Source organism: Musca autumnalis, unplaced genomic scaffold (assembly GCF_047663935.1).
Source record: "Musca autumnalis isolate F117 unplaced genomic scaffold, ASM4766393v1 scaffold_4, whole genome shotgun sequence".
Lineage (NCBI taxonomy): Eukaryota > Metazoa > Arthropoda > Insecta > Diptera > Muscidae > Musca > Musca autumnalis.
The window spans coordinates 175,249,407-175,304,266 of record NW_027411977.1 but is presented as its reverse complement, the minus strand read 5'-3'; the positions used below and the strand labels follow the sequence as shown (position 1 = coordinate 175,304,266).

At 34.3% G+C, this 54,860-nt stretch overlaps 3 protein-coding genes across 3 annotated transcripts; 2 read left to right on the top strand and 1 right to left on the bottom strand.

The window, feature by feature from the left end:
- Nucleotides 1–12,703: 12,703 nt before the first annotated feature.
- On the top strand, nt 12,704–13,977 carry Prosbeta2 (Proteasome beta2 subunit). Its single transcript, XM_073983517.1, has 4 exons — nt 12,704–12,878; nt 12,937–13,116; nt 13,192–13,663; nt 13,732–13,977. Exons 1-4 carry the CDS (start codon nt 12,817–12,819, stop codon nt 13,834–13,836), a joined length of 819 nt encoding a protein of 272 aa, XP_073839618.1. The 5' UTR covers nt 12,704–12,816; the 3' UTR covers nt 13,837–13,977.
- A 6,566-nt stretch (nt 13,978–20,543) lies between these two features.
- On the bottom strand, nt 20,544–32,482 carry LOC141402390 (uncharacterized). The gene is made up of 10 exons (XM_073983498.1): nt 32,134–32,482; nt 27,180–27,561; nt 26,825–27,117; nt 25,815–26,498; nt 24,238–25,751; nt 23,687–24,176; nt 22,793–23,614; nt 22,543–22,719; nt 22,378–22,471; nt 20,544–22,314 (listed from the first exon to the last, which is right to left on the bottom strand). Exons 2-10 carry the CDS (start codon nt 27,541–27,543, stop codon nt 21,968–21,970), a joined length of 4,785 nt encoding a protein of 1,594 aa, XP_073839599.1. The 5' UTR covers nt 27,544–27,561; nt 32,134–32,482; the 3' UTR covers nt 20,544–21,967.
- Nucleotides 32,483–37,738: 5,256 nt separating this feature from the next.
- Nucleotides 37,739–39,130, top strand: LOC141403169 (lamin-C-like). The gene has a single exon (XM_073985343.1). The coding sequence runs from the start codon at nt 37,739–37,741 to the stop codon at nt 39,128–39,130; it is 1,392 nt and encodes a 463-aa protein (XP_073841444.1).
- Nucleotides 39,131–54,860: the final 15,730 nt, after the last annotated feature.

Below are 54,860 nucleotides of genomic sequence, written 5' to 3'. Positions count from 1 at the left end.
ATAATTCAAAATGTCAAAATTTGTAAACGATGCGAAAAAAATAAATTTGATTTGATATACAAAGATGATTTTAATCAACCAAGAAAAATATTTGCGATGTTTAAACGATAAAATAATTCTTTATTTGCTCATTAGTTAGCATTAGTAGCAGAAAGTGCTAACATTTTCAGTATTAAAGAATAAATTTGTAATTTGCCGTATGTTTTTTGAGACGAGTTCAATTTACAACAACTTCTGACGTTTCAAATTCGATCGGATATGCTGATGCATCTACCTTGGTAATTGTGCTATGAACAAAAATCAGCTGATTGGAATTTAATAGTGCGGTTACACTACAGTTTTTTGCCGGGTTAACCCACTTTAGGAGGATTTATTGCTTAATCTGGTCAAATCTGACCAGATTTGCCATACAAAAATTAAATCCTCTCACGACTCGGTTTATTTTAAATCCGGCACAAATCCACCAAAAATACATTGTTGTATTTGGTATTTGTGCAAAAAATCCAACTCTTCTCAAAAACTACCAAAAGTTGCAACTGTTTTTGCAACAGGGTTTGTCGTGTTTTACATGTTTACGATTGGTCGTATGAGATTTTATGGAGTTAATAAATCTAAAGTTATTTGAAAATCATAAAATTATTTATTTTTTTATATTAGACACTTTTTTTAACAAAAAGTACGTTTGATACCATGATACAAAAATGTATCCCTGTGTGTAAAATATACCAATATGAGCAAAGAGGGGACGATATCTCATACGAGAAATTGTAAAAGTGTAAAACACGACTTTATTAGTTATTTTGTATGTATACGTAAACAAACATCAGCTGACAGTTTATATCCTCGAAAAGCTAAGTGTAACCAGCAAAGATTAACCCACTGGATCTATTAAACCCAGTGGGTTAACCTTCAATAGTGTAACCGGGGTATAAAGGTATATCTAAATGCAAAGAGATTTGTACTGGATTTATTAAATCCAGTTGAGGATTTATGGCTAGTCTAAATGAGCAATTAGATCGAAAATGTAGTGCTTCCTAGCTGTGTGCTGTGGAAGCAAAATGGAGTGCATCCTAGCTGCGCGCTCCCTTGTAAAATTCATAAGTGAATTCATAGAAATAGATGTACTCCAACGGCACTTGTTCTGTAAACTTGTAGCGATTCAATTGCATCCGCGGATGCAAACTTTTTGCTGGGGTAGGTGAATTCATACCCAGCATAAAAAATTGGAAGTTGTGTAATTGGAGCAGGGATGCCAATTCTTCTGAGGCAAAAATCGCTACAGGCACATACGCACCATAGGTTTGTAGCGATTTTTACCTTGAAACAGTCGACATTCCTGCTTAAACAGTGGTTTTTGTACTTCAAAAATCACATGTAGCGAGAAAACCACCAACTTGGCACCCATGAATTAGAGTTATGATTTCACAACATCTTTCGAATACTACAACCCAGCATAAAGTTTGCATCCGTGGATGCAGTTTTATCAGTACAAATGTACAGTACTTTACCGTTGGAGTACATCTTTTTCTATAAATTCACTTATGAATTTTACAAGAGAGTGCGCAGCTAGGATGCACTCCATTTTGCTTCCACAGCACACAGCTGGGATGCAGTCAATTTTTGGATGCAGTGTTTTGGTTTGCATTTATATGCAGTCTAAAGATGCTATAAAAATGGAAGCCATTGCCAAATATCCCAGAATAAATAAAATGTATTTATTATTTGTTTAAAACAATAATATTAAGAACTTTATTACATAAACACAAATTATACAAATTCTCCAATAAATTTAATCGTGACCGAGTTTACTTCCTCTGCTCGGCGTTTTATGCCATCACAATTGATTTTGCTTCATCATCCTAAGGGTTTTTAAATATATTGTCCTCCCACTCCAGCTCAGATTTCGAAATTTACTCCAACTCCACTCCAAAACTAATTTCCGTCCCGTGAATTACCGCAATGTTCGCAACTTCAGTTTGTATTTCTTTATTTTTTAAACAAATTCTTAGAATTTTAGACACTCTTTTTATATTTGCATGGCATAATAATATAGGTAAAGTCATTAGAATAATGACAATACAACTCTGTAAATCTGTAACTCATCAATCAAAAAAAAAATACAAATACAGTCATGCGTATATGCGTCATCGTTTTCAGATATGAAAAGAAATGACAAAAACAACATCCAATTGTAAATAAACAAAATACTGGCAGAAATAATTTGTAATGTAATCATGTATGAAATTGGCTCCAATTACTTCAATGGTGTGTAATAATAAAAATTGTTGGAGCTCAAGTCATATAACGTTGAAAGTAAAAGTGATGGTGTGCAATTAATCGCCTTTAAAGCATCTTAAATATGTATTTGGTGGTTTCAGCGATTAAAAACCCAGTAGATATGTTTGCACCGAATAAGTTTGGCGATAAACAATGAGCAATGTGTGGTATTCTGGTATTCTACCTATTTAGGGGGTAAGATGTTTGTAATTGAAGTCAATCTAGTGCATTTAAGTCTGAACTTTTAATAATTTCGTTTGTAGCTCTATTGGGTTGATAACTGCGACAATGAAACAATAAAAAACTCCATCCATACGTCCCGAGATACAGTTTGTCAAGTAATTGTTTTCGAACCAAGAAAACTAACATTTTTCTGTATTAATTAATGAAAAAAATACTGATAATTGTAATAAAAATGTCGGTTTTTTTGCAAAAATTAGTTGGACGACTTATTTAAGACAAGATTGGATGTATAAATAAAAAATTAACCCACGTAGTCCAACAAAAAATAACGAAAAGCAATAACTACATGTAATGCAAGTTGTCAAATAAATGTTTTCGAAATGTAATGGAGGTTCCAATATACCCCATATTTTCGGTAAATACTTGAAAATCAGCACAATTTATGAATTTTATTTTTAACAGGGAGTAACTACTAGCAAGTATCAACAATATTAGTCATCGAATATCCGTTCTAGGAGGGTTACCATATGGACCAAGGGAGTACCAGGTCATATTACATGTAAATTGGGTCCTGTAGGTTTTAAACCGGGAATATTTGAAAACTAAGACGTTTTATGAGTTTCTTTAGTTCACTAGGATGGATTGTCATCAACTAAAATAAATATTACCTTTAGAATAATTAAATCAGGAGGGTTGCCAGATGTACGAAAAAGGTACCAGGTTATATAAACAGTAAACGAGACCACCTGTGTCTCAAAACAGGGCACCGAAGTTTGTTGTTTCACTTAATATTAATTAAGAGGTAATAATATTTCACGAAACTATCGGAAATATCGCAGTAAGAGACTAATATTGCTTAGAAATGTATGGGGTACAGATTTCGACAATTTTCAGAAATGCCTACTACGACCTATTGGAATCATTTCGTGTACTCTGCAATACTACTCAGCATATTTTTTAAGGGAAAAATAATGCTGGCGGCAAAATAATGCTTCAATTTTACCATGGAAGCCAAAAAACTTAAAGAATTCCTCTGAACTGGCTCTAAACAGTTGACATCGGATGTCCATTATAAAATCAGTATAAACTGACAATATCTTGCATATTTATTTCTAAGCGAAATTTTGTACTTTTATATCATATTTTGATTTGTTTTAGAGAATTGTTTCATCCATTAATTCAATTTGAGTTAAATATACAAATCTTAAGCCCTGGTTATGGATTCAGGTGGTCTCATTTACTGTTTATATAACCTGGTACCTTTTTCGTACATCTGGCAACCCTCCTGATTTAATTATTCTGAAGGTAATTTTTTAGTTGTGAACTAGTGAACTAAAGAAACTCATAAAACTTCTTAGTTTTCAAATATTCCCGGTTTAAAACCAATTTACATGTAATATGACCTGGTACTCCCTTGGTCCATATGGTAACCCTCCTAGTACGGATATTCGATGACTAATATTGTTGATACTTGTTAGTAGTTACTCCCTGTTAAAAATAAAATTCAGTAATTGTCCTGATTTTCAAGTATTTACCGAAAATATGGGGTATATTGGAACCTCCATTACATTTCGAAAACATTTATTTGACAACTTGCATTACATGTAGTTATTGCTTTTAGTTATTTTTAGTTGGACTTCGTGGGTTAATTTTTTATTTATACATCCTATCTTGTCTTAAATAAGTCGTCCAACTAATTTTTGCAAAAAAGCCAACATTTTTATCACAATTATCAGTAATTTTTTCATTAATTAATACAGAAAAATGTTAGTTTTCTTGGTTCGAAAACAATTACTTGACAAACTGTATGTGCCTCTGAAGTTCCGAAAATTCCGTTGTTTACTTGGAATAGAAAACTTTGTTCTCATGTCCCAGAGGAGAAAGTCTTACATCCCGGACCGAAGCCCGACAATATAGATATACATTATACTGTGTATGATATTCCTTAAAGTTTACGATGGTAATCATATTATCATGATCCATTGAAAAATTGCGAAGTTATAAACAAGAGAATTTTCTGAACTTGAAAGGCCCATATCCCGGGAAGCATGGGATTATTTCATTCGACGAACTTTATATTTTTGTAATTAGGATGAAAAGCTCCAGCTGGAGAGTATTGAATTTGCTCAATTACCGTAATTATAAGCGTTTAATTTTACCAGTTTATTTCGGTAACGTGAAAACGAGCTAGAAAGAGTATTTTGTTATAGTTTTAATGTACACAACAACTTCGCTTTTACAAACTCAGGCCATCAATGGCATACAACTAAATAGACATGAGTGCTAAATATATAAAAGATTAAGCATTGTTTGACGATTCTTTATGATGATTTTCGAGAACCTTCAAATAAGAAACTCACTGAGTGAATGAGCGATACGTTGAAAATTTAAATCACATTTGACACACGGTATTGTCATGGATATGCTGTTATATGAGACTTCAATAAAAATATCTTCGTAGAACTAGTTTAATTCAATGGTGGGGGTATAGAACGTCTGTAGGCCACATGTCCGAACATGTATGGTGTAAATGGAAGTCTGAATATTTCGTGGTAGATGAAAATTCGACAAAATACATGTATTTAAAATTAATACCGCGTAACACCATTATCAAACGCACGTACCTCTTCTTAGATTATTTTAAAATGAATACCAACAGAAAAATTTTTGTTTTTTATATACGTATAACATTTTAGAACAATATATTTTTATTTAATTTTCGACAGTATTTCATATCGGATATTTGTATAGTTTATGCGTTAGATGACAACTTAAAATCCTAAACCGTACATTTGAAAAGTTTTAGGAGTTTGAAGATAAATTTAATAACGATTATAGTTTCATTTTTGCCAATTTTGAATATCCTTCCAATTTGCTTTTTGCTTTCACTATTCCTAAATTGTTATTTAAATGTCTAATTCTAAAATGCATTCGGCATTTAAAAAAGAATTTTTTTACCTTCTCTGGTAAATTTACTTGATTGCTAAGTTGCAAAAGTCTACGCTGTAAATTGTTATTATGATCTATTTTTGAGCCATTAATAGATGCAAAGACGTATTCAAGACTTGTAATATATTTTAAGAACTCTTGATTAGGTTTTTTAAGGAAGCCCAAAGAAATTTGATCCACCCATGAGCCGGTTTTCTCGTGATCTTCGTATTCATTCAAATTCAGTTTCCAAATAACGAACCCAGCCATTTTTTCGAGAGCGTCTCCCTGGAGTTGCCCGACATCTTCAACTTGTTCTCTTTGTACATCTTCAAAGCCCAACATTTCGTTTTCAATACCTTCGAAAATAAATGGATCAACTGCACTGGGATTGATCTGAACATTGGATTCTAAAGCCACCAGCTCGTTTTCAGAACTTTCACAAAGCAAGGGATCAATTTCACTAGTATTCATCTGATCATTGAAACATAAAGCAACATCTTCATTTTCAGCCTCTTCGAAATTCAAGGGATCAATTGCAATCGGATTGACCTGATTATATGAAGATAAAACCAAGCCTTCGTTTTCAGGCTCTTTGAAATTAGAGGAATTCATTATATTCTGGTTGATCTGATCATTGGATCCTAAAGCCATAAATTCAGTGGGGTTATTTTTAAAATTTTTAGTTTCTTGAAGAATTTCTGTATTTCGAGCTGGAATAGTAAATGACGAATGATTTATTATAATAAACAAGTGTAATGGTACACAATCAGGCGGGCCGATTATTTGATAACCTACACCACTATGGACCATTATTTCATGCCTTCTTTTACATAAAACGATTATTTATGAAGTCGTGAAATCATAGAGCCAAGTCTAACCCTATTAGATGTATGTAGTTCAGTAACTACGAGTTGCTTATCAATATGGGTCCTAAAACATACTCTCCACGTAGTGGTGCAGGGTATAACTAACAGCGGAGTTAAATGTAAGCATCAGAACTTGCCTAAGATATATTTCCGTAGCCTGTACTTAAATTCCTTAGGAGACACCTAAGGGGCTACATAAAAGAGTAAACCTGTCTTTAATATTTTTGGCGGAAAAGTTTTATAGTTGCAGGGAACATCAAGAGTCAAATTGAGGGTAGTTTCATCAAAATAATGTAGACCCTCGAAAATGGACCCATGTTGACGAAGGTACAGTTATATGGGGGATATACCAAAACATGTACCTATATTGACGATTATTTTTGAATAGACAAAATTGTGGCTGAAATTCTCAAAATACTGAAAATTACAGAACGTTTGGTTAAAAATTGTAGTTAAATCCTCAAAATACCGAAAATCGTGAGATACCGTTATATGGGGGCTATACCAAAACGTGGACCGATATAGCCCATCATCGAACTTGACCTGCCTGCGTCCTATCTCCATTTTTGAGGATGCTAGAGTGATTACCACAGACGGACGTACATAAATCGACTCAGAATTTTATAGGGTCGCAAATGAATATTTCAATGCGTTACAAACGGAAAAACAAACTTAATATACCCTCCATACTATGGTGGAGGGTATGAAAACAAATAATAAAGACTAGTCGCAGAAATATAATTTTAGTATACGCCATAGTGACTTAGTTTGTTTCGATGAAGACAATGTCATCGACTTAAATAATCATGTTTTAAATAAATATTTACCCATTTTTAATTGAGTCAACGGTATCATTATTTTCCAAGAATTCACGTTCCCCATTCATACCCATAAAACATTCCGTATTTTCCAAGAATTCAAGTTCATCATCTGAGCCCATAAAATTTTCAGTACTTTCCAAGATTTCACGTTCTTCATCTACGGCCATAAGACATTCACTAATACCAAAAAATTCTCGTTTAATTATTTCTTTTCTTGAAATATTTGTAATCTTACTCAAGCTCGTCATATCCGGATGTAACAACAAATGGTACGGCAGTTGGTAATAAATAACATCCTCTGGAAATCTTTAAAATATCAGATGGCAAAAAGTGGTCTCCGCATATAAATTCTTTACCACTGAAATTAATCCCACATGCTTCTGACCACTTCAATCGCATTACCTCGTCTGTTGGGATGTGGAAGAAGAAACTATTTCTTCCACAGTCATTTTTTTCACACAGAAAGCAGGATCTCATTTTGAAAAATTGAAAATATTTCGTTTGAAATCACAATTTGTAAATTCAAATTAATTTTAAAGGTAACTGTCATAAAAGTATGTATACATAAATACTATTTGCCACAATTGACAATTGCATGTTTTCATTTCATTTGAAAGTTGAGTGTTGTCAAAGACAAATTTTTAAAAAAATTGTAATCATATGTTTGCCTGACTTTACCTCTCTTATTATGCCATGTTATATTTGAAAAAAAAAAAAAATACTGCGACGTCTTTTGTAGGGATCAACAAATTGTATGTGTCTGTAAGGATCTTTAAGCGAGTGCTTCTAAAATGTATCGAACGGAATGCATTTTTCATAACTCCGTGTGGACTGCATTCAAAGATGCTGTGAAATCATAACTCTGCATTGCACTACTTCCAAACTTTTAAACTGGGATGGAATAGCGAAAAATCGATGACACTATCGATAATATCGATTTTTTTAATTAAATATCGACAAATAATTCGTCTATGGATATTATCGAACAAAAACCCTAACCTTAAATCTGTAGAAATTATTAGAAATTACGCGGTTTTTGTGTTTTGTGGATGCGATAAAGTAATTGTGAAAAAGAAATAATAGTAGTTTTTTTAAAAAATAAAAAAGTTTTATTGAATTTTTTGTGTCATATTATCATGGCACAATTACCCAGGTAGTGGCATCGTAAAATTTTGAATAAGTTATGTCAAAACTTTCTTTGTGTTGCTGGGGAAATTACAACAAAAATATTTTTTTATAAAGGGATTTGACATTTCATATTCGATCAGCTGGTGTGATACCACTACCTGGTAGTTCTGCCATGGTCATATTATTAAATAATAGCAAATATATGCTCTGTTCCAGAACCTGCAAGAATCTACTATTTTTTACTACGATAACAATTTTTCTCCTATGAATTTCTGCGATGTAGTTGTGCAAAATGTTAACGAAAGTATAGAATATTCCGCCATTTTTATTTCTAAATTTACCACCATTTCGCATACAAAAACGAAATCATCTCATTTCGTGATTTCAGCGAAATCAACATCGAAATCAAAGTACCCATGATATACAACCATGTTTTTGCCTAAAAAAGTACCAAAAGTTGCAACACTTTTCACGTATCAAAATAAACATGGAAGATGTGCGAATTGCTGCAACAAAAAATTGAATTAGTGTGTTATGCTAAGTTTACATTTACGAAATCCACTCGATTTCAACTGTCAATTCCATAGCTCAAACGCATTACAATATTAATATTTCATTGTGTTCCTGCATTTTTTCATGGTATAATTAGCAAACGAGCGAAATGTCAAAAAATATTTTCCTAAACAAAATATTCCGAACAGCTTGGAAACGGAAAAATGGCAGAAATTACAAAAGCTCTAGCAGAAATGTAAACTCAACGTATCTGGCAATCAGATGCCAGCAAACAAGCTGCTAGGTTCTACTCCGCCAAATTTGTATAGCAGAAAATGTTATTCTGCTCCATTTTTGTTTATAGAGAAGTGCGAATTTTGTACAGGAACGCATTTCTAGCACAAAAAAGGAAAAAATTGTACAAGTAGTACTATTTTGCAAGTTCTGGAAGACAACTTTATCAATCAAAATTTAAATTATGATGCTTCAACGATGAAAAAATGTTTTTACTTTGTTCCAGAACCTGCAAGAAGCTACTGCTCTTTACTACGATAACATTTTTTCCTTTATGTTATCGAAAAAATAGTAAAAATTAGTAGATTCTTGCAGAACTGGAACAGACTATTTATTTGTACATTTGTTAGTATTATAAACAGCAATTATGACATATGCTGATATACACAATTTTACGATTATTTTCGAAATAATGCAGTAAATTTCTATATTGTCGTATATTTTTAACTACAAATTAAATTTGCGGAAACTTGTTTCGAAAATTCATGTTCAATCATACATATGCACATATGCATCTACCTTGATTATTGGATATGTTTCTGTGAGTACACACACTGCGGCTTTTTATGCATGCATCACAATTTTCGTACTTTTAGGGTTGCATTTTTTCGTAATATTGTAAGAAGCGTAATTTTTGTAACAAATATGTACGATTTTACATACATATTATAATTGTTGAATGCATGTAGGTATAAATTGTTAAACCAAAATTATTGAAACAGGTACAAAAATTTGTTAATATTTCTCGACAAATGTAAATAACAATCACGTTTTTGAAAATTATTGGAGAAAACATTGTTAGGTAAAAATGTATTTTCCAACATTCGGGTTATTCCATTCTACGAGATACAGGTAATAAAACTCCGACAATTACTTTTCTTTAGAGTAAAGAGGAGAGCATACACACATTGTTAACTTTTTAAAAATATATGTGTTTTACAGTTATTGGTGATGCATGCATCAAAAGTCGCGCGTGTGTAGTCACAGTTTGAAATCAACAAAAAATAAGTGTAAACAACGGGGTGTATTTCAGGATTTCGGAGCTTAAATATAAACTAGCCATAATGCTGAGTTAACCCACTTCATGAGGATTTACATATTTGACATTTGCGATATGGAATTGTTGATTGTCCAAAACCCAGAACTTGCCTGTGTGACGTAGGCCTCCAGACAACTGCAAAAACAGTTGTAAAATTATGAATGAAAATCGTCGACTTCTTTTTGTTTTCCGTTCACATATTTTGTTTTTGTTCGTGTTTTTTGTTTTCAACACATTTCAATTATTATCTCACACATTTTTACAAAAAATGTCAAAAATTTGTTAACCCTACTGTCTATGAAAAAAGGATGGACAGCTGGAAGACAGCCTACAAATGTATGTATGTGTAGGTAAATCAGAGTTGTATTTGAAGACAAACTGACTGGTTTAAAGGCCAGAACAGAATCAATCGTCGCTTGCTTTGCTTGCTTCCCCAAATGTCAAATTATAAAGGAATGCCAGAGCCTCTTTGCAAATCCGCCTGCGTTCCCGTTTAGGAGGCTCTGGTATTCCTTTATAATTTGACATTTGGGAAGCAAGCAAAGCGAGCGACGATTGATTCTGTTCTGGCTAGAGCTGGCAAAAAATCGATGGCACTATCGATAATATCGATTGTTGTTTAAAAATTCAATATCGATAGATAGTTTTGCCTATCGATATTATCGGAATAAAAATCCCTAACCTGAAATTAATTGAAATAAATAGAAATTTCGCTGCTTTCGGTTATGGGTGTGTGAGATAGTAAGTCCGTAATCACACGTACATATTTTTCGGTAAAGTAAAATGTATTTTTTATAAAATGAAAGCAATTGTTTATTCTCCTTTATGCTATGTTTACATTTACGAAATCCACTCGATTTCCTCTGTCAAATCCATAGGTTAAACGTCAAATGAAATCCAATGGATTTCAGATGAGATTTCATTTGACGTTTGAGCTATGGAATTGACAGATGAAATCGAGTGGATTTCGTAAATGTAAACGTAGCATTACATTTCTGTGAACTACTTGTGCAAAATGTCAAGAAAGCATTGACATTTCGGCCAATTTTATCTCCAAATTAACGGTGATGACAACTTAACGATAATATCGATGGCAATCGATATTTTAAAACATTATATCGAAAATATCTAATGTTGGGAATATCGATGGTTTGCCAGCTCTAGTTCTGGCCTTATGTCCAATTTACATTAGCAACTTTTTCGTCATTTGGAGCTGTTTCGTCATTTATTTGCTAAAACAGGCAACATTTTGCGTCATTTACCATACAAAAATAAATGACGATAGCTGCGTCATTTATTCTAAACAACGCACGAAAACACCATACTATTATAAGCAGCCCAGTTTTTTTGTCATAAACTACCAAAAAATGCAACTGTTTAATGATGTCTTTGCTTGTTTGTGTGTGTTGTAGAAAAACAAAAATACTCAAACGATGACAAAAGTGAAAATAAATGTTTAAAAAACTTGCAAAAATTATGTTTTTTTTTTTTGTTTTTAGAATTAATTTAAGTTATTTGATAAACATTTGTGTTGTGAAATTCCTATTTCTCTGAATAAATATATTGTGTGCGTGTGTTTGTCTTATTGTATAAGTGTGTATGTGCGATTGTGTGCGTAAGCAAATGACGCAAAAAACAGATGTAAATACACTTCATTTGATTCTAGGATTTCGTAAAACGAAATCATTTAATGTGCATATGTAAATTGGACTTTAAACGCCTAGTAAACCTGATTAAGTGTATCCGGGTATACCTACTCAATGGTTTTATACCCCGGTTACACTATTGAAGGTTAACCCACTGGGTTTAATAGATCCAGTGGGTTAATCTTTGCTGGTTATACTTAGCTTTTCGAGGATATAAACAGTCAGCTGATGTTTGTTTACGTATACATACAAAATAACTAATAAAGTCGTGTTTTGCACTTTTACAATTTCTCGTATGAGATATCGTCCCCTCTTTGCTCATATTGGTATATTTTATACACAGGGATACATTTTTGTATCATGGTATCAAGCGTACTTTTTGTTAAAAAAGTGTCTAATGTAAAAAAATAAATAATTTTATGATTTTCAAATAACTTTAAATTTATTAACTCCATAAAATCTCATGCGACCAATCGAGTTGGATTTTTTTCAACAAATACCGAATACAACACTGTATTTTTGGTGGATTTGTGCCGGATTTAAAATAAACCCAGTCGTGAGAGGATTTAATTTTTGTATGGCGAATCTGGTCAGATTTGACCAGATCAAGCAATAAATCCTCATGAAGTGGGTTAACTCGGCAAAAAGCTGTAAGCTCTGTTCCTTTACGTTCAAGAATCTTCAAGTTTTACCACTTTTTACTCGAAAAGCGTTCCTTTACTTCTGACACAATACAATTCATATGAGAGCAGTTCACAACTTTTGCCGGTTTTACCATTTTCAAAAGTAATAGGCCGTTTATATATAACAAGGTTAACCCAGTGGGTCTGGGTTTCAAATGTCATTTCCATTGTATATACTTCAAACAAATCCTCATAAAGAAGGTTAACCCTGCAAAAAACTATAATATAAACGCCGTATAAAGGAACAGGCCAGTAGTGTAACCGTTCTATGATCATCATCTTGTGTAAACCATGAATGTGTGCCAATATTTCTAAAAATATGACGCCGACGAATTTGCATATATGTGACTCTGTGCTGAGGCCACTGTGTCAAAATTGTGTTTTGTCATTGCGCTACTTGCAAAAATTTGTTTGGTTGCAAAGTTTTAATAAAATTTGTTTAAATAATTTATAAAAATGCAGTTGGAACAGTTCAGAGATATTCCAAAATCTGGATTCAACTTTGATAATTGTAAAAGGTAATAACATAGCGTATAATTTTCTATCCATTGTCATTAAAATTATTTTCCATTTCAGAAATGCAGAACTTATTAAAGGTGGTTTCCAGCCTCCTAAAACTGTCAAGACCGGCACAACTATCGTGGGTATAATATTTAAAGATGGGGTAATTCTGGGAGCAGATACTCGTGCCACCGAGGGTCCAATTGTCTCGGACAAAAATTGTTCCAAAATTCATTACTTGGCTAAAAACATGTAGTATGTATTGCATCGCTTGTTGGTACCGTAGTCCATTCAGATGTTTTATATTTGTATATCTTATACCAATTGCAGTTGTTGCGGTGCTGGTACTGCTGCTGATACTGAAATGACCACAGATATGATAGCATCACAACTCGAATTACACCGTCTTAATACCGGAAGACAAGTTCCCGTTGTAGCCGCGAACACTCTTCTAAAACAAATGTTATTCCGCTATCAAGGCCATATTAGCGCTGCTTTGGTTTTGGGCGGTGTCGATAAAACAGGACCCTACATTTACTCCATTCATCCACATGGATCCACCGACAAGTTGCCATATGCTACTATGGGTTCTGGTAGTTTGGCAGCCATGTCTGTCTTTGAAGCCCGCTGGAAACCCGATATGAGCGAGGAAGAAGGCAAAAAGCTTGTTCGAGATGCAATTGCTGCCGGCGTATTCAATGATTTAGGATCTGGATCAAACATTGATTTGTGTGTTATTCGCAAAGATTCTACCGATTATTTGCGCAACTATGAATTGGCAAATAAAAAAGGAGAGAGACAGGTACGTACATATTTAATTTTGTTAATCACATCGAAGATTTGCATTTAATGAAACATATTTTTTTTCAGCTGGATTACTCATACAAGCCAGGTACTACAGCTGTATTGGATACTAAAATTAAACAGTTTGAAATAACTGAAGAAGTACACATGATACCCATGGAAACGGCATAATTATAAGACATTCTATAATGATTCTATAACTCTTTAAATATTTGTTTCAAAAACAATTTATTTTGGTTTGAATTTTGTATTTTATAAAAACATGGAAGCAAATAAAATGCTTGGATATTGTAATTATTAATGTCAACATAATAGTAGTAGTGCTTCCGTTTATTATATAAAGCAACTGAACAACTCGTTAAATAGTTGAGCAAAATGGTCAGTTCCTACAGAGAGGTTTCGTGTTAAAAAACACATAAGATTGACCAATTCGTTTCGTTCCCTCTAAATTAGTACTACCTATTTTTTCTTTTGTTTTTTTTTATCCAGTATTTAGAAAAGATTTGTTTCTAATACAATATAACTCGCTCACAATTACAACTACTACATCAAAAATAATCTTATATTTGTGAGGAATTTTTGTTTCATTCACCTAAACGTCTATATTCCCAAAGAAAAAAATTGACAGACCTGGGGCCTAATTCTCGCATACGTGATCGAGTTATTTCGATCGATATTTTCAGTATTTGGATTACGGCATCCGTTGTCGAATACACTTTCGAGTGGAATCTTGCGAGTTTTTGCCCGCCACACATCTGCTGTCGATATGATTATTTTTGTGGCACAAAACGAACTTTAATGAAACATTTTGCAATAAAATTAATCAAAATCACATACTAAATACTTTTTTCAATAAAATGAGTAAAAAAAATAGACAAAAACGGGATGTTTCTTAAAAATTAAAAATATATTTTCCAATGCCAGAATGCGATTTTTATATTTTCACATAGTGGAATTTATTTCAGATCACAATTACTTTTAATTTTTCACAATTTTCTATTATTTTATAAAATTTTCATGTTTTCATTTCATTTTACGAGAAACTTGCCGCACAACAACTTGTTTGTGTGTAATATTTTGTGTTTACCATATGATTCACCGTTCGATAACCGAATGTATCGATAAATTTTTTAAATAATTTCGATCGAACAAGGGAATCCAAAAATTTCGATCGTTCGTAATTTGTCATCGAACAAAAACTCGCTCGATAACGGATTCGAGAATTAGGCCCCTGCTCCAGCCGAAGTCTCAGAGGCTATCCGCGCATGAGGAAGACCATTTCAACAAGACAAATCCTTCATGCTACGTAAGTATGAAGCCTAAATATCCAGTCAGTTTTCTCCGCAACCAACTACGATCCCGAAAGGGGAACAACCACGAATGTCTCAACCGAACGAAGGCACACGATGTGATTGACTGACTTCCGTATCGTCAATTGCTTTGTGTTGTTTAAACTTTGTCAACATATTTCAGTGGCACACTCATACATGGTTCCTCGAAAATGCAACTAAATGTATCAGAAATAAAAATGATACATGTTTACTTTTTACCTGCTTTAAAAACGTGTATTTTTGACGTTTTGAAACACGTAGCTTAGCAGATGTTAAGTACATCGACGTAAAGAAACATAATACTTCGCAGTTTTTCATTCATTGTTTTGTCAAATTCAAGGTCACTGTGAATTAATCGTACGACTTTTTAGTTCTGGAACATAACTAATATGTGTGGTTTCGGTACTTGAAGTACTCGATCATCGATAACAATTATCGTTGAGTGGCGTTGCCAGTTGTCAAAATTGATCCACGTATGGCAACTCTCAACTGAAGTTGCGAATCTCAGTTGACGAAGCGGCTGTTTTTCAGCAACCACCAATTTTCAGTTGCAGTGAACATTTTCGAAGAAACAAGAAGTAAAATAGAAGGAATAAATAAACATTTTGTTAACAATTATTGATTCTTTGCATCATTAATTAATTTTGTGTATCAATATGGTGAAAATAACGACAAAGCAGCAGTTCGAAATATTAATTGATAAACTGAGTGAAAATCCAAACGTAGCCCGAGGAGTTCGGGTTTTTGGTGAAACCAAAGCCACAGCTGATGAAGCGTGGAGGTCCATTTCGGACAGTTTAAACAGCCATGGACCTCCAACACGAACACCTGAAGAGTAGCAGAGAGACTGGATTCATTTTAAAGCAAAGTTGAAAAAGAAAATGGCTCAAAATAAAAGAAACTTCAACGCCACTGGTAATGGTCCATCACAAGAAGTGAATTTATCGCCATCCTTTAACGTTTCCACAATATAAACTACGGCATCCTTTGGCAATCGAAAATACGCCTTAAACCTGAAATAATTTACTGATTATACAGATCTTTCCACATGCACATCAACTTACAGCAGTGCAGATGGCAATTCCAATGGATTCGACTTGTCCCTCAAATTTCTTCTAATAGATGCAATGTCCTGTACATTTTCTTCATCGTCAAAAAATAATTCCACCGAACTTATCATTTTTTGGGACAGCAAATAAAACTTGACGATCCGAAGATTCAATGGCCAGGTTATATTCCAATCTTGGGTTGTTTTCCAAATTTGCTCGAAAACTCAGCCAAAATATTAAAATATTGTCCAGAATAGACAAAAGAGTTATCCAAAGCGCAAATTATTTTTAAAATATTTTTTTTTTGCGAATAGAGGTCACTAGTTTGAAAAAACACTGATCGATAACATGTTTATCGACCACCCAGTTGAGTTGACATTAATGGTACAACATTTCATCTCAGTCGCGCAGACAACTGACAACGCAACTCAAGTTCAGTGGCAATGCAAGATAGACCCATTAAAATCTTGCAAAACTTTTGAAATTTATAAAGCAACATGATGCGTCTAGTGACATCGTTTAGACGACATAAATGCAGTATGTGATTTTATAGACATCGTCTCGAGTTCATAAATGCAACACGAGGCGTCACATTGGGCAGTATTTACCAAATTTGTGCTGCACTTCAATTGACATTTCTTTAGTATTATTATGTTAACTGACATTTGCAAAGAAAAGAAAAAAAACTTTTAGAATTGCGGATTTTTGGTATCTACTATAAACAATAAATTTGTGTTTATTAAAAACCGAATTTTATAAAAAGAAAATACCACACATGTTTACTTTCGGTTCATATTATATTGTAAAAGATGCAGTGCAAATGTTGCATTTATGAAGTCAGTCATACAGCCCTATTCTGAACGCATGGGAGTTGGGAATTTTTCCCATACAATGACACATTTTCTTCAGAATGTGCGAATTGGTGTAAGCATTTTTTTAATTAGTAGGCAAACATAATTTTTGTGTATAAAGTAATAGGAACTTTTTAAGTTTGTAACGAATTTAAAAATTGTATGTTGATACGGAGTAATTTTAATAAGGGGTTTAACGATTATATCGCTAGTTTTACTTATTCCTAATGATCGCAAGAACTCGTATTTTGCATATTTTTAAAAAAATTCAAAAAGATAAATTCGGATATTTTTCTCCATTATTATATTTTGCGTGTTATTACATATCGTCACCATAAATTTCCGAAGACGTATCTCAAAAAAAAAAAAAAAAAATAAAATAAAATACGTTTTTGATTGAATCTAAAACTAAAACACATGCCCTTGCAAAATTTCAAGCTTCTACATTCAAAAATAACGACCCTATTCAAGAAAAGGCATTTCGGAAAATGGAATAGCATTGCAATAATGTACGTTTGTGTGATCGTTGTCGTGTCGTTGAGGAGACTAACACGTTTTCAATAGAACGTTAGTCGTCTGATTTAAAAAAACCCTAAGGTTATATTACGAAAATGAATAAAAGTTGTAAAGATTGTATATATTAGGTCTGTTCCAGAACTGCAAGAATCTACTAATTTTTGCTATTTTTTCCGATAACATAAAGGACAAATTGTTATCGTAGTAAAAAATAGTAGATTCTTGCAGGTTCTGGAACAGAGCAATTATGGTTATTTTCCAATATATTTTAATAATTATTGCCAAAAATTCTTTTCAAATCGATTTGTTTTTTCTTGCTGTGCTGCCTGCGTTAATAGAAACAACCATGACTCTTTTTCTCGTATTTCAATACATATCGTCTGTTCCAGAACTGCAAAAATCTACTAATTATTACTACTTTTATTTATTGAAATTTTGCCTGTAAGGGCGAAGATCATTTTTAATGATTTTTTATTAATTTTCTCGTTTAGAGTTAAGCTTGATGATCGGAAATTAATTGCAAGTGAAAAAGGAAAGCCAAGGACTCGAACCCACATAGTCACCAAATTACGTTACCTGGTTTCATTGGTGGTAAAGCAAATCTTCGGACGTATCGACTATGTAATGGCTTCTCTGTCCTAGAACTTATCGTTTTCCAAATGCAAATGTGTTTTTTACATTTACGCGGATACTTGGCCACAGAAATGTATTTTCTTCACGACAAACGCTTTTTTGCGTTGCCTTTGAAGTTATGAGTTTTGGCTTTGAACGCTAACACGCCGTGACAACATTTTTTTTTGATATGTTTTCAAGGACGTGGGTTCAAATCCCAGTTACTACTTTTTTTGTTTTGTTCGATAACATAAAGGAACATTTTTTATCGGTGTAAAACATGTTAGATTCTTGCAGGTTTTTGTATCATATAAGAATATGCAAAATCCGAAGTCTACTAATGACATATTTTACAGTACATTTTGTATGTTTTTATTAAGCAAACACATGGCGATTATAAATATTTGCAATAATTTTGTCGTGTAGGTGTCTTAAAATATGAAATTTCATAAAAATATGAATTTTCTTGATTTTTTTTTTTTTCAAACTCCCACACTGTTTGCTGGGGAGATTTTTCCCACAAAAAGACACAAAATTCTCCCACAATTCAAGATAGAGAATGTATACTTTTTTCCCATGGGAACAAATTCCCAATTCATTCATTCAGCCCTATTCTGAACATTCCCATGGGAACTGTTTCCCATGGGAGCGAAATTTCCCATTCCCACGTTTTCCATATTCTCAACGACGTGGGAACATCAAATCATGGGAATTGAATTTTCGAAATTCGAAATTAGTTACACCAAATTATGATAGCATACTTTTAGGGGGCTGTAATTTTGTTTTGTAATACAAAATGCCTATATGCATTGAATTCGCGGTTTTTGAATTAGATTAGCAAAAGCACAACTTACTTAATTCAACAACCGTGCATTGATTTATGGATTTTTTAAGTGAATGGAGTCAACGATGTGTGATGTTGTTCTAATAAGCACATTTTCTTCAGATTGTGCGAATTGGTGTAAGCATTTTTTAATTAGTAGGCAAACATAATTTTTATGTAAAAAGTAATAGGAACTTTTTAAGTTTGTAACGAATTTAAAAATTGTATGTTGATACCGAGTAATTTTAGTTAGGGGTTTAACGAGTATATCGCTAGTTTTACTTATTCCTAATGATCGCTAGAACTCGTATTTTGCATATTTTTAAAAAAATTCAAAAAGATAAGTTCGGATATTTTTCTCGATTATTACATATTTTTGCTTGTTATTACATATCGTCACCATAAAAATCCGAAGACGTATCTCAAAAAAAAAAAAAAATAATAATAATAATAATAAAATACGTTTGTGATTGAATCTAAAACTAAAACACATGCCCTTGCAAAATTTCAAGCTTCTACGTTCAAAAATAACGATCCTATTCAAGAAAAGGCATTTCGGAAAATGGAATAGCATTGCAATAATTTGGCATATATGTATGTACGCCTGTGATCTTTGTCGTGTCGTTGAGGAGACTAACACGTTTTCAATAGAACGTTGGTCGTCTGATTTAAAAAACCCGAAAGTTATATTACGAAAATGAATAAAAGTTGTAAAGATTGTATATATTATGGTTATTTTCCAATATATTTTAATAATTATTGCCAAAAATTCTTTTGAAATTGATTTGTTTTTACTTGTTGTTCTGCGTTAATAGAATCAACCATGACTCTTTTTCTCGTATTTCAATACATATGGTCTGTTCCAGAACTGCAAAAATCTACTAATTTTTACTACTTTTTTTGTTTTGTTCGATAACATAAAGGAAAATTTTTTATCGGTGTAAAACATGTTAGATTATTGCAGGTTTTTGTATCATATAAGAATATCATGGCAGAACTACCAGGTAGTGGTCTCACACCAGCTGATCGAATATGAAAAGTCAAATCCCTTTATAAAAAAATTATTTTTGTTGTAATTTCCCCAACAACATAAAGAAAGTTTTGACATAACATATTCACAATTTTACGATGCCACTACCTGGGTAATTGTGCCATGAAGAATATGCAAAATCCGAAGTCTACTAATGACATATTTTACAGTACATTTTGTATGCTTTTATTAAGCAAACACTTGGCGATTATAAATATTTGCAATAATTTTGTCGTGTAGATGTCTTAAAATATGAAATTTCATAACAATTTGAAATTTCTTGAATTTTTTTCAAATTCCCACACTGTTTGCTGGGGAGATTTTTCCCACAAAAAGACACAAAATTCTCCCACAATTCAAGATAGAGAATGTATACTTTTTTCCCATGGGAACAAATTCCCAATTCGAACTTCATTCAGAATGAGGGGAGATGGGAAATGGGAAAAAAACTCCCACAAAATTTTGTTCAGAATACGAAAATGTGGGAATGGGAAAAAATTCCCAACTCCCATGCGTTCAGAATAGGGCTGATTATGAGGGGAGATGGGAAATGGGAAAAAAACTCCCACAAAATTTTATTCAGAATACGAAAATGTGGGAATGGGAAAAAATTCCCAGCTCCCATGCGTTCAGAATAGGGCTGATTAATGGAAAATAAAACACAAATTTGGCATTTTAAATGGAAATATCACTTTATTAAATATATAATGTAAAATTACTTTAAAGTGTATAATAACCGTTACAAATAAAACAATAATCACTAAGAGAAAACTAAATGAAATATGTACTTAAAATGGGTGTCAACATCCCAGATTTGGCCTATTTTTAAAAATTTAAATTAGTTAGTTCACACTCCCATTTTCCATTTGATTTTTTTTTTTTGCTGAATTGGGGACTAAATACATAAAGAAATGACACTTAGTGTCAAGTGTGAACCAAATTTTGTTTTGAAAATATTCGAAAATGTTCTTTAAGATGATTAGAAGATATTCAACCGTACGAATACGCAATTTACTTAAATAATAAAGTATATACTAAAAAATACCGCTTATCATAATCAAAGGAATGGGGTTTTTATGTAAAAATATAATAAATTCAATCACCAAACAATGAGTAAAAAATTGTGCACCTGTGTCGTTATTATATATAAATATAAATAAAGCGTTAATGGTAGTGTTCGGCGTGTTTTTATGAATATATATTTTTTAAACGTTCTACTTGGATATTTGTTCAATTAGTTTTTGTTTCTAATTTGTAAAATGTATGAATCATAAGATCAATCAATAATATGTTGAATAATTGTTCACTCGACTCTGAATTACCGCAATTTTCCAGAGAGAAGCTAACTTCAAACTGTCAAGAGCTGAATACCACATAGCTCTGTAATACAAAACCATTCAAATGTTTTGGATTTCGCAATCACGGTTCCTGTTATTTGCAAAAAAAGTAGAAGGTAGAAAAATAAAAATTGATTCGACTACACATTGTACATTGTGTATGTAATCAATATACATCCTCTCACAATATTTAAAAATTCTAAAACATAATAGAGGTCTGATGAAACTCTTACTTAGAATGTTGTAATTATAAAGTAAATTATTTTAAAGATTTTGCGTTCAATATGTTTTGATTATTCAATAAATTGTTGTTAGATTTTTCCAATTACGAATAACGATGTTTTCAATTTTGCAGTATTCAGAATTGCACAGAGTCGACTTGATTATCAGTGTGTATACATAAAATAGCCTTTAGATTTTAATAATTATCTTGATTTTTAAAAGTTAACATTTTTAAATCTTTTATATGGTCTTTCGAAAAAACGACTAATAAAAATCTGTTTTCTAACTATATATAACACGTACATTAGTTATATTAGTTGTATATAGCGAAGTCAATATTGATAGCTTCTAATAGATTTTCTAAATATTTGAGATCGTGTGGAATGACTAAGTTGTGTATGTGTGTGGTAATGACAAATATTGTTTCCTAGAAAACATATGATGAAAACATTCGTTGTAACACAACCTGGAAACTTGTTCAAAATTCACTATATACTTGTCTTTAATTTTCCTCAGTAGCTCGCTCCGCATCTAGAGATTGTACATGGGATTACTAGTAGCATCAAATAATTGTTTTCCAGTTGACTCTATCATTGAACGTAATGCAATGCTACGCTGTTTTGAGACTGCCTTGCGCAATATCACTTCAAAGACATTATTTTCATCGACATTATCCATTGGCATGTGATCCCGTTTAAGTATGTTATCGTTGATCTCCTCAAATATAAGACCACCGTTGTTGGTATCAATGGAGGTAATACATTCAGTATTAAACTCCTTGTTCCACAATTCAAAATTTCGGCTTGGTATAACCTCACTGGGGAAACACTGTAGTAATTCTTCAAAGTTGCAATCAGTCACTAAGTTATTAAGAATTTCTGTAAGGATGGTAGAGTTTTAAATAATATCAAGCATTGTCAAATGGAAAATAACTGCTTTACCTGTAACATATGTTTTCCAATTTGGCAAGAGATCTTTTTTAGCTAAAATCTTCTTAAAAAGTGATTCCCATTGTTTTGGGGTAAAATTATTAGACTAAAAAGCGAAGAAGGAAACAAGAAATTGCATTTAAATAATAAAGAGGCGACCAAATGTTATAAAAATACCTTTCCATACTGCCACAAATACTCTGGGCAAAAATGCAACATGTAATTGATAGCCAAATGTTTGGGTAATATTATTACCAAAAAACTATCAATCCCCAATAGATTCGGGGTTTTTTGTACGAATGCAATAAATTCTTCGATTATGTCCTGTTCAATTTTTTGAGATGCCAGCAGTGACTGTAAACACACAAGAAAACGAACACACATTTGAACAGTGTCGAATAGCAAGAATTACCAATAAACGTTTTACCTGGATTTTTAGCGTTAATGTCAACAACTCATTGTGCCAACCAACAAAACGCACTTCTGTTTCACCTTCATCGATGTTCGGATAACTAAAATCTCCTCGCCTAAATGGTGGCAAACGATTGAGATATTGTGGCCGCTCCAGCAGGCACGGTATTGGACGAACATACGATTTAATGTGCCGATCAAATTCCTCTCCATTTAATTTATAATCTGGCAAGAGCGGTACACAAATCGGCTTCGATGTTTCGATTGTTCCATTAATTGCCGCCGTTTTTCCATGATACAAAATATTCGACTTATTTGGGTTCAAGTGTTGCTGTTGCATTCTCATTTCTTGTAAATGCCTTGTCATAAATGAAATGCACTCCATGCGCAAGCTTAGAAATTCCTCATTAATCGACTGCTGTTCTAAATCGGCCGATTGCAAATCTGTGATCAAATCACTTAGGGCTTTTAAACGTCCCATATACATGCGGAAGAGAATTTTAAGACCTTTGTTATTGATTTCGACGTCATTGTGCTGATCTTCTGTTGTGTTGAGAAGCGAGGCATTTGAATTGCGTTTAAAGGGCGATTGTTGCTCTTGCAATTGGTCATAGACAATGCGATTGCATTGTGCCGATATTCGTCTATCGTCTATAGAGGAGCTAGCAGCAGAATTACTTTCTCCAATAGAATTAGCCAGCGATTCACTGTCACGATCACTATTGGGTTTTGAAAAACCACCTTCATATTCATCATCTGTCTGAGGAGGAGTGTTGTTACTAGGACCATCTTGTGTAGTATTCAAGGGGTTAACATCAAACATGTCATAGTAGTAGACCTAGATAAATTAGAAATACATTTCAGATCTAATTTTTTTATCCATACAATTTGTTGTTGTTCTTCTACCCACCTGTAATATATTCACAAATACTTTCTGCGAGGTTTGATATCCTTTTTGGCCTATATGCGAAGCAATATAATTCAAAAACAATGTTAGTATAACATCCAACGTTATGCTATGCTCCACACACAAAGCATGTATAAAGACATCGCTAATTGCTTCGATTAGTTCCGGTTTTTCGGTTGCCAAAAGTATAGTTTCTGTAAAATCGGAGAACAATATCACTTCATTTGTTTGTTGTGATGTCTTTTGCTTAAATGGTTTTTGGATCTGTTGCTGCTGATAACGTTTGGGGGAACTATAGTTATAGTCACTAGTGGTTTTATTGCGTTTCTGTTTTTGATACAAAGTTGTGGTGTCATCGTAGAGAACATTTTTATACTTCATCAGAGCTATGGCTAAATCGTGTCTATTTGTACGAGTAATAACTTCTTGTGACAGTATATAATTGGACATGCGTGCAGCTGTTACCGCAAACAACAAATTATCATCAGCGCTCCTGTGGGAAAGAAAAATAAATCGTCTCTATAAATATTTTAAAATACCATACCGATACTCACAAATGATCTAGAAATTTCAAGTAGTTGATTATTTCGCCACTTATGGAATCAGCCACTACGGGAGAACTCAACATTATCTGGGCTATGTCTTGGGGAGAATACTTTATGAAGAGATTTAGAAATTCCAATGAAAGAGGAACATGACTGAATCCTTGCTTAACAACACGACTGGGTGTAAAGAAAGGTTTCACAAGTTGATTTAAAAATGAGGCATTCTGACGACTTGTACCCAGGTTCAACAAAAACAATTTCACCGTATATATAAGACCTGCTAACTGCTGAGGTTCTATTGTAGATGAAGAATCGTCACCGGGTGTAACGGGCGACATCATTACCTCTCCATTCTCCTCGTCCATATAGAGGAAATTATTGATATAGTTGCTGTATATTTCCGAAAGTGTCAAGTTACACATTTTATAAAACCCGGATGCCTGCATGTAAATTTCCTTTTTCTTGGATCTAATTGAAAAGTCTGCTAGTTTACGACAATTTTCCATGAATTTTCCGCGCAGCAGAGCTTCTCTCTCCTCGCTCAACTTATCGAACTGCAATGAGATACTCATTCTCAACATGGCATGGGCCTCTTCCATAAGATCATAAAAATTGGAACTACTTGCGGAACGATATGTCTCTGCTATAATCTCAAGATCCAATACTATTTGCTCGACAGCAGGTACTTCAAGGTTATAGAGAGTCCATTCATTTGTCACCGAATTCTGGTTGGTGTTACCACTTCGCAATAGGCTGTGCTTTGCCTTTGCCTCGGCAATTATGCGTGCAGCTATATTTTTCTTTCCTTCGCCAGTACTTCTACGCTTGACTGCTGCCTCACTTGCATTTAATGCCAAAGCACCATTACTTATTAGCACCACATTGTTACGATTGACACAAACATATTGAACGTGCATGAACGATGATAGACCAATGACTGCAATGGGGGCATTTACATCCGGACTAGACTCTTCGGGGAATAATTCTGCCAGAGAGGGATACTCAAAGCGGTTATTAAATAGCTTGTGTCCAATTCGTGATGTATGCGTCTCTACCGATTCTGTTGTAATTGCATAAATGACATAATCGTTAATGTGTACTTGCAGAACAGGCGCTGTAAAAGAATATGTCGCTATGGGTTTCTCATTTTCATTATACCACTTTCCCTGGGCACAAAACTGATACAAATAACCATCAACACTGCTAGCCACTAGCAAGGCAAAACCAATGCAGCTTTGGTGTCGGGGTGACTTCAATGTTCTCCTATTTATGTGTTTAGATGTCGAAATGGCACCGGGTATTTGTTGATTGCCCATATCATATTCGGGATCATCGATTTCATCGGATTCATTATCGGTGCGTTGATATATGGCTTTTAGATCCATGCAGCGTAAAATATCAACAACCCGTCCACCGCCCGTCTCTGATGTCTTCATGCAAATTTGCAACAATTTACGTATGTCGTATTGCACTGAGCTTTCTTCGCTATATGCCGAAACAATTTTGCCATTGCTTGATATGCGCTGTAATGAAAAATTTCGAATAAGCAGTTGTAAAAAAAGTACAGTTCAATGAGATTTGGCTACCTGGACATTCATTGCCTTGGCTTCATTGACAAGTTTTATTTTGATTTCATTCGCTTTTGTTGGACTTATAATTATTTCTTGGGTATCACAAGGTATATTCGATTTTAAACTATTGCCATCAGCATCACTTTGATCCCATTGTGACCTTATATCGACTTCAAATTCTCGTCCACATGCAGAATTTACCATGCGGGCAACATTAAAATCTATTGGAGTTCTGCCAGGATAACCATTTAGCGGACGACTTGCAGTTGTTTCCAACGAATCTGTTTCAAAACTATTATGGCTGTGCGAAGATGCTCCTGCACTGGTCTTACTGCCCAGGCTAGACTCTGAATTTAAAGCAATCTCCTCAGCATCGATTTCTATGTTGTTTTCCATTGCGTCGTAATCTTCACCATACAACAATGTACCGCCACCTCCACCACCACCATCTCCAGCGGTACATGCATTGCTGGCCAGAACATCGATAACCCGAAAAGCAACACAATACCGACTATTCATACATGCTATTACATTTTCAGCCAAACATAGTTTAAGCGGCACAAAGTTGAGATTTACGAAAAATTTGAAGGGTAAAAAGTCAATATATTTGAAACGTGGTTGTGTACTCTCGTGAACGCATTGTGTGTATTCATAGAGATAAATGCGTTCCTTGCTGCCGACAATAATGTTTCCAGATGTCTAAGATTATGTGAAAAATATTAATTAATATTTATTTTATTATTAGTTTTTATTTATATTATTTTTTGGTTACCTAAAAAATGGGTAAAATTAAAACGAAAAATTCTGAATAAAAAACACCAATAAAATTTGATAACAGTGTTGCTATCGGTGGGACTTAGCGAAAACTTTATTTTGGTCGCTATCTTACCGCAACTTTACGTTAATTACCGAAATTTTACCGATTTTGTCGGTAACTCAAAAAATTAGCTAGAGAATCAAACTACAGGAGTGATTTTGTCTTAAAAAACTGTCTTATCTAAATCGTTGATGCATTCAACTCTTACCTGACAGCATTGTATTAAATCTGGGGGACTGCGCAAAGGTAGTTCGATTACATCAATACTTTTAACTAGTGGAGCCTTTGGTGTTGTCATAGACGCTATTCTTATTGTTATGGGTAAATCAATTAATTTGGATTCAGGAAATTTCCAAAAATTTGCATAAATCCGAACAAACATTTTCGTATCATCTTCTGTAAAGACAGTGGCATTGTTGCTACTGGTGCAACTAATGCTCGATGTAGTTGCATGTACAGGACTACCTACTGTTTCCTTTTCCAAAGTCAGCAAATATTTTCCTACAAAAAATAAGCAGCATTATGACCAGAGACGTTTTTAATATATCGCATTAAATATTCACCTGATTCGCAATATATTAAATTGACAACTTCTCCAACAGTGGCCAAGGTGTATTTGTTAGGCGATTTCTCATCATTGTTTACAGTGACTGTTGCCGTAGTATTGCTTGTACTGGCAGAAGACGTTGATGGTACTGCATCCGCCGATCCATTGAATGTTGCACCACCATCTTGACCATGCTGCTCAGCATCTTTATTTCCGTTAACAGGACATTGTCTATCAACAATGTCATAAATTTCAATGAACTGCTCTGCACTACTGATGGCAATACGATTAGAATCGATGAGTGTCGCTGATAATATTTCTCCATTTAAAGCAAATGTGTTTTGCTTGGAAAAATTATAGGCCTGTAGTATTTTAACCATTTTGCAAAACACCAAGTACTGCAAAAAGGAAATATTTTAAAACTCCTTTGATATTTCTTTAACAATTTAAACAACGCCCACTTCAGCAAACACATAGGGCTAACGTCATACTTTCACGTTTTTAATTTAACGCTAACTGCCACTTAACATGTATTCACGATGACCATCATAATCCGACTAAAAGAGTCACACACAAAATTTGTATGACACCAAAAATATGTGGTAGATTTAATACTTGTTCTGAGAGTTGATGTGTATTTCAAAGTTAAATTCAGCGAAAGTAGAATTTTCAAAAGAGCAAAACAAACTTAAAGACTAGCGTAGCGACAATATACAAAACATCCGGTCACAATTAGATATTTGGTGTACAATTACGTCCTCATTATTGTCTACACAGATACAACATGTATATGTATTTGCACTGCTAATGTTCAAATAATTGTGAGAACTCTTCATTACTTTGTACTATTATTGTCATCATGGTGTAATTGTTTGGCACAATGAGCTAACAATATGTGTGGTATTAGGAGATAGGTTAGTTTACGCAAATACTATTATCACAATAAAAATTACATTGATCGATGAATATTCCTTGATTGGTGAATATCTATATATAATTTAAAAAGTCAAGTATATCCAATCTTAGAATTAAATATAACGTCGTGCACAGGTATATTGCTAGGAAATATTTTACCCTCCTATTATTAGTTAATGCTGTGTTAGCGAAAGGGTAATACATAGTCACTGTTAGAAGACTGAATTGAGTTCATCACGGTATCCGGTCCAGTCTTTAATATTTTTTAGCCAGGACAGTTTTCCAATCGATGGAAAATTTTACAAGCTCGTTGTTGTTGCTAAATTACAAATCCTACCAAAATTTATGAAAATCGGGTCAGATTATTGGACCGAAATTACATATAATTGGTCAAATATGTATATTGAAGCAATATCAAAATCTGACCCAAGGGGATTTTCGAAACTTTAAACGTCCATATCTCGGGAAGTGTGGACAAAGAACTTCACAGTTTGTTAATCAGAACCAAAAGACATACCTGTCATGAAATTTTCAGATTCGTTAACGGTGAGAGTATTCAATTTGTTCCAAAATGTATATTTCATTTATGAAGAAATTAACTTTTGATCTAAAGCCTGAAGTTGTAAGTATGCCATAACATTACCTCGACACTGTATATGTACAAACATATCGTCACCATAAATGCCCGAAGACGTAACCCACAAAACCAAAACTTTACAGGAGAAGCAAAAAACTTTATAAAATTAAAAACTGTTTTATGGAATATTAATCTTATGAAGGCGAGTATATGGGATATTATCGATCATATACGAAGGGTAATATGTAGTGAAACCAAAACCGCTGAAGTGCTTAGTTTTGAGATCCTCCATTACAACAAAATCTGCAATATTGTCCCATTTTCCGAAATGCCATTTCTTGAATAGGATCGTTGTTTTTGAACGTAGAAGCTTGAAATTTTGCCAGAGCATGTATTTTAGCTTTATGTATCAGATTATGTCAAAAAACGAATTTCGATTTTCATGTCGGTTACGTCTTCGGGCATTTATGGTGACGATATATATCTTGTACAAATGCATATGACCTGTGACCTGAGTGGGTATATAAATAATTATTAGTTAACACGAACAAAAGTAATGCTTTCAATAAACGAAAATAGAAAAAAAGCCAAAGGAAGCGCGATAGGCAAGTCGTAATTATTTAAAGGGAACATAATCCAAACATACACACATACATATCATATTTCCCATTTGACTTAATCTGCACATTAGGGTTATGAATTTTTTTACAACCTCATATCCCATTATGTATTATATTTTGAGCTTACTAAGTCCTTTGAAAATGCTTCTTTATGAGATTTTAGATATAAAACTAAAATAAGCTTTGGAGCTACATGACATAACCAAAATGGCATAAACTTTTGTTTCTAACTTATTTTATCATAATATGCGCAAGGCAAATTTATATAAGGTAAATGCATGAATTACAACAACTAACAAATTTACAAAAACAACATTGTTATAGAAAATTTAATGTCAAAAGAAAATATTGAATAATGGGGTGGTTTTAAAAATGTTCTCAGGAAAAACGTAAATACATTTTTGGCCTGTTCCAGAACTGCAAGAATCTACTAAGTTTTACTATTTTTTCCGATAACATAAAGGAAAAAATGCTATCGTAGTAAAAAATAGTAGCTTCTTGCAGGTTCTGGAACAGAGCATTTGAAAATCCTCTAACAGAACAAATTTGAATCAAAATGTGAATATAAAGCATTCAGAACTGTCGTAGGTCATTGTTATTACACGTATACGATGGAATATGGTAGCAAATTTCGAAGTTTCAAATTTCATGAGTAGACCCTATTAAATTTTGAAAACCAAATTTACAAAAAAAGTAAAAATAAAGCTGATTGTCACTTCTACCTTATATAAATGTGCCTTGAATTTGTCTTGGTACCATGGCACAATTACCCAGGTAGTGGCATCGTAAAATTTTTAATATGTTATGTCAAAACTTTCTTTATGTTGTTGGGGAAATTACAACAAAAATAATTTTTTTATAAAGGGATTTGACTTTTCATATTCGATCAGCTGGTCTGATACCACTACCTGGTAGTTCTGCCATGCTTGGTAACTATTTCAATTAAATGTGCTTTTTTAGGTAATTTTTAAACATTTGAATGGAATAAAAGTTATTACAGCCAATCATAGGCAAAAAGCCATTCACTCGTAAAACAGGAAATATTTTTTTGAGAAATAAATTGAAAAAAGTTATATTTTACAGTATTTAAAAACTCTTTAGGTCATGTTAGCCCGATTAATTCAATTAATTAACACCTTTCAATAATGACCTTCGTCCTAATAAGACAACAATATATAAAAAAAAAACTTTTTTCAAAGTGTTTGTGCGTATAATTTTTTTTAATACTTAAAACCCCATTATTACAAATTTTCTTTTGTTATTGATTGGATTTTACGGATAAATTTATAGCATTCCGGTTATCATAAAGTTAAAAGTTGTCATTAAAATTCAAGGAGTACTTTCTTGACATAAATCTTTAGTGTTAAAATTATAAAATTATTTTCAAATCCATCCAATAGTAAAAGAAGACGTGCAGTAATGGCCCATATAGAATAAATGTTACTTTACATGGTAGAACAATAAAAGGTAACAGCAATACCCAGCTGACTGAACTGGGCTGTAATGTTAGTGTCAAACTCCATACGACACAAGCCCTATAGAAGGTCGGCCATTCAGAGTTCTGTTAACAACTTTTGACAACAGGCATAATAGATTTTATACTATTATGATTCGAGTTTCTTTGAATTTTAAATCACAATAATGTTTTTGACAACAAACATAACAATCAGGTGGGCTTAGTGTCCAACTGTATAAACTGTGATACGACATTTTAAATATTTATTTCTATGTTCGATGTATGTTAGGGATATACATATATTTTTTGAAGAAAAAATGCATTCATCAGAAAAAAACTATTTCCCATAAAGACTTCTTCATATCAATGACATGTAACCTCCAACAAGTCCGAACGACGTGCCGCACACTAAAACACCGCTTATAGATGCTATACAACATTTGTTAATGTGGTGTGGCATATTGATATGTTTGAAAAACAAAATAGAGCCCTAATAAACATGTACTTTTTTCATTTCAAAGACTAAAGTTTGAAAAAGCTTCTCCTTTTTTAATGAATTTTTAGCGACCCAAAACATTTTTGCAGCAATTCTAATTTCTGGGAGAAATTATGATTTAGTAGAATGATATGGAAACATTCAAAATGAAAATTGACGAATTTTCAAACATGTTTTTCAAAATATGCAATCAAATGTTGAAAAATATTAGTTTTTTAAATTCCAATAATTTATAAACATTTCCTTGTTTTGTTTACATTTACTGATGACACTTACATTACAAACAAATGCTCTGTTCCAGAACCTGCAAGAAGCTACTATTTCTTACTACGATAACATTTTTTCCTTTATGTTATCGGAAAAAATAGTTAAAATTAGTAGATTCTTGCTACTGGAACAGACCAAAAAACAAATTTATATGTGGTTGTTGTTGAGTTGTTTGTTGTAGTATTTACTTTACTTTGTTTTTGTCCATGGTTACTTTAGTCATTAACAGGAAATCATTTTTGAGAAAAAACGTCAAAAAGTTATAACCCTAGTTAGTGTACAAATATATGTATGCCGGAAACGGAAAAATGCGAACACAGTATTTGCACATACGCACACACATAATCACAACAGTGAATAGGTCATCAACATTTGTTTTGTGATGCAATATGGGCGCGTCTGCCACCTTTGCTAGATTACTATCAATCCAAACTAATTTGGAATATTGAACATATTTCCTGATATCCTTAAGGCTTTAAGGGGTTTCTGGTTTATTTTGTAGGCTGTCGCATGAAGGCGAAAACACACCCACACACAAACGCAATCTGTGTAAAGCACAATTGAAAAATCAATTTCCCCTGATCTAGATAATTTTTACAATAAACATTGAAAAGGACTTAAGATTCAACAAAAACCAACCTTATTAGAGATTTGTATATTGCAATTGCCAAGAGTAAGAATTGCGTTTTTTTTTTCTCCTTCCTGGAATTGTTTTCGTATAGATAAAATGCTATGCTTCTTGATTCACTTCACTAATTCATTTTTTCACATATTATATTTCTGAGACCTTTCTTTATGCAAACACTTTTTATCTATTACATAGATTTTATGTAATTTTATCCAAATTGATTGTTCGCAACATTTTTGGTATGCACTTTATATCTATATATTTGTTTTTATTTTTCTTTTCGTGCAATCAATAATTTTGTTTTGACAAGTCAAAGCTGCGCTTCCGACGTTAATTGGGGATGACATACAACCCGATAATACCGATAACAGATAACGATTAAATAATTATTCGATTGTAACAAATTTTTATCAAACGATTTTTCATAAAACGCGTCATTTAAACCTTAATTTAAACTTGGTTTAGATTTAAGTACAGTACACATTAGGTGTGTTCGTTTACTCAACAATTTGTACAAATTTGTACAAGTTCAGTAACTTATTGTAATCGGCTAAGCTCTTTTGCATTGTGCTGTGGAGTAAACGAACAACATCCAGTAACAATTTGTAAAAATTTTGAGTAAACGAACACACACATTGTCAGTTTTGAATGACGAATTTTGCATATCGCTAACGGTCCAACCGTCCAGCAACCACAAAATATGACAATATGTGTGTTCGTTTACTCACAATTTGTACAAATTGTTACTGGATGCTGTTCGTTTACTCTTCAGTACAATGCAAAAGACCTTAGTCGTTTACAAGAAGTTACTGGACTTGTGCAAATTTGTACAAATTATTTAGTAAACGAACACACCTAATGTGTACTCAGCTTTAGTACAATTTAAAACTGTGTTCCTATAGTCCCAATTTACATTAGGCGAGTTTACTTGCGGCAATTGTCAGTTTGTAGGTGAGAGAGGGTGCTGAGAGGCAAAGGGTTACCATATGCATCACCTCTCTCTCCTACAAAATGACAATTGCCGCAAGTAAACTCGCCCAATGTAAATTGGGACTTACTTACCTGAGGTTACCATTTTTGCCATTTGTTACCATTTTTAACCTGCAAAGCGTTCCTTAAGCCAGAAAAGTGGCAAAACTGGAAGCAATTTTTAAGAGAGCGAGAGTGGAGAGAGAGCAAAAATGTCTTTCTCTAGAAGACGAAAAACAGAAGAAAAAGTCGAACGCTGACAAAACTAAATTAAAAACTGTGAAATAATAAAGCTTTAAGCTTTGTTCCTTTACTTTTTTAATGGTAAGGGTGGTAAAAGAGAAAAGTGTCAAAATTGCTCAAATTAGCTCTCTCATGGACATTTTTACCAGAAAAATAAAGGAACGGAAATTTTTCCGTAGACCTGGCAGCAATGTCAAAAAGAAACATAAAAGATCAATTTTCGTCTTTTATTTCACAGTTTTTAATTTAGTTTTGTCAGCGTTCGACTTTTTCTTCTGTTTTTCGTCCGTTTTCTTTTTCATTGTGAAATAATCGTCAAACAGAAGTCGAAAAATCAGTTCTGCCATTTTTTACATGCAGAAATTTTGCTGGTAGCCTGTGGTAGAAGGAAAGCCATTTTCGGTCTCTCTCCAATCTCACTCTCTTAAAAATTGCTTCCAGTTTTGCCACTTTTCGGGGTTAAGGAACGCTTTGCAGCATGGTAGAACAAATACAAGGTAAAGTTAATACTACAACAAATACAACTCGAACAACAACCACAAAGGAATTTGTTTTGTTTGTAACGTTACTGCCAGTTCATGATGAAATTATAAGGTGGCGTAAAACGGCCAGCTGATTGGTTTCAATCTGTCAAATATTTTGTTATTGTGAATAAATTGTATGAAAACGTAAACAAACATTTTGACATATTGAAGAATTTTCGGCCAAAATAGAGTTGTTGTTGTGCTACTTACGTGACATGTTAAATAGATCTTGCTGCCAGTTGTATTTGTAAACAAAACAAGGAAATGTCTATAAATTATTGGAATTTAAAAAACTAATAATTTTTCACATTTGGTTGAATATTTTGGAAAACATGAATGAAAATTCGTTACATTTTCAATTTTTATGGTTCCACATCATTTCACTAAATGCATAAATTCTCGTAGAAAGTAGAATTCTTGCAGAAAAGTTTGGGGTCGCTGGAAATTCATAGAAAAAGGAGAAGCTGCTTCAATGTTTTGTTTTAGAAATCAAAGAAGCACATATTTATTAGGACTTTATTTTTTTAAATTTTAACAAAATACCTCACATATTAACAAACGTTGTATCGCCTCTACAAGCGGCGATTTACTGCGCGGCGTATCGTTCGAACTTGGAGGAGGTTACATATCATTGATATGAAGAAGTCTTTCTGGGAAATGGTTTTTTCCGAATGATATATTTTTTTTCTCAAAAAATATATGTCCCTAATGTACATCGAAATAGAAATGAATGTATAAAATGTCATATGAAATTTGACACTGACACTACAACCCAGTTCAGTCAGCTGGGTATTGCTGCTACCTTTTCTTGTTCTACCATGGCTTTGCAGGTTAAAAATGGTAACCTCAGGTAAGTAAAGGAACACAGGTATTTGTATCATGTCACTTTTAGTAGATCGGTGAGAAATACCCAACTATGTATACCTCGTCTCACTCCTATATTGGTGAAGTCTTTCATGTGAGAGTTGCTCGAATTTTTAATACTTTACCATCGAGCTTAAAGTTGTTCAATACATCTCTAAAATGTTATAAGGAGCATTTATTTCAATATGCCAATGATCATGGATTTTAAAGCTTGTTTTTTTTCTTAATTTTTTTGTTTGCTTGTTTAAGTGTTGATAATGTCTTTTATAAAGGAGAAAACTGTCAAATGAAAAATATTATAAAGGAAATTTTTTCATTTCAAAATTTCATAGAACAAGAATCCAGCCCCTGGTTCGGATAAATTGTGTTCAATTAAAAAAAAATTAAAAATTAAATTTTGCCTATCTTAAATTTATATACATTTGGTCTGTTCCTTTACTTTTAAAAATGGTAACAGTGGCAGAAAATGGCAAAAGTGGTAAACTGCTATCATATAAATTGTATGCTATTAAAAGTAAGGGAACACTTTACAGGTTAAAAATGGTAAGAAATGGTAACCTCAGGCACGTAAAGGAACAGAGCAATTATTATCATGGTAGAATCATTACAAGGTAGGGCATAGCACAGCAACAGCTGATTACATTTTTTTCTATTGGTTTGCTTATTCTTTCAAATCAGTATACACAAATTGTGTATGTATGTGTATGGTTTTGATAAATATGACAAAATATTTTATACATATTAAAATTCAGTTGAAATGAAAATAGTTATTACAACATTTATTATTTATTTGAAGCATTGTGGCGTTTTTTTATTGGGATAGCGTTTGCAATTTTGTTTTTTCAAAATAGTCTGGCTTAATCCCATTGTTGTTGTTTTAATATTTTAAAACAACTATATTATTAGTGGAAAAGATTTGGCATTGTTCGCCAAGGGGTAAGGCAGGGAATACTATAGTTTCGATCCACGCCACTGGATTTATTATTTATATTTATTGCAACATTGTGAAGAAACAAACTTTTGAACATATACAGAAGCTGACTCTGTAAAGAAAACTTAGCCACCCATTCATTTTTCGCGTTTTTAGTTAATGATCCAAAATATCAAATAAACAGTACAACCTGTTGCATATTCAGTTATGTCAATTCTGACAGAATAAGCAAATACACCCAGGCCTTGTTTTTCACAATTTGTTCGAACCTGACCTACCTTCCAAATTATTGTACCATGCATTATTATATTAGTTTTAAGTTTTCGGAGTAGTAACTTTATTGTTGTATTTGCAACCGTTTTGGCCCTGTGGGCTAGTGGTGAATTTTGTAGAAGACTCTTTTCTGTGTAAATAGAGTCAGGTAGATTTCTTTGTAAGCATGTCGTCTAAGAATCTATGTCTAAAAATAATCAACTGTCATAAATAATGGAACAAATGTCGTGCCCACAATAGTAAAGATAAGAAAGGGTCTATAATAAAAGATGTATTTTCCATTATCAGCGCAACGTGTGTGTGCATGGTGTGCATGATGTATTTATAGACACAGCGTGCATTTCTAATGTGCGTGTAAACCAAATGTATGTGTATGTGTGTTATTATTAGAGCTGTGTTCCAGAACTAAAAAGTTTTTACAATTTTTACGACTTTTACACATTTTACTCGAAAAAGCGTTCCCGTACACAAAAAAGTCGTAAAATGTTCACTTCTCTTTAAACAAAAATGGCGCTGAATGACGCTCTCTTTAAAAACTTTTTACACGACAAATTTGGGCGAGTAAATAAATTGTAACATGGTTGCAGGCGTCTGATTGGCTGATACGCCGACTTTGATATTTGTTCCAGTTTTTTTGACGTATTTTCCATTTTTCCGTTCCCGAACTATTTCAAAAAACTTGTGTGTGAAAACAAATTTTTTGCAGGTCTCTCTTTTACGAGTTTTACCATTAAAAAGTACGGGAACGAAGCTTAGATTTGTAAGATTTAGGTTTAAATATTATGTAGGAAATAAAGAGTCTCTCTAAAGCAACGAAGCGAACAACATCGCTAACGCGGGTGTTTTCATTCTCTTAGGTTATTTGTCCTTTAGTTTCTTGGGTGCATTTGTGATGAGACTAGGAGTCGTCTCATCATTTGGTGACCCCCGACGAGATAGGCTCGCGGTTTCAAAAAAAAAAAAGAAATTTGTGTAGTTTATTCGTGTTAAGTGTAGTGACGTGGTAGGCTCACATTTTCAAGAAAGAAAAGTGTGTTAGTTTACGCGTAGTGTTATAGCGTAATAGGCGCGTAGTCAAAAGCGACTACGTTAGGTTATAGAAAGGCGCACAGTCGAAGCAAAGATTGTATTAGGCCAATTTTTATAGCTACTAATAAAAAATAAATAAAGTGACAAAAAGTGTATTTCGTGAAAATGAATTTTCAAGATTTCATCCAACATCAAAGGGTGTTGGGCGAATACATTGTTTCGCTTTATTTAGAACTGAGCAAAATTGCTCAGAAAAGTGTAATCAGGGAAACAAGGGAAAAGTTGTTTAAAGTTGGTAGTTCCTTCAGGGAAGCAAGAAGGGATTTTTTAGACAATGATAGGGAGCTCCGTGATATGGGAAAATTTCCATATGAAATGCATAGCATATTCGCCTCAGGTGTGCGGTATGCAATAAAAAAGTTCGACTTCTTAAATCGTCAAGTAAGGATAGATTTTGGGACCGAATCAAAGAAGGATTCGTTAGATACACGAATTCTTTCTAGATATAAATATATAGCTGAGATGGACAGCTTAAGTCCATTGGAACAGTATGAAAAAAGAAACGTACTGCGCCATTCAAAAACATTAAAAGGAGGTTTAATTAGAGAGTTTGAATATTCATTAAATGCGCTGGAGACTGAGATAAGGAATGAGTTTCTAAGTGTAGAAGATGTCAAAGACAGATATGATATTGCGTCATCAGTACTGATGCAATATTTGAATGAGTTTCCTAAAGAGGATAATCTCGTAGAGAATTTCAATTTTTTACAAATTTGTTACCGCATGGTGAGATTTGGGAAAATTTCTAGAGTAGCACCTAAAGAGGTGAAAGTAAAAGATTATGAAGAGATCAATGGGAAATGGGTTCCCAAGATAAATACTAGACAGGTAGATAGTAATTTAATTAGGAAAGTTGAAAATGTGACTATTCCTAAAATTAAGAAAATAGTAAAGTTTACAGGTAGTGTAGGGGAAACTACGGAAAGGAAAAACGAAAACATTCGCGCTGATGTTTCGCTAAAGTTCGAAAGTGAAGTCAACCAACTGCGTGAGAAAAATGAGCAGTTGAAGGCCAGATTGGAGCAAAGAACCACGGACTGGCAAATTGCTGCGAAGAAGGCTCGTATGTACGAGTCACAAGCTGCTGACCTTGACGCCAAATACGATGCTGTGAATGCTTATACCAAGGAAGCCAGTGATGAACTCTGTGAGGTGCATGCAGAATTGGTGCTTCTACGCAAACAAATTAAAGAGGATGCACAGGCACGTATTGAGTTGGAAGGCAACATACAACATCTGCGTAAGGAACTGACCTTCAAGGAAAAATTTCACTCAGAAGAAATTAATGAATTACGCACTGGTCTCTCTAAACAATATGAGACCATATTACAACAGTCGTTGCAAGAGTTGCGTGAACAACACGAAGGAAAAATGCGTAAAATGAAAATGCTGTACGAGCAAAAGATTAAGGATCTTCAAGCAGAAGCCAACCGCGAGTCCGTTGCAGCTTCAAGTGCTATGGAACAATTAGATGTCTCTCGTCAAAATATTGAACGCCTGTATATTCGCATTAGTAAGTTGGAAGCTACAAATGCTGCATTGAATGGCCGAAATTGTGATTTGGAAAAATTGCTCGCCAATGAAAGAAGACGCCACGCTTCTGAGATTGCCAAAGTGGACGCTGAATTACAACAGCTACAAGAAAGTGTTGTATACGAAAAACTATTGTATGACGAAGAAGTTTGTAGCCAAACGGAATGGGTTGTAACTAGCAGAGAATATGACATCGAAATTTCCAAAGGTGATCCTAAAGCAAGGGTACAACAGAAAGGTACCAATGAAGTGCAAATCGATGGCGGTGCTACCGTATCTCCAAGGTTTGTAACGGATACAGCACAAGAACCACCAACAAAAATAATGATGAAGCCACGAAAATGGAAAAGTGGAGAAAACATAAAGACAACACTATATAATGCCAATGAAGAAGTTGCCGGTGCAGATCGTGTCAAGCGTAGAATTATACGTCATGTGTCCAATCATAGTATAATTAATGAAGAAAGTTCTAGTGCCGAGAAGAATCCTCCAAGAAGAAAATGGATTTACCACGTCTTTCATCGAGGGAAAATAAGTCATCATCCATACTGGTTGCTGAAGGTGTTGGGTGCCATCACCTAGAATTAAGTCATTATAAGTCTTTATATGTCGTTTATTATTAACTTAGAAAATAAGTAATGAAAAATATTACATTATGATAAGGATTATGATAATATTCCTCTTTAGTAAAAAATAACATACATACATTTTAGTTAAAGAATTAGATTGTTCTAAGACCAGAAACTGTTTAGTTCTGTATCTAAATTAGTCTATGTAAATGAAGTCAGATAGCAAGCAAGAAAATGTTCAATGTCCTGTCCTAACAGTTAAAAGATTAGGATCTTTTAAGGCGGGGAGAATGGTGAATTTTGTAGAAGACTCTTTTCTGTGTAAATGGTCAGGTAGATTTCTTTGTAAGCATGTCGTCTAAGAATCTATGTCTAAAAATAATCAACTGTCATAAATAATGGAACAAATGTCGTGCCCACAATAGTAAAGATAAGAAAGGGTCTATAATAAAAGATGTATTTTCCATTATCAGCGCAACGTGTGTGTGCATGGTGTGCATGATGTATTTATAGACACAGCGTGCATTTCTAATGTGCGTGTAAACCAAATGTATGTGTATGTGTGTTATTGGGTCTGTTCCAGAACTGCAAGAATCTACTAATTTTTACTATTTTTTCCGATAACATAAAGGAAAAACTGTTATCGTAGTAAAAAATAGTAGCTTCTTGCAGGTTCTGGAACAGAGCAATTATTAGATTTGTAAGATTTAGGTTTAAATATTATGTAGGAAATAAAGAGTCTCTCTAAAGCAACGAAGCGAACAACATCGCTAACGCGGGTGTTTTCATTCTCTTAGGTTATTTTTCCTTTAGTTTCTTGGGTGCATTTGTGATGAGACTAGGAGTCGTCTCATCAGCTAGGTACTGTGTTTTTAATAAATAAATTGAAATTGAATAGAAAAGAACGTTTGAATCCGATGAACAAAAACAACGAAATGAACGAATGGAACGAGATGGACAAAAGGAACGAGATGAACGAAATGAACTATATACAGTCAACCAAAAAAGTCTACATACACCCTATAAATCTCGAGTTTTAAGGGTAAGGAAGCATTTTATGAAAATCCAAGTACATAGTTCTATTTCATATCCCTAATAAACAATATTATATACAACAAAAATATATTCCATAATACTGTTACGGAATTAGATTTAACTAATGTCCGTGTAGACGTTGTTTTATTCCCCGATACGATTTGTACCAAATAAAACAGGGTTCGTTTTAGATTACGTTTCTACAATGCTTTCTTTACTTTATTACACTTATTCAGAACCGACTTTAATTACTAAGCACACAGCAAGTCTCTAGTTAGCACGCAGCTATTCTTTAACCGATCTGTTCAGTTCAACGCTTAAAACACCACTCCACTCGTCATTGCCAGTTCCCCTGTATTTATATCCCATAGTCTCCCTGTTCGAGAAATATCTAGAGCATATGGCAACACCTCGAATCTGTGCAGCGAACACACAGACGCACATTCGCACTAAGCGAACAACCATACTCACATACATACATGGGGGGAATACAATTGGACGACAAGCACAGTAATGACGTAATTACAACAACAAACAGATGCAAGAAATAAAGAGGTGACTAACTAAACAATAATTACATGACTATGGCAAAGCAAAACAAAAACACATTAATGAAAGGTAAAGAACTAGAATGATGAAGAGATTTCTACATGGTAGTTGTTGTTGTTGCTTAAATAAAGTAACTGCGTAATAAAAGTTTACGTTACAATTCAAATTTTTAAATTAACGGAAATTAAACTAAATTAACTTAAACCTATCAGTTACATTCGTAACATTGCCTCCCGCTTAAGCCTGTTCGTCCCGAATAGGCACAGTTCCCTCTCTGTGGTATGGGCATTGGTAACACTGCCTCCCGCTTAAGCCTGTTCCTCTTGACTAGACACAGTTCTCGTTCCGTAGTGGTGCCCTCTACGCCATCTGCTTTGGACTTTCGATCTTCTGGACGACGTTGCTTTCTCTCCAGGAATCGCGACGTTATACCTTCTTTCTTCGTGGTCACCTTCCTAAGTGCCACCTGTTCTTCATCGGACTTGTCCTTCCTTGCTGTACGGCCGCTTTTCGATGGACATTTCCTTGACGTACATCTTCGCTTTTTCCCCCTCGTTACGGGATTTTTCCGCTTTCCTACGGGCCGATTGTCGGCGGGTTCGACCTTCAGCGTACGGACATCTACAGCGGTCTCGTCGGATTCTGCACTTTGGCGATGCTTGCTTTTCTCGTTGTAGCCCACATTTATCGGTATTTCCACATTGGACCAAGTCATCACACGGTGCTTTATGTCCAGGTTGATGTCGAAGGCAATCATGAAGTCCACGCCAAGTATAACTTCGTCCACAATATCGGCCACTATAAAATCGAAATTTACCGATTTTCTACCCATGCTCAGCCTTTGGTAGGCCTTTCCATGAACCGTTGTAGTCTCGCCTGTGGCCGTCCGCAATTTGACTCCATTTAACGGCAATACCTTCCCTTTTACCAAATCCGGTCTAATAATGGACTTTGTTGCACCGGTGTCCAATGTCAAGGTACGCAATACACCATTGACGAAGCCTTTAACCGTTAGGTTGTGATTCTCCTGCTGGACTATGGCTATAGAAATTGTGGGACCATCGTTTTCATCATCTGCCAGCGGCGCTTCGTGATTGACGGAATTCACTTTTTTTGATTCACCTGATGTCTCATTTTTCGGATTCTTAGCCACAAGTTGGTCTTCGCTTTTCAAAGGCGGTGAGACGGATCTGGTCCTTGGTCGTTGCAATCTGCATTCTCGTGCAATGTGTCCAGCTTTCCGACAGTTGTAGCAAGTCCTTCTCGTTTTGCCAGCCCTTCGTTTCACTTTATCTATTACCTGCATTAGTGCATCTTTCATTAGTTCGACAACGGTCTGAGGATTGTTGTCCTCAACTTCCAGCTTCCGCACATTGCAAGCCTGAGGTTTCACCATTGTCTCTTCCTTATGTCCGCCACCGTACTTTAGTTCGAGAGCTGCAATTATATCTCCATAGTTTTTTCTAGAAGCGGCGGGAATATTCTGTAATACGTCAGCAGCACCGCCCTTCAATGCCATAAGTAGTCGTACCGCCTTGTCGTTGTCGTTCCACGAATTTCTCGAAGACACCGCCTCGAATTGTAATTTGAAGACATCAAACGATGTAGATCCGTCGAATTCAGGAGGCTTGATTTTCAGAGTGTTATCAATAACTCGCACTGGTCCTCCTTTGAATTCCAGTTCAGACATTTTCTTTTCCAGATTCACAATCTTCTCGTCGTGGGCCAGAAATTGCCTATCCAATTTCTTTAAATGGTTTTCCATAACCTCGAATCGCTTTCCAATAACTTGCGTAATATTATCAAGTCTTTCGCTGATTTTTGCCTCTAATTCTTCCAAGTTTTCGTCCAATTCCTCCGTCAGACATTTGAAGCTTTCATTTATTGCAATAGATTCCTCTTCCATTCTCTTATTAAATTCCTTCGCCAAGGTTGCTGCAATCACTTTTGCAACCTCCGTATAACTCGGAACCGCATCTGAAGTTTCATCTCTAATATCAAACTCACATTTGTCGATGTCCACTTCACGGTACTTTAACTCTTCCAAAAGGCGTTTTTGTAGCACAGCCTTACTTCCGGTAGTTGGCAACCCAAGCTTAGATAGGAACTTCTTCAAGTGTTCCTCTTGTAGATCCTTGAATTTTAAGTTCATTGTAGGATTATCGTAATCTCACTTCCTGACACCAATTGTTACGGAATTAGATTTAACTAATGTCCGTGTAGACGTTGTTTTATTCCCCGATACGATTTGTACCAAATAAAACAGGGTTCGTTTTAGATTACGTTTCTACAATGCTTTATTTACTTTATTACACTTATTCAGAACCGACTTTAATTACTAAGCACACAGCAAGTCTCTAGTTAGCACGCAGCTATTCTTTAACCGATCTGTTCAGTTCAACGCTTAAAACACCACTCCACTCGTCATTGCCAGTTCCCCTGTATTTATATCCCATAGTCTCCCTGTTCGAGAAATATCTAGAGCATATGGCAACACCTCGAATCTGTGCAGCGAACACACAGACGCACATTCGCACTAAGCGAACAACCATACTCACATAAGCTCTGTTCCAGAACTAAAAAGTTTTTACAATTTTTACCACTTTTACACATTTTGCGTTCCCGTACACAAAATTTATATGAAAATCGTTTACGACTTTTACAACTTTTACGACTTTTACCACTTTATAAAGTACGGGAACAGGCCAATACATACATGGGGGGAATACAATTGGACGACAAGCACAGTAATGACGTAATTACAACAACAAACAGATGCAAGAAATAAAGAGGTGACTAACTAAACAATAATTACATGACTATGGCAAAGCAAAACAAAAACACATTAATGAAAGGTAAAGAACTAGAATGATGAAGAGATTTCTACATGGTAGTTGTTGTTGTTGCTTAAATAAAGTAACTGCGTAATAAAAGTTTACGTTACAATTCAAATTTTTAAATTAACGGAAATTAAACTAAATTAACTTAAACCTATCAGTTACATTCGTAACAATACTAATAAGGGTAAATTCTATAAAAATTAAAAGATTAATAGGGAAAATGTGTACATACACCCAATGAAATATTAAGATTACCGTAAAATTTATGGAATAAGCAATACAAATTTTACATTTTATTGTTTTATCGAATGTCTCTGGTTGTCTATGATATATTTTAGACAAAATAGGAACATATTTGTTCTTTAATTGACGTTATTTAAGGTCAGACTTCGCGTATAGCTCGTTAAGGCGGACCCTTGCAGATATCTTTGAGTTTTTCAACCTGGTAGTTTATGAAACCCCAGGAAATACAGTGGGACAAATTATTTTGAGATCCTAGAGCGCTTTGAAGTTGTTCTTATACATAATATGTGCTCCCGAGCTTCGCTAAATATGCGAATTCCTGAGTTTTCCATGAATTTTATAGTTTTTACAGCATTCCAAGGGTCAAATTACAAGCAAGTACCTTGGAATTATGTTTGGTTTACATTCGGCTTCTTTTCGTGATTTCGAAGGCGTTTCATGATTTCGCGCGGAATCAAGCAAAAATTATCATGATTTCGCATACAAAAATGAAATCATCTCATTTCGTGATTTCAGCGAAATCAACATCGAAATCGCAGTACACATGATATACAACCCTGTTATTGCCTGAAAAAGTACCAAAAGTTGCAACACTTTTCACGTATCACAATAAACAAGGTAGATGGTCAATTGATGCAACAAAAGATTTTAGTACCAAAATTTGTAAACAATGTGAAAAAAAATATTAAATTACTTTGTCACAATGCTATTTTTCAGTGTGTTATTGTACTTTTTTAATGGTAATGTTAGAAAAAAGAGCGAATTGTCAAAAATTGATTCCCCATACAAATTTCTTAAAAAATAATGGAACGAAAAAATTACGGAAATTGCAAAAACTGCAGCAAATCAACGTATCAGTTATCGTATTTAGATGATAATGAACATGTTGCTAGCTTCTACTATGCCAAAATTGTATGGGAAAAACCAGGAGAATAGGGTGTTATTCGCCGCTGGTTTTGTTTAAAGAGAAGTGCAAGTCTTGCTAGACTTCGGAGTACGGAAACGCATTTTTAGCATTAAATCAAAATTTATTATTATGACGTCTCAACGATAAAATCATTTTTTATATTTTCATTTGTTATTACTATACACAATTAATACGATATATAGATAATTTTCGAAATAAAGTTGTAAAGTTCTATATTGTCGTATATTTTTGATGACTAATTCAATTTACAACAACTTGTTTTGAAAATTCATGTTCGATCAGCTGCGCATATGCATCTACCTTGATCATTGTGATATGTTTGAAATCAACAAAAAAATAAGTGTAAACACCGGGATGTATTTCAGGATTTCGTAAAATCCAGTGGATTTTAGAGCGCAAGTGTAAACTTGGCATTACCTTGTAATACATTTTTGGACCTTAACTCAATCAGAAATGTACAACATTATTATACAAACCCGCTCCTAAAGTTTCCAAAGTATCAAAATAAAAGCACCACCAAATAATGCATGCAATTTGTATGAAATTTACACTGTTAACTAGTATGCTCTCGTATTATGATCGTTAGGGTCACTTGAAGCGCAATAAATGTCGGATACTTTTACATTGCTTATCCAATGGATGCTCGAGGATTGTACCAGACCTTGTTACAAGGTAATTCGAATGCTTCTGCATGCAATTTGCCCCTTGGAATGTTGTGAAAACTATAAAATGTATGAGAAACCTCAGGAATTCATATATGATGCTCAGGAGCATATAATATCCACAAGAAAAACTTCATAGCGCTCTTGGATCCCAAAATTGATAGTCCCACTGTATTTTCTGGGGTTTCATAAACTACTAGACTGAAAAACTCAAAGAAATCTGTAAGGGTCCGCTTTAACGAGCTATACGCGAAGTCTGACATTAAATAACGGCAATTAATCCACAAATATGTTTCTATTTTGCCTAAAATATATCATAGACAACCAGAGACATTCGATAAATCAATAAAATGTAAAATTTGTATTGTTTATTCCATAAATTTTACGGTAATCTTAATATTTCATTGGGTGTATGTACACTTTTTCCCTATTAATTTTTTAATTTTTATAGAATTTACCGTTATTCGTATTATGGAATATATTTCTGTTGTATGTAATATTGTTTATTAGGGATATGAGATAGAACTATGTACTTGGATTTTCATAAAAATGCTTCCTTACTAGAGCTTGCAAACCATCGATATTCCCAACATTAGATATTTTCGATATAATGTTTTAAAATATCGATTGCTATCGATATTATCGTTATGTTGTCATCGCCATTAATTTGGAGATGAAAATGGCGGAAATGTCAATGATTTTCTTGAAATTATGCAAAAGTAGTTCACAGAAATGTAAAGGAGAATAAACAACTGTTTTTATTTTATAAAAAATGTAAAAAAATAAATTTTATTTTGCCGAAAAATGTGTACGTGTGACTACGGACTTACTTTCGTACACACACATAACCGAAAAGCAGCGAAATTTCCATTTATTTCAATGGATTTTAGGTTAGGGGTTTTTATTCCGATAATATCGATAGGCAAAACTATCTATCGATATTGAATTTTTAAATAATAATCGATATTATCGATAGTGACATCGATTTTTTGCCAGCTCTACTTACTATATCACACACACATAACCGAAAAGTAGCGAAATTTCTATTTATTACAATGAATTTCATGTTAGGGATTGTTATTCCGATAATATCGATAGGTAAAACTATCTATCGATATTGAATTTTTAAATAACAATCGATATTATCGATAGTGCCATCGATTTTTTGCCAGCTCTACTAGGGATACGCAAGTCGATTTTCGAGTAATCGATTCCCCGATTCTTTAATTTGAAGAATCTAAAAATTGGAAACCTGCGTGAAGTTAGCGACGTCGCCAACTTTCGATAACACAGAGTTATCGAAATTCACAGGGTGACACAGAACGTCAAAAATTCACATTTAGTACTATTTTTGCAACCCTGCTGACGAAAAAAGTTAGCGGCGAATATTAGGTGTGTTCGTTTACTCAATAATTTGTACAAATTTGTACAAGTCCAGTAACTTCTTGTAAACGACTAAGGTATTTTGCATTGTACTGTAGAGTAAACGAACAACATCCAGTAACAATTTGTACAAATTTTGAGTAAACGAACACACTGATTATAATTAATTAATTTTATAAAATTATGAATGAAAAACTCTAAAAACAATCCATCTTATTATAAATAATAAAATATAAGTAATTTTCAAGAGATAAATGTACGTCAATGTTACCAAACCATATCAAATAACGCATTGTTTTGAACCTAAAATTGACCGGTGGTCGGGACAGAGAATCACCTCTGGTATCTTTCCTATACAAACCTCGTCCAAACTGAATGCATGGAATGAAAGATAGAGTCCCAGAGAACATTTCCTCATACTAGGAATATTCAATTTCAGTTTTTTGTAGAACAAAGTTGTCCATTTTCCGTTTTCCAACTGGTGGTCAGGACATAGAATCGCCTCTGGAATCTCCCCTATACAAACCTCGTCCAAACTGAATGCATGGAATGAAAGAAAGAGTCCCAGAGAACATTTCCTCATACTAGGAATATTCAATTTCAGTTTTTTGTAGAACAAAGTTGTCGATTTTCCGTTTTCCAACTGGTGGTCAGGACAGAGAATCGCCTCTGGAATCTTCAATATACAAACCTCGTCCAAACTGAATGCATGGAATGAAAGATAGAGTCCCAGAGAACATTTCCTCATACTAGGAATATTCAATTTCAGTTTTTTGTAGAACAAAGTTGTCCATTTTCCGTTTTCCAACTGGTGGTCAGGACAGAGAATCGCCTCTGGAATCTTCAATATACAAACCTCGTCCAAACTGAATACATGGAATGAAAGATAGAGTCCCAGAGAACATTTCCTCATACTAGGAATATTCAATTTCAGTTTTTTGTAGAACAAAGTTGTCCATTTTCCGTTTTCCAACTGGTGGTCAGGACATAGAATCGCCTCTGGAATCTCCCCTATACAAACCTCGTCCAAACTGAATGCATGGAATGAAAGAAAGAGTCCCAGAGAACATTTCCTCATACTAGGAATATTCAATTTCAGTTTTTTGTAGAACAAAGTTGTCGATTTTCCGTTTTCCAACTGGTGGTCAGGACATAGAATCGCCTCTGGAATCTCCCCTATACAAACCTCGTCCAAACTGAATGCATGGAATGAAAGAAAGAGTCCCAGAGAACATTTCCTCATACTAGGAATATTCAATTTCAGTTTTTTGTAGAACAAAGTTGTCGATTTTCCGTTTTCCAACTGGTGGTCAGGACAGAGAATCGCCTCTGGAATCTTCAATATACAAACCTCGTCCAAACTGAATGCATGGAATGAAAGATAGAGTCCCAGAGAACATTTCCTCATACTAGGAATATTCAATTTCAGTTTTTTGTAGAACAAAGTTGTCCATTTTCCGTTTTCCAACTGGTGGTCAGGACAGAGAATCGCCTCTGAAATCTTCAATATACAAACCTCGTCCAAACTGAATACATGGAATGAAAGATAGAGTCCCAGAGAACATTTCCTCATACTAGGAATATTCAATTTCAGTTTTTTGTAGAACAAAGTTGTCCATTTTCCGTTTTCCAACTGGTGGTCAGGACAGAGAATCGCCTCTGGAATCTTCAATATACAAACCTCGTCCAAACTGAATACATGGAATGAAAGATAGAGTCCCAGAGAACATTTCCTCATACTAGGAATATTCAATTTCGGTTTTTTGTAGAACAAAGTTGTCCATTTTCCGTTTTCCAACTGGTGGTCAGGACATAGAATCGCCTCTGGAATCTCCCCTATACAAACCTCGTCCAAACTGAATGCATGGAATGAAAGAAAGAGTCCCAGAGAACATTTCCTCATACTAGGAATATTCAATTTCAGTTTTTTGTAGAACAAAGTTGTCGATTTTCCGTTTTCAAACTGGTGGTCAGGACATAGAATCGCCTCTGGAATCTCCCCTATACAAACCTCGTCCAAACTGAATGCATGGAATGAAAGAAAGAGTCCCAGAGAACATTTCCTCATACTAGGAATATTCAATTTCAGTTTTTTGTAGAACAAAGTTGTCGATTTTCCGTTTTCCAACTGGTGGTCAGGACAGAGAATCGCCTCTGGAATCTTCAATATACAAACCTCGTCCAAACTGAATGCATGGAATGAAAGATAGAGTCCCAGAGAACATTTCCTCATACTAGGAATATTCAATTTCAGTTTTTTGTAGAACAAAGTTGTCCATTTTCCGTTTTCCAACTGGTGGTCAGGACAGAGAATCGCCTCTGGAATCTCCCCTATACAAACCTCGTCCAAACTGAATGCATGGAATGAAAGAAAGAGTCCCAGAGAACATTTCCTCATACTAGGAATATTCAATTTCAGTTTTTTGTAGAACAAAGTTGTCCATTTTCCGTTTTCCAACTGGTGGTCAGGACATAGAATCGCCTCTGGAATCTCCCCTATACAAACCTCGTCCAAACTGAATGCATGGAATGAAAGAAAGAGTCCCAGAGAACATTTCCTCATACTAGGAATATTCAATTTCAGTTTTTTGTAGAACAAAGTTGTCCATTTTCCGTTTTCCAACTGGTGGTCAGGACAGAGAATCGCCTCTGGAATCTTCAATATACAAACCTCGTCCAAACTGAATGCATGGAATGAAAGATAGAGTCCCAGAGAACATTTCCTCATACTAGGAATATTCAATTTCAGTTTTTTGTAGAACAAAGTTGTCGATTTTCCGTTTTCCAACTGGTGGTCAGGACAGAGAATCGCCTCTGGAATCTTCAATATACAAACCTCGTCCAAACTGAATACATGGAATGAAAGATAGAGTCCCAGAGAACATTTCCTCATACTAGGAATATTCAATTTCAGTTTTTTGTAGAACAAAGTTGTCCATTTTCCGTTTTCCAACTGGTGGTCAGGACATAGAATCGCCTCTGGAATCTCCCCTATACAAACCTCGTCCAAACTGAATGCATGGAATGAAAGAAAGAGTCCCAGAGAACATTTCCTCATACTAGGAATATTCAATTTCAGTTTTTTGTAGAACAAAGTTGTCGATTTTCCGTTTTCCAACTGGTGGTCAGGACATAGAATCGCCTCTGGAATCTCCCCTATACAAACCTCGTCCAAACTGAATGCATGGAATGAAAGAAAGAGTCCCAGAGAACATTTCCTCATACTAGGAATATTCAATTTCAGTTTTTTGTAGAACAAAGTTGTCGATTTTCCGTTTTCCAACTGGTGGTCAGGACAGAGAATCGCCTCTGGAATCTTCAATATACAAACCTCGTCCAAACTGAATGCATGGAATGAAAGATAGAGTCCCAGAGAACATTTCCTCATACTAGGAATATTCAATTTCAGTTTTTTGTAGAACAAAGTTGTCCATTTTCCGTTTTCCAACTGGTGGTCAGGACAGAGAATCGCCTCTGAAATCTTCAATATACAAACCTCGTCCAAACTGAATACATGGAATGAAAGATAGAGTCCCAGAGAACATTTCCTCATACTAGGAATATTCAATTTCAGTTTTTTGTAGAACAAAGTTGTTCATTTTCCGTTTTCCAACTGGTGGTCAGGACATAGAATCGCCTCTGGAATCTCCCCTATACAAACCTCGTCCAAACTGAATGCATGGAATGAAAGAAAGAGTCCCAGAGAACATTTCCTCATACTAGGAATATTCAATTTCAGTTTTTTGTAGAACAAAGTTGTCGATTTTCCGTTTTCCAACTGGTGGTCAGGACAGAGAATCGCCTCTGGAATCTTCAATATACAAACCTCGTCCAAACTGAATGCATGGAATGAAAGATAGAGTCCCAGAGAACATTTCCTCATACTAGGAATATTCAATTTCAGTTTTTTGTAGAACAAAGTTGTCCATTTTCCGTTTTCCAACTGGTGGTCAGGACAGAGAATCGCCTCTGGAATCTTCAATATACAAACCTCGTCCAAACTGAATACATGGAATGAAAGATAGAGTCCCAGAGAACATTTCCTCATACTAGGAATATTCAATTTCAGTTTTTTGTAGAACAAAGTTGTCGATTTTCCGTTTTCCAACTGGTGGTCAGGACATAGAATCGCCTCTGGAATCTCCCCTATACAAACCTCGTCCAAACTGAATGCATGGAATGAAAGAAAGAGTCCCAGAGAACATTTCCTCATACTAGGAATATTCAATTTCAGTTTTTTGTAGAACAAAGTTGTCGATTTTCCGTTTTCCAACTGGTGGTCAGGACAGAGAATCGCCTCTGGAATCTTCAATATACAAACCTCGTCCAAACTGAATGCATGGAATGAAAGATAGAGTCCCAGAGAACATTTCCTCATACTAGGAATATTCAATTTCAGTTTTTTGTAGAACAAAGTTGTCCATTTTCCGTTTTCCAACTGGTGGTCAGGACAGAGAATCGCCTCTGGAATCTTCAATATACAAACCTCGTCCAAACTGAATACATGGAATGAAAGATAGAGTCCCAGAGAACATTTCCTCATACTAGGAATATTCAATTTCAGTTTTTTGTAGAACAAAGTTGTCCATTTTCCGTTTTCCAACTGGTGGTCAGGACATAGAATCGCCTCTGGAATCTCCCCTATACAAACCTCGTCCAAACTGAATGCATGGAATGAAAGAAAGAGTCCCAGAGAACATTTCCTCATACTAGGAATATTCAATTTCAGTTTTTTGTAGAACAAAGTTGTCGATTTTCCGTTTTCCAACTGGTGGTCAGGACAGAGAATCGCCTCTGGAATCTTCAATATACAAACCTCGTCCAAACTGAATGCATGGAATGAAAGATAGAGTCCCAGAGAACATTTCCTCATACTAGGAATATTCAATTTCAGTTTTTTGTAGAACAAAGTTGTCCATTTTCCGTTTTCCAACTGGTGGTCAGGACATAGAATCGCCTCTGGAATCTCCCCTATACAAACCTCGTCCAAACTGAATGCATGGAATGAAAGATAGAGTCCCAGAGAACATTTCCTCATACTAGGAATGTTTTATTTCTAGAACAATGTTTCCAATTATCTGGTTTCCAAGTGATGGTCAACATTTGCGCCAAAGTCTTCTTGTTTACCATTTACTGCGCGTTGTTAACATTTTCTTACTTATAATAGGTGTGTTCGTTTACTCAACAATTTGTACCAGTTCAGTAATTTCTTGCAATCTTCTAAGGTCTTTTGCATTGTACTATAGTAAACGAACGTCTTCGCAGAAGACGGCTTTGAAGATCCCTAGTGTTATAATTCCGTATCTTAAAAAATAATTAACAATTATATAAAACATCGATTGCTTATGCCAATTTTACACTTACGCTCCAAAATCCACTGGCTTTCGCGAAATCCGGAAATACACCCCGGTGTTTACACTTATTTTTTTGTTGATTTCAATCATATAACAATGATCAAGGTAGATTCATATGGGCAGCTGATCGAACTTGAATGTTCAAAACAGGTTGTTGTCAATTGAATTAATAATCAAAAATATATTACAATATAGAACTCTACAACCTTATTTTTTAAAATTACCCTAAAATTATCTATATATCGTTTTAAGTGTGTAAAGTACAAACAAATGAAGAAAAAATAATTTCGTTGTTGAGACATCAAAAAATAAATGTTGATAGATAAAAGTTGTGTTTAAAACTACTTCAATAACAACTTGGAGTAGTTTTCCCATTAAGTGCTAAAAATGCGTTTTCGTACTCCGAAATTTATTTATAAATGTATTGGTTAAAAAGAGTTGTATTTTTCCTATTGTCTTCTAAAATCTGTCTTTTGTAAACGCCAGGTTACAGATATAGATGACAGTCATTTAATCTGTTCCTTTATTTTTTAATAAATGGTAATATTGGCAAAAATGGTAAAAGTTGTGAACCGCGCTCATACAAACTGTATGCTATTAAAAGTAAAGTGCTGGATACATAAGAGGATTTCTGGTTGAATTCATTACGTTGCTTGTCATTTACGAAATCCACTTGATTTCAACTGTCAAATCCATAGATTATACGTCAAATGAAATCACATCTCGATTTCATTTGACGTTTATCCTATGGATATGACATTTGAAATCGAGTGGATTTCGTATATGTGAACATAGCATAAAACTGTGTATAGAAGATATGCATTAATTTGTCGTAAACATAAAATTTGTACAAATTATTACTGGGTGTTGTTCGTTTACTATAGTACAATGCAAAAGACATTTGAAGATTGCAAGAAATTACTGAACTTGTACAAATTGTTGAGTAAATCACATCTCGATTTCATTTGACGTTTATCCTATGGATATGACATTTGAAATCGAGTGGATTTCGTATATGTGAACATAGCATAAAACTGTGTATAGAAGATATGCATTAATTTGTCGTAAACATAAAATTTGTACAAATTATTACTGGGTGTTGTTCGTTTACTGTAGTACAATGCAAAAGACCTTAGAAGATTGCAAGAAATTACTGAACTGGTACAAATTGTTGAGTAAACGAACACACCTATTATAAGTAAGAAAATGTTAACAACGCGCAGTAAATGGTAAACAAGAAGACTTTGGCGCAAATGTTGACCATCACTTGGAAACCAGATAATTGGAAACATTGTTCTAGAAATAAAACATTCCTAGTATGAGGAAATGTTCTCTGGGACTCTATCTTTCATTCCATGTATTCAGTTTGGACGAGGTTTGTATATTGAAGATTCCAGAGGCGATTCTCTGTCCTGACCACCAGTTGGAAAACGGAAAATGGACAACTTTGTTCTACAAAAAACTGAAATTGAATATTCCTAGTATGAGGAAATGTTCTCTGGGACTCTATCTTTCATTCCATGTATTCAGTTTGGACGAGGTTTGTATATTGAAGATTCCAGAGGCGATTCTCTGTCCTGACCACCAGTTGGAAAACGGAAAATGGACAACTTTGTTCTACAAAAAACTGAAATTGAATATTCCTAGTATGAGGAAATGTTCTCTGGGACTCTATCTTTCATTCCATGCATTCAGTTTGGACGAGGTTTGTATATTGAAGATTCCAGAGGCGATTCTCTGTCCTGACCACCAGTTGGAAAACGGAAAATCGACAACTTTGTTCTACAAAAAACTGAAATTGAATATTCCTAGTATGAGGAAATGTTCTCTGGGACTCTTTCTTTCATTCCATGCATTCAGTTTGGACGAGGTTTGTATAGGGGAGATTCCAGAGGCGATTCTATGTCCTGACCACCAGTTGGAAAACGGAAAATGGACAACTTTGTTCTACAAAAAACTGAAATTGAATATTCCTAGTATGAGGAAATGTTCTCTGGGACTCTATCTTTCATTCCATGTATTCAGTTTGGACGAGGTTTGTATATTGAAGATTCCAGAGGCGATTCTCTGTCCTGACCACCAGTTGGAAAACGGAAAATCGACAACTTTGTTCTACAAAAAACTGAAATTGAATATTCCTAGTATGAGGAAATGTTCTCTGGGACTCTTTCTTTCATTCCATGCATTCAGTTTGGACGAGGTTTGTATAGGGGAGATTCCAGAGGCGATTCTATGTCCTGACCACCAGTTGGAAAACGGAAAATGGACAACTTTGTTCTACAAAAAACTGAAATTGAATATTCCTAGTATGAGGAAATGTTCTATGGGACTCTATCTTTCATTCCATGCATTCAGTTTGGACGAGGTTTGTATAGGGGAGATTCCAGAGGCGATTCTATGTCCTGACCACCAGTTGGAAAACGGAAAATCGACAACTTTGTTCTACAAAAAACTGAAATTGAATATTCCTAGTATGAGGAAATGTTCTCTGGGACTCTATCTTTCATTCCATGTATTCAGTTTGGACGAGGTTTGTATATTGAAGATTCCAGAGGCGATTCTCTGTCCTGACCACCAGTTGGAAAACGGAAAATGGACAACTTTGTTCTACAAAAAACTGAAATTGAATATTCCTAATATGAGGAAATGTTCTCTGGGACTCTATCTTTCATTCCATGTATTCAGTTTGGACGAGGTTTGTATATTGAAGATTCCAGAGGCGATTCTCTGTCCTGACCACCAGTTGGAA

What these genes read in the sequence shown, in the direction of transcription:
- Prosbeta2 (XM_073983517.1), top strand. Translation starts at nt 12,817, where the DNA reads ATGCAGTTGGAACAGTTCAGAGATATTCCAAAATCTGGATTCAACTTT. An exon ending in AACTTTGATAATTGTAAAAG is followed by an intron (nt 12,879 to 12,936) that starts GTAATAACATAG and finishes TTTCCATTTCAG; the next exon opens with AAATGCAGAACTTATTAAAG. An exon ending in ATAAAAAAGGAGAGAGACAG is followed by an intron (nt 13,664 to 13,731) that starts GTACGTACATAT and finishes ATTTTTTTTCAG; the next exon opens with CTGGATTACTCATACAAGCC.
- LOC141402390 (XM_073983498.1), bottom strand. Translation starts at nt 27,543, where the DNA reads ATGGTTAAAATACTACAGGCCTATAATTTTTCCAAGCAAAACACATTT. An exon ending in TTGAAATTTCTAGATCATTT is followed by an intron (nt 24,177 to 24,237) that starts GTGAGTATCGGT and finishes TCTTTCCCACAG; the next exon opens with GAGCGCTGATGATAATTTGT. An exon ending in CATTAACGCTAAAAATCCAG is followed by an intron (nt 22,720 to 22,792) that starts GTAAAACGTTTA and finishes GTGTGTTTACAG; the next exon opens with TCACTGCTGGCATCTCAAAA.
- LOC141403169 (XM_073985343.1), top strand. Translation starts at nt 37,739, where the DNA reads ATGGTGAGATTTGGGAAAATTTCTAGAGTAGCACCTAAAGAGGTGAAA.